Source organism: Saccostrea cucullata, unplaced genomic scaffold (genome assembly GCF_032062105.1).
Source record: "Saccostrea cucullata isolate Sc308-1 unplaced genomic scaffold, CSIRO_AGI_Scuc_v1 ctg7613, whole genome shotgun sequence".
NCBI classification, from domain to species: Eukaryota; Metazoa; Mollusca; class Bivalvia; order Ostreida; family Ostreidae; genus Saccostrea; species Saccostrea cuccullata.
In genome coordinates, this window is record NW_026941222.1 from 72,090 (window position 1) to 128,322 (window position 56,233).

General features: G+C 32.8%; 1 protein-coding gene across 1 annotated transcript; it reads left to right on the forward strand.

The window, feature by feature from the left end:
- Nucleotides 1–12,267: 12,267 nt before the first annotated feature.
- On the forward strand, nt 12,268–39,831 carry LOC134257455 (prion-like-(Q/N-rich) domain-bearing protein 25). The gene is made up of 7 exons (XM_062740072.1): nt 12,268–12,500; nt 13,032–13,160; nt 30,855–30,992; nt 33,180–33,311; nt 38,669–38,800; nt 39,365–39,496; nt 39,674–39,831. The coding sequence occupies exons 1-7, from the start codon at nt 12,470–12,472 to the stop codon at nt 39,829–39,831; spliced, it is 852 nt and encodes a 283-aa protein (XP_062596056.1). The 5' UTR covers nt 12,268–12,469.
- The last annotated feature ends 16,402 nt before the right edge of the window (nt 39,832–56,233 follow it).

A 56,233-nucleotide genomic window follows, 5' to 3' on the forward strand; every position in this document is an offset into this window, starting at 1 on the left:
TGTTTTTGCGGACAGACAGACAAACAGACAGAGAGACTGTTAGAGGACACGGCAAAAACTATATACCCCCGAAACTTCGTTTACGGGGGCATATAAATATCTGGCTCCATATGTTTTTTGAAATCAGCGATCGCTGATGTCGACGTAATGCTCAATGTTTTTTTTATTCCGATCTGTTCACAATGAAGTGCAACAAAGGGTTTTTTTTCTTTTGAATGGAAGACTAGTTTGGGTGTTTCTAATCGAAAGTCAATTGTTTCATAATGACACACATTTCCTTAAACTACTAAGTCAGAAACGTATTGACATTCCCATATTTTACACCATCAATTGATTTTTATATTTGAAATGTACGTTACGTATGGTAACGTACATTTTGCGTATTTCTAACTGACATGTTTTTTTAATTTAGTCAATGAATTGCGTTTACACGAGCGAAACAATCCATTTGACAACTGACCACATAAAGCCATCTAAATGCAACCCCGTCTTCGTAAATGTGGTAAACTGTTACCACGTGCTAGAAAGTGTATTTCTAAGCATCTTAAATTCATCTTTGGCAACCTTTTTGCAGTTTGTTTATTTTTAATATGCAACTTTTCGTCAATATTCATTCAATTATTGATAATTTAATACAAGGTATGCATAGGCTTATAATTGGTAAAAGAAGAAAAGAAAAAAAGAAAGGAAGAAACAAAACGAAAAAACCCCAAAACACAAGACGGACATGTACATTTCAAATACTGAAAGGCACACAATACTCAGTTTTATTCGAATCATTGCATTTTGGGTTATACTTTTCCAGATCTGCTGAAAAGCATTTGTGTTTGTTTTGACAAATGATGTTGCAGCATACTAAATGAAATTGTTAACGAGACTGTCGATGGATATATTCGGAATAGATTTTGATCATTTATGTTAAGTTTCAATGGCCAAACACAAACATTTGTTGGATCATAGCAAAAGATGTCTTATTCTTATTTGTTTTTGTCTGTACCCTTGCACACAGGTAGAAGTAACTAGGCTACGGTGCTAATTTCAGCGAAACAGCACAAAAGAATGGTTGAACTGAGGTGGAGATGACTCCTCAATAATATGTGAAATGACGTTACCGAAGTGACGTAACATTCATGTACTTGATGACAAATTACCTCGTTTGTTACATTATGATTTCTTATTACTACGTTAAAACGCTTCATTGAAATGATTTTTTATGTCAATAATTGTTTTTGTTTCAATATTTACTTACATATTATTATAAGTTTGAAATGTACGTTACCTACATATATTCTAGAGCAGTCGTGTCTTTATAGTGGTGATTGTGACATATAACACAATGTGATTACATAGAGAATCTATTTTTGAATAAACTTCAACAAAACAATGAATTTTAGATGAATTTTAAGCTTTTTATCAAACTGAAATAAATCATGAAATGTACGTTATATTAACGAAGTTTTCTAAATCGACATGGATATATGTTAAAAAAGACAGTAACTACAACATAGAATTTTAATACATATACATGTTAAGTTCCAGTATCTATAGAAAATGACAAGATTCTAAACTGATCGCTCTAAACAAAACAGAGAGAAGAATTAAAAGCATGATATAAAAAAATGCTTTTATACATCTGGATCAAAAAGTAACCTCTGTTCTTTGAAAGGAAAATCAAACGCACGTTCGTATGCCGAGAGAATATGTTGCTGACAGTGTTGGTAGGATGTGCTGGTGTGAAGAAGAGATATTGCAATTGTGATTTTTAATGACTACATTTTTTTTTCTGTAGACCTTTTTGGACATTGCATAAAGAGTTACGTACATTTCCAGTTACATTTCTGAATTAAATCATCCCCTACTTCAACGTCTTTTCATTATTCCATGTATTAAAATTTGATGAAAAAGAAATTGTAACAAAATCTTCAGATACTTTCTTTCAAAGGTAATTTATAGAAAAATTGTTATCTTGAACTTCATTTTTTTAAAAAATCAGAGAGGCATTTGTGTCCTCATATTGAGAATGGGTGGTAATAAAAGTGAACACACCATTTCAAAAAGGATTTAAGATGTATTGCTAAATAAAATCGATACAAAAAGAAAAGAAAAGAATTTCTATGATTTAAAATGCGTGTACGTTGTACATGTAAATGCACGATAGTTTATGAAACATATGGACTAGAGATAACGAACAGTTTCCTACCAACAACGAAATACTATAGTTAACTATGGTTTACAATAATAATTTACTATAGTTAAATATAGTTATAACTTTGACACTTTGAAAACTTTGGTTAATATAGTGATCAATTTGACACAAAGCGTTGTGGTGTTGAATACTTACGCCTCCCTATATTGTGACGTCATAACTAGTCAATGCCAACATTTGTTTCCATCACAACTGAAATTAGCAATTTACATCTGCAGTATTTCGTACACCTTTCAATTGGGTATTGAAAGGTCGCATAAGTATTCATTATTTGATTATGTTTTACTCACATTATATCCGTTTGTATAGATTCTTCAATATTAAAGATGCGTGATCCCATTAATTTGTTACCTATTTCTGGAAATTTTAGAATTTCGAAAAAAAATAATAATTTGATATTCTGTTGTACTCCAAATGTCAAATAAAAGAGTTTTCACTATGAAAGTGTTTGCTTGGTTTATCATAAAATTATTTAAAAAGATTAATCCAACTTTGTTTTTACTTTCCACGTATATATGTACACGAGATATACCAAAGGAAAACAGAACTTAAGATGACATCACTTGTAAAAGCAACTTACTGTGTTACGACGAAGAAGACGAAGTACGCGCTTGACATCATTGTAACGTCGGGAAAAAGATCGTCGACAAATTTCCTTAAAATTACTATGCTGTTTCTTTCACAGACGATTTGTGGTGTCTTAACCATTCATAAAAACGTATCCATAATACTTGACACCTAGTTCGATTACAGTCTGTAGCTGTCGCCCACGTAGTGCAGTTGTTACAGCGTCTGCTCTAGAGTCGCAAAGTAAGGAGTTGATCCTTACGTCGCAGGTTCGAATCCCATTGTGGGAAGTGGAGACCGGTCCTTCGGATAAGACCGTATAAACCAAGGCCCCGTGTCGCAGTTGGTGCTTGCACGAAAAAGATAATTTCCTGCTCAATGGCCCTGAGTGCATATAAAAGGACAAATTTGCAGCTCTCCTCCGGCAGATGTTGGCGTCTCCAAATGAGTGAAAAATTCTCGAGAGGGACGTTTAACAGCAAACAATCAATCAAACAACGGTCTGTAGCCGAAGTTTCATGTAGATTGAGTAAGATTGTTAACATTTGCATTATGCTTTCATTTGGCAAAATGTTTGACATTTGGCATCACGTAGGCAGTATAAAATTTAGTTTCAGAATGATGCAAAGATGATGAACAGCATTATACAAACGAAATTATAGAGTGAGAAAAAATGCAGAGTAATCGTTTGAGGTGAAATTATGCTATTTTTTATTCATATTCTTCGATTTTTGTACCTAACATCTAAAATCACTTGATTTCTACTGACAATTTACGAGTAACTTAATAAACTAATATAAGACAATTTTATTAAACTTAGATCCTTTGATCCTCTCAAATATTTGAGTGGATCGAAGGATCTAATTGGAATATCATTGTCATATAACGGCACCTTTAACATTCCTGGCCCCTTACTGACTATTACTATTACTTTACTATTCCTGACAATCTTACTTTTAACCCGTAAATCAAAGTGAATGAAACATATGGATATAATTAACGTACAATATTCAAGATTTTAGGTCTATTCAAAAATTACAAAATAGGAACAGACCCAAGACGGAAGTCCAAAACATCAGAGGTGAGATTAGGTGGTAAGGAGGTATGAGCATCCCCTGCCTACCGATCACACCCGCTTTGTGCTCCTTGTCATGATCGGGTAATCGAAATAACGGGAAAATTCCACGCAAATTCAGGATATAAATAATGGACCAGCAATTTGTATGAAAAACGTCAGTCAGCATTTGACTCAATGAAAAATTGTATTTGCTGACACGATCATTGTATCGACTAAAGAATTTACGAAATGATCACGGTGAATGAGACTGCTGTAACTCCTGTTTCATCAACTTGTTTGTCAATAACCTACCCTCGTTTAAGAAATGGTACATACGTATAGCATGCCTTGGCGTATCGAATGATCTGAGAGATCCGTAAGCAGGTGATGAAAGTGTGTTGCTGCATAAGTAAAATTTAAGTACTCATGTTTAGTTTATCTTAAAGCTTGGTTGATAGATGACCATTTATGTCGAGTGTTTTTCAAGTAAAATGTCAAAATATGAAACAGATATGTCCGACTCTGTTATATCTTTTATCTCAAGTTTACCATGGTATAAATCGTATCTACATGTACATAAGTATGGAAAAAACCATTGTTACTTGACAATACGTCGGCGATATATGTAAATGTCGAGCTGAAGGCCACAGCATTATTTTTTCACGTATAAGATTTTGAACAAAACTGATTCATATGAATACAAAAATAAGTCTGTTCAATGAACATTTTCGGAATCTCATACACCTGACACCGTACTACGGACTGTAGACTTTCGAACAAAAGACCGCTTTCAGGGAATGTATAGAAATACGTTTTTGGTCTTTCTTCAAGCCGCTTAATCCGAAACAGGCACAAATTATCTTACACAATAAAAGTAGTCATTACCTAGAAAATGCATAAAGATAAATAATAAGATTGATTTAATAGTTTATTACAACACTACTCACAAGGAAAACATAGATCAAAAACCTTAATGAAAAACAGAAATTCCAGTCGGGAAGTTAAGATCTGTTGTGAAGTCACTTTTGAAAAAAAATAATTTATCGGTAGTATCTAACTATGCAGATAATTAAAACCCAAGTATTTTTTTCCATTAGTAGAGGCCATAGAAGTCATAATACATCTTTTAAAAATTAAGGAATTAATTGAATATAATCAATAGTAATTTTTATATTGATGTGCATATTTAAAGAATTAAGCCCTATTTAAGGAAAATCAGATATTTGTTTACGGAAATTTAGTAACGAAGGGTAAAATGTTGTCCGTGTACAGGTTTAATTAGTACTTTGTTGTGAAAAAAAATGCTCGGGTTTGTTCTTCATGAGATATAAGCGATAAATTTAATTTTTCGAAGGTGGTTTCACGCGATATCAACATAGGATTATTTTTTGTGTGACCTAACAAAATTTTTTTTAACTTTTTAATTTTGATATCTTTTTAAAGAAAAAGACTTTGGGAATATAATTTGATAGAAGTTGAAACAATTTATGGACAATTTTTCAAGAAGAAAAACAAATATATTTTTTGCTATTAGAATCGGACTAAGCGGCTTTAACTTAAGTGTACCTATTTTCACTATTCTTGGATTTTTTCTATGCATGTGACACAATTTAAACATGGAAACAGATGAAAGAATCAACATAATTACAAGCATATTTTTTGTTAATTGAGTAATTTGATTGTATCAATGTGCATTTTGATTATATGCACAAACGTGTAGGTATTGTACAAGTATCTGCAATACTTTTTAGTAATGTGAATAAATCAAAGATTTTGTTGGAATCTTCCGAGGTGAAGGTCTCGTAGCTTCCATTGTGCCAATGAGGCAACTGCCTCATTAAATTTTTCAGCAACATTTCCCTTCTTATAATTAATTAATAATACATCACAGATAAAAAAAATTATTTCCTAAAACCAAATGTTTTATATGGACCACAAGAACAAGGTACAGACAAAATTGAAAACCCTTCTATGGAAAAAGGAAACATGAAAGTGTAGAATCGCCATCAAGTATTTCACATACCCTTTAAACTAGTGAATAATTTTAGTATTTTCCAAATGATGCCGGATTCAGTTACTGATTTCGTGAATAAAAAGGCCCGTGACTCTAATGTTCATGCATTAAACATTAAGGGGGGTTAAAATCACTTTATATCAACTTCTGTACGCAAATTTTAAAACTTTTGTTAAAATTTAAAGCATAAAATTGAATGAAAATAAATCAGAGATATTTATAAAACATAGGGTGCATTTTTAATACGTGTTTTTTCTTTAAATAAATAGCTATAAATTGATCTCAGTCTACCCCCTACCCCCACCCTATTCAGGTGATAGATATTATGAGTAAAATAATTTATTAGTTATATACTCAACAATTGAAAATAGAATTTAGTGAAGTATACCGTCATTAATTGATCATGTTAATCATATTTTTAAGTTAAGTTATTGAGAAGTTTGGGAAATAAACAACATATTCTGGATTAGATAAACAATAAACCGTATGCATGTTTATCTAAGAAATATTGTTAAGTAGGCCTAAATACTCTAGAATTTTGTAGGTTTGCAAGAGGTTAGTTGTATCTTCATAAAAATAGTTAAAAGTAATATTCTACTCGAAAAGTAGAATTGCAATTATCAATTTTAAAAAGAAATGCAATACATAGCTCTAGGTATATTCGTTAAATAACGCTTCCCTCCCCTGTAAAGTCCGCAGTCCTTAGTGCGTTGTCAGGTGTACGTGATTCCGAAAATGTTCAATAACGGGGCACAATTGGCACTAGACACTGGGATCGAGCAAATTTTGGAAGGTTCACATAATCAAATCAAAAGGGATTTGTTGGATGTTCATGTAATTTACTGTAAAATATGTCACCATGCATGGTAGAAAATTATCCTAATTTCTTTTAATATTTAGTTACAGACCTTATCAGAAAGTATACTATATCATTTGGTCCAATGTTGACAGAGATGTTTCATATCAATTGTAAGGCCATTATGCACACATTGAATGGTCGAAATATTTTCCGAGGATACTCACTCCTTCATAGCCCCTGATCCAAGCTCTGATGTTTAGGGGAATCATGGTTACTCTTGTTTAATGTGTAATGAATCTGAAGCTTGAATGCTGTTCGTTATTTTCACATATTTCAAAGATATCCATCATTTAGAATGGGAAAGACTGAATAAAAGTATATCATCAGTCTGATCTGTGGTGTTTGGACATTTTGAAATGTAAAGTCATGAATAAAAAATACACAAACAAAAGATTGTTAAAAAAAAGAAAAGAAAAGTCGAGTTAAAAGTTGGTACATTCATTCCCTTATTTAAAAGATATCAAGGGATCAAAAGAAATGTTGAATCATTTGACCATTTACACGCAAGTTTAATGAACATTATGAAGACCAGTATATTTTTCTGGTTAAACATTTGTGATCAATTCGACAATATCAATATCAAATTATTATTAACTACACAGCTGATAAATACTTCACTCCAATTTTCCTACATTAAATACTTATATTTAGACATGGATGCATGGTGACATCCATAAAAGTTTATACGGTACAAATAGCTTAAGTTAGTAACATATCACAACATGCACGATGTATAGATATTCTAAAATTAATGCTGTAGATGAACGCACAGGAACCGGGAGGAAGAATATAATGATAAGCGAGATAAGGTAACAGGAAGTAAAAGTAGGTGTCAAAAGTATAAAGATAAAACCGTCTTTTAATTGCTTGTATTCCCACATAGTAGACGAACTATAGCTGGAGAGGTTTATTTTTTCATGACACATTGTTGCCATATATACATACATGAGGAAACATTTAAAACGCGGAAGAACAAAACTTTAAAAAAAAATAATAAAACAAACTAGATAAAAACATGGATATTTTCAAATGGCGTGAGTTTCAGGGCAGTGCCTTAGTGCCAGGATTGGGGCCCTGGGTTCCCTAAGCTTACAAAATTACAAAACAAATAATTATACTGCTTATCATATGAAAGGGCATTTTTTAAAACACATTCACTAAACATAACATGCATTTGTTTATATCAGAAGCTAATAAAAGATATGTTAATATTGTCATCATTGAAAAACTGCAATTCTGTTGTAAATAGCATTTTATATAACTTAATATACGAGGGTTGTCCCAAAATTCCGTAGACAAGCGTTGTTTTGTAGGGACCCTATGTCATACATGAATGAAACTTCGTATATCGACTAAACAAACACTATCTAATAAATTTATGGACAAATATGGAGTAACTACACAAATTATTCCAACTTAAAAGCCACATTTCATTGTCTGGTGTAGGAAGGCGGCGCAATACCTAAGAGTTGAAATTTAAACTTAATATATTATATTTGAATCCTTCGGAAAAGTAATTACTTCCCTGTATTTTTTTTTAATGGAAATGAAATTCGTAAAACTGTCTTGTTACCTATATTTCCTAAAAGTTTGATGCTCATGCTTTGATAAATATGAATTTTATAACGTTTTTAAAGATTGGGTTGAAATCCGACATTTTGAGAAATGGCGGCTGCGTTGGCACAGGCGGCTCACTGGACTATGATCAAGTGTTTTGTCTCCTAAAATTTTCAGGGTGGATAACGCATATTCTTAGCAGAAAAATTACGAAATTTTATCATGTTTACTTGAAAACTTTTCGAGTAATATTATTTAAAAAGATACTGTTCTCTAACACACGGAGCAATCTGCAACGTCAAAAAATACAAATGTCAATGGTTCAATTTTTTGGAGAAAATATTACAAATACCAGAATCAAATTCTTAAATTAAACGAAACGGTTATAGTTATAAATGTGAAATATCTTAATTACTATGATATGTTCAACCATTAAAATATGTAAACAAAGTATATACATGTATAGGTATGAAATAATAATAATTTGAAAACGCTATATTTCTATGGGTTTACGTCTGTTTTCTGTAATGGCGTTGCACAGTGGAACTTTAACCCATTTCTTAACATTGTCTCTTTGTTAGTTACTGTTATTCACATATACATAGAGAAACCGTTTTAGTCATTTAAAATACTAAAGATGATAGAATCTTTCCTAATCTACCAAACATTAATGACTGGTACATTTCTGTAAGAGTGAATTCGGGATCAAAACACTTGATCATAGTCCAGTGAGCCGCCTGTGCCATCGCAGCCGCCATTTCTCAAAATGTCGAATTTCAACCCAATTTTTAAAAACGTTATAAAATTCATATTTATCAAAGCATAAGCATCAAACTTTTAGGAAATATAGTTAACAAGACAGTTTTACGAATTTCATTTCCATTAAAAAAAATACAGGGAAGTAATTACTTTTCCGAAGGATTCAAATATAATATATTAAGTTTAAATTTCAACTCTTAGGTATTGCGCCGCCTTCCTACACCAGACAATGAAATGTGGCTTTTAAATTGGAATAATTTGTGTAGTTACTCCATATTTGTCCATAAATTTATTAGATAGTGTTTGTTTAGTCGATATACGAAGATTCATTCATGTATGACATAGGGTTCCTACAAAACAATGCTTGTCTACGGAATTTTGGGACAACCCTCGTAATTGTATTTTTACGCTTTTCATTATGCATGTTCTATGTTCTTATAAACAAACTGTGGATCACTTTTAACCTTATAAATGTATTTTAAAATGACTTATCTTTTAAAGGGAACAAAGGGCGGTATATTTTTTTGCTCCTTAAATTCGTGATAAATAATATCAACATGCCAGAAAAGAATGTCAATATGTATATTTATATGTACAGTTGTTCCTCGCTAATCCAGTTGCCAACCAAATCGTCTGGATAAATGAATTGTCCGGATAAGTGAATCCCTCCCAAATCATGTTTATATGCACAAAGTGGTTATCAAATAAGAAAGCAATTTGAAGGCCTTTGTTTAAGTTACCTTGCTTTATTTATTTCATATCATCTTTATCGTTTTAAAAGAAATAATTAACATTAAAAAAGACTACTTATTGAATTGTAATTGATATGTTTAAAAATTGATGAGCAATTTTATGCCGAGACTTCCTTTTTTAACACAGGAACCTTCTAGCCTTGTATTTGACGTGTGGTAATATGGGATGACTTGATTTAAATCAGGAACACTACAAAATCAGATTCTCTAAAAAGCTTTTAAGATTAGTTTCTTGCATGTAGGCTTAATTATCTTGAAATATGGGCATGATTATGTTAAATATTGAATTTTATCCAATATCAGGGGACAGAAATAAATATGCTACCACGGGGATCAAACAAAGTACCTGAAGTAAAGTTTTTCAATCAAATAACTGTAGTCATCAATTTTTGTAACGCCTGCAGAGCAGAGCGACACTTATTGATCACTTTACCCGGCGCCTGTCTATCCATCTGCCGTCCATCTGTCACTCCACTTATCTCTAGAACTGTGAGAGTTATGCATTTAATATTATGCACAAATATTACCTTTCACCATGGCTTTTGTAAGTAAGTATAGTTACTGAAAGCGCGACCCAAAAACTTGACCTTTTACCACCTTTTCAAAATAATTCATAGTACCGATATACAGATATTTTATGAAACGTACTTGCATCAAAAACCACTTGACTTTGACCTTTGACCTACTTTGCAAAATATATCTCCGGGCAGGTAAAATTAACTTATTGACTGCAGAAGTTTGAGAGGTAAGATTTTGATAATTAGAATATATACTTGACTATGAGATTCTGCACTTTGAAACTGTAAAATATGCAGATACCACACAGAATTTTATGTTAAAACTTTACTGACAGACCAAGGTATTGCTTTTTTGTTCACAAAAATTCGCGACAGTACTCCGCGTAGACAAGAAGTATATAAATAGGGTGCCTTGCGCGGCAATTTGATTGGTTGAAAACAGCTAAGACCTTGACAAAATTTTTATGGACGCGGGAAAACTTGGTCACTAGAAGAACCGGGTTTACAAATAAAAGGTTTTATAAAATTACGAAAAGATAAAAACATTGATATCCACAAAAATACAAACATGAAATTTTTAACATAAATCGCTTTATTTGAAATAAACCTCTAATGATTAAATTTAATTGATATGTTTTACGATTTGATTGTTTAGTTGTGCCATCAAAAACACAATTGAAACATTGATCAGCCACCTCAAAAATTAATTTAAACAAGTCATCTAGACTAGTCGTGACGTCACACGACGTAAGGTCCTATTCAGGGTTTAAGGAGACAGCTGAGCGTATGGTTGAAACTAAAGACAGTGAAATTTTTAACAAAAGACATTGTAAAGTATTTTCTTTTTGCTTTTAAGATTTCTGCAAACCGAAAACCATTTTTATGTTGTTTTTTATTCACCACTATCGCATTGATCCTGGTACATTGTAGCAAAGGAATTCTGGGAAGGTTTCAAACAAAAATTTGTATGACGTGTGTACAGATTTCAATCCGAATATCCTCTGTTCTTATACACGTTAGTCTACTGAGCTCGTTGCTTTTGCTATTATTATTTGAGACCCATAGTTTATTTGTTTAAAAGATTCTATCGTAGTGTCGTACTATGTATGGGTGCTAGTTTTCGTTGCAGGCTAGACTGGTTCGTTTTTTGCTCTGCTCCTGATTTGAGTTGTTTAAATAGTTTTGTGAGATTGTATTGTGTTTTCATCTCTACACATTTAACTCCAAAAATTAATTTTTGATTTCCATCTAGTTCTCAATCTGTGCATGAAAATATTGAAATTTCAGTGATAAATAGACTTAATTAACAGTTAAGTGACACATTTCAAATGATATGCTTAAAACTTTTAATTTCTCATTTGTATGTTTTGTTCCAATTCTATCTTATTTAAAATGAATTTAAGATATATTTAGGTTAGATAGGGGGGTTGTTAATTTTTTCTTCACATTTTCATGTATTCTATAAATTGTTGGAATAAATGATTACATTGTAATAAATAAAATTGAATCTGTTCCTTTTTAATGAAACTATTATAGTACTTTTGTATCTTACATGTAGTTACTTAAAATGAACAGATGTGTGTATGTACATGTGTGCATTTATGAGAGGTTGTTGTTCTTTAAGTACTAGTAAATGTGCATGTGGGTACATGTAGATAGGTAGGTGTAAAAAATGTTAATTAAACAGTGTATTTTGCATTTTTATTTTTTTGAATTTAATGACTATTTATACTAGGCGTTTCATTAATTTTAGGAGACTCTGCATGGACATTCCAATGAAGTTTATAGCGTCGAAAAGTAGCTGCAGTTTTTCTTTAGAAGAAGCAAATATTACCCTTCAAGACGGCAAGAATCGACCTTATGTTCATAAAAAGAACCAGTTATTTTATAACATTCATGACTTTTTTCTTCAAAATCTTTATCTTTTCATTATCGTATATCGTTATATCTAGATTAATCATTGGAAATGAAAACAACGTATTGTTTTGTATCTAAACGTTTGATCATATTTTTAAGGGCACTGCCTTAATCCATGTAATGTATTCATTACTAACATCTGGAAAGGGCATCGGTATAGATTATCTGGTCTAGTATTGAACTACGGGACCCAAAGGACGAATTTACCTTTAACAGATTTCTGTTCAGATACATATGATGTCGACAATATTTACTCTAGATATATGTCTGTAGAATGTAAAGATTGGAAATATGGTAAGTAGATACAGGCCTCAAAACACAGTGTTTAAAGATTATTAAATTTTATGTCAACTTAATACAAAATCATCATTGCGTGAAGGTTTTCGTATTTCCTTATTGACTATTTCAACTAACTAAATGTTCATTATGATCATCATATGTTGATTGTTTAATAGCAAGAATGTCAAGTTTAAGTTAATCATATAAAACGTCATTTTTTTTTTTTACTATTTCTTGTAAAATATTATTCAGATTGGAGTAATGATTAATTTAAGTTTATCATATAAAACGTCATTTTTTTTACTATTTCTTGTAAAATATTATTCAGATTCGAGTAATGATTAATTTAAGTTAATCATATAAAACGTCATTTTTTTTTTACTATTTCTTGTAAAATATTATTCAGATTGGAGTAATGATTAATTTAAGTTAATCATATAAAACGTCATTTTTTTTTTACTATTTCTTGTAAAATATTATTCAGATTGGAGTAATTTTGCGCTACAAAATATAAGCAAACAATTATACAATTTCCACATTTTGTAGATTATTCTAGTGTTCTCTGCAAATATGAAAGTGATTGTGGGGAGAATGCTGAATGTATCTCACATGGTGCAATTGGTATCTGTCACTGCAAGCCATACCATATCAGGATCAGTGGTTATTGCTTCAGGGGTATGTGTTTTTTTTCTGAGTAAGGAACAATGTACATGCATTTTATTTGTCTTGTTTTAAAACTCTTGCAGTACGTAATTTTCTTAAGGACATTGGCAAAGTTTCTGGCATTAGTATAGAAATTTTTAAAAACTTTTGAACAGGTTTTGTGGTACCAAATATGTTTAATTCTGGTTCGTTTAACCCACCAAGCTAGCCTTCGCTTTGTCGAATCAATGTTTTCACAATTCTCAATGCATTTCCTATGTACAGTGTTGATAAAAAGGGCCTACATTACTTTAAACCACACGATTTCTCTAAAATCCATTTATTTCATAGACATTTTCAGTAAAAACCATTACTGTATTGGTATTTCCGATGACATGTATATATCTTGGATGAAAGAAAAATATAGAAACAAGACACAGAAATTCCAGCACTGTTCTTTTATTTTGAGTTACTTTCCTTAACATCTAATCATTATTCATAATGATCAAGAGTTTCTATCATGTAATTTACAACGTTATTGGAAACAAATTGTCATAAATATATTTGCATGGATTTATTATAACTTAAATTTATGGTTACTAAATAGTGCACACTTCACATGACCTATACTATAGAACTCTTCTCATCCTGTTACCTAACCTTCACTACTTTCAGCATATGTCACATTTTTGCCCTTCCCAGCATTATTATGGTAACTGACGACCTGGTGACTATCTACCGATTTTGTTTACACAATGTACAACAAAACCATCCGAGTCACCGCTTTTCTTTCTTGCTGTATAATCTATTCTGACCGTTTAAAATACATGTGCCTTTGTTTACCTCTGTAATATACGTTTTATTTATTTCCACCGCCTAGAGAATTCCAAACGGAAGATCACTCTCAATGACTGTTTTAATAAGTGAAAAAACATGTATCAAATCTTTTTTTTTCTTTCCGGAAACCTTGCCTTACTAATGACCTTAATAGAGTCTTTTTGGACAATATTATATTAATCAGCAGATAATGTTATTAGAAAAAGGATATTGAATTGAAGATATATTATAATACCTCTAATATAATATTATCTAAATTAAACTGTATGTATAGTTTCATGCTTATTGGGAAGTGGACACGGAGAAAGAGAGACATTCTGTGCATTTTCAATGCTTGTAAAGGTGTTTATAGTGACAATATATCGTTTGTTGGTCAGTGATTCCACCTGACAATTGTATTTATTGATATTACCAAAATAATGAACGCAAATCGCCTCCCAGTATAGCTAGAAGCTTTGAGTAACCTAGGATTCAAAATGTATTTAACAAATGAATTGTTTGTAATCGTAAGCATATAGAATATAAATTTAAAAAAAGAATAAAGATTACCGTTTATTAAGCAGTGAAAAGAAAAACATTCGTTGAGCCTAATAACCTGTGGGATTTTTTTGCAAGCGAAAATATGTGTAGAATCCGTAGTAATGCAAAATGCAATTCTCATTTTCATTCAGCTGAACTGTCAGTTGAAGCCATGTTGGTACCTCATATGATAATCTGACAAGGTAAATATGGGTCCTATGCAAGTACATATTTAAAAAAAGATATTTGTTAATACATACCCACAGAATATACTGTCAAAAAGGATACATTTTAAGAGGCAGTCCACCGAGAAACCAGGCAGTATTGTATTGATAGGCGGCACATCGAATGTGACGAATATTTGATATTTTATTGAAAACACTATCAATGTAGTCCAAATGGAATAATGTAATCTAAGATTTGTTTGAAAATTCCTTATTTAGTAAAATATCCTTTTCTTTCGTGTTCTTGAGATCCCCTATATATAATCTATTGAATTTAGGTCAGAAACAAAGAACTGTAACTTCCAATACATTTTTAACAGGACTATAATTCACGCTGAACTAAATCTAGAAATATTTCATTTTTCTGTTTTAAAAATAAAATCGTAGGGAAAAACACTTTTGATATAGTATACAGTTAAGGAATGGTTACGAGGGAAATAGCAAATTTATGGTTCCCCGAGGGAGGAAACTATTTCCCGAGGCGGCGAAGCCACCGAGGGAAATAGTTTCCTCCCTCGGGGAACCATAAATTTGGTATTTCCGAGTTCACATTCAATAACTGCTTTATTATACCGAAACAATCATATGCGATTTAATTTTATTTTACAGATATTCCGACATTGAAAAAACTGTAGAGGCATAATTACAAAATTAATGCATGCAGTTTAACACATTGTATGACAAGTAATGCACCATGTCCTAAAACAATTAAATTATTTTTTAAGAAGTATGTTCACTGACATTTAGAAGAATCATCGTTGTCTTTATTTAGCTAGAATTCAAGTATGATTTTGAGATCGCATGTCGAAATGTTTTGACGTCATAGTTACAATGCTAATAACATGACGTCACAGACTCGAGATTCCTTGAACCCTCCACCCACTGAACACTTTCATTGGTTAAAATTACTAATAAGTATCCGTGCGGGAGTAGTTCCAAGGAGTAGCTCTGATTTTCCAGGGAGTAGTCTTCAGATGAGTGAAATAGTCTCTTCTTGGGGGAAATATACAGTTTTATGGTATTGATTTTATATAGAGTAAGTGCAGTTGAGGTATAATAAACGTTTTTATGAAATTTTGCAGTGCAAGAGTTATCTCTCGTGGCATTGGTAAATCTGCTACATACCTTACTATCGAAATCCTAGTTAAAAAAATAGAATCGATAAACGAAAGAAAATTATTAAACAAAAAAATAGCTACTTTATTTTCAAAATAAAACTCATTTTCGCCTTCAAACGTAATATTTGGATAAAAATGGACTGTATTATTTAAGGAATGAAGCTAATTTCAACTTATGTTATACGATATAACATAACTTGGGGCAGTTTACGCTTTATAAACCGCGAAGAGGTTTATAAAAAAGCGTAAACTGCCCCAAGTTATGTTATACCCGGTATCGTATAACATAAGTTGAAATTAGCTTCATTACTTATAATTTAATTTCAGTGTAGTCAGTGAGACAATTTTTCCTCTGGAAATAGGCTTCAAATATAGCATAATTTAAAAGTAACGTCAAGCGGAGTAATACGTTTTTGACGTAAGTCATTGTGACGTAGGCAAGTTATGTTATCCAAAATATTATATGTTCCTCTGAATGATTCAGCCAATGAAATTGCTTGATACAAGTAAAATTAAATTATTCAGGTTGAATCCACGTTTCAATTGATATATCAGTGACGTCATATACCTGACTAATACTGCGTCACAATCAAATTGTTACAAAATTTCCAGATAAAAAATTGTAAATTCTTTGCGTAAAATGTTCAATTACTCTACACATTGCATTATCCAAAATGTTAAATAATATTTTTTATATCTTATAAATGTCTTTTTAATATTATAATGTACGCAAAAATAATAAATTTTTTAAAGTGTTTATAATGAACATTTCTTATGTAATTGGGATGTGAAAGTTTTTTTTCTTCCGATTATCAAGGACTCGTGAATATTTTAGATATACGCAAAATTTAATTTAACGAAGTGAAAAAATGTGTCAGAAACATCTCACAAAATTTGACGTTTTTATGCAAAAAGCCCTGTCTTCCCTAAACTCCTATTCATTTTACACAGATGGACAGACTGACAAACAAATGAAATTTAATGCCCCCTACCTTTAGCGAAAATGGGGGGGGGGCAATAAATGTCCTTGCTGTTCTTGAGAAGAAGATGTATGTTGGAAAAAGTCCCCTTCATATTTACATGTAAATTGGTTGAAATTGGCCCAGTGGTTCTTAAAAAGTTAAGAATGTGAAAGGTTTGCAGACAAACAGATGGACGACAGAAAAAAACAGTACATTTCAGAAAACAGTATGCTTGTAAATAGGTAATCAAGGTGCTTTGGGTAGCAAAATAAAGCTAAACTGGTATATCTAATTCATCCGCAGAGCTTTGTATATTTTAAAATATGCACAACCTTTTCAACTCTTATAATAATTATTTAAGGAATCACTATCTCGTTAGTATGGTATGCCAGGGCATCAACAATAGTGGGAAACATGGGATAATTTGCATAACGGGCGAATCCCTTTATGCATAAATTATCCTATGTTTCCCAATATTGTTGATGTCCCTGGCATACTATACTATCTAGACAGTGATTTCTTATATTTCCATTTCAATGTGAAATAAAATTGTAGATTTAGACGTTAAAAATGCAGACATAGATTTAAATTACACGAGGATTCCAATCCCAATTTCAATAGTCCTCGCCCACTGACGTCAAACAGAACGGCAGGCGCACGAGATTTTCATGCATATTTGTCCTCCTTAGTGTCAGACTCAGAGACAGATGCGCACGAAATTTGCATGCATTTTAGGCCTCTTTAGCTCCTCACCTATTAACCCGTCTAATTTACATTCCGATAGAATTATCAAGAGTTATTACAGGAAAACTAGGAATGGAAATATTTGAAATATTTATATCACCATGTCTGATTCAAGGGAGAACCAGAAATATGACCAGAAGTATATCTGTTGAATATAAAATATGTACATGTCTACTGTGTATTTTTAGTAATTTGTTTGTTTGTTGTGACAGCAACTGTTATGGCAGCTTTTGGAAAAGGTTGAAGTTTCTCAAATGTAAGTCAAACTCCAAGGTCAAGGTCAAAGGATCAAAATTGATGGTATCAAAGGGAAAGTCTTGTCCCAAGGAATACACATGTTAAATAAGAGAGAAATCCCTAGTACTTCCTCACCTGTTCAAAAGTTATTGCCAAGGTAAAAGTTAAATTGGGTTCAACTCTAGGGTCAATGTCAAAAATATTTATATCTGTTGAAAGTTCACAGTGATTACACATGTTAAGCATGAAAGTCCTAGCACCAACTGTTCAAAACTTAGGCCAAGTTTAAGGTATTTTTCTTGTAAAAGTGGGTCAAATTCCAAGGTCAAGACCAAGAGGTCAAAATTGGTAGTACCTATTAAAAAGTTTTGCGAAAAGAAATTTACCTATGAAATGTGGAAGCCATGTGTATAGCCCAATCCACTTAAAACTTATGGGCAATGTTAAAGTTTCTGTGGACGTACAAATAGACATAAACACAGGAAACAAAATATGTACATATAGTCAAATGGAAAAATTTTCTACTATTATGGAGTCATAAGATCAATTGTCATCTCAGGTACAGGGAGTCAGTGTCTAGGGAGATTAGACAACCCCCATCCAGTATGGAATTTGCAGTTACATGTATTTATATAACTTAAGACTATTTGCTGAAGGGAATAAAAATGACTTTGGACATCCTCCCCCTTAGAAAACAGGGCCCCCTACATCATTGTTTTTATTATTATTTTTTTATTTGCTTCTCAGGAAATCTTGGGCTGGATTTTTTTGACTGTGGTGTGACACCCCCCCCCCCTGGTTTCCGAAAAAAAAAATTCTGGATCTGCGCCTGAATGTCTGCAACGGGAGATAACTTGACAATGTGAAATTTGTCGACTGTGGCATGCGATGATCTTTGACCCTTTTGAACTTCAACCTAACATTTGCATTTATTTATTTTTATGCAATCTATACTAAATCTTACCGAATTTCATAGGTCCTGACAACGAATTCATGAAAGATAATCCATATAATCCAATTAAAACACAAATAATGTTAACTGACCACACTGCATCGTCAGCATACATGTGCTAAATAATCTCATTTGGCAAACCTTTGCTAATTCCGTCGCCTTCATTAGATAAAGTATGAATCACTGAGGTGTGCCGAGTGGTGATATCTAAAAATATGATAATGGGTGACGCAAACCCAATGTGAATGTAGAAATTTTCAATAAGATGTTCACATGTAAAACAGTTAAGTACAAGAACAAATTTCATACTATCATTATAAACGATGTTTTAACATACGAGGGCTGATCAAAAAGTTCGTGAACTATCTATATATCTACAAAACCACAATTCAGATTGGAATAAAATTTGATACACACATAGCCATACACAAATTCTATAACTAGCGTAATAGTATGCTAAATAAAGTTTTATTCCTCGTTTATGACGTCACAATATGAAAATGACGTCACTATGTATGTCACTTGTGACTAAAAATGTTGTCTCATTCTTACTCGTTCAACAAACGACTGTACAATTAATTGTATATCTTAGGAAGCCCTAACTGCCGTAGCATATAAAAATTTGTACACAATTTATTAAGACCAATTACTTCCTATAAATTTAATGAATGATTGGAATGATCGTTTTACTGAGGGATGGCAGATGGTTAAAAATGATACCTGTCATGTTGCCCAGTGAAAGCAAGTTTGAAAAGATATATGTTTTTAATTAAGCAATTAGCAATCAAAGACCTCCAAATTACAGTTTGAAAAATAGTTGAATATTTGAACAATGACATAATTATTAAATACCCAAGATATTGTTTACTTTAGATTTTAATCATATTAGATATGATAAAAAGGAGGCACCAATTCGCTATCCATCTTGAATAAAAGTCTCTCCCGAGACAGAAGATATGTGTTTTAATGGTCGCCATGCTTATTTTTGGAAAGGATAATCTTATCCACCCATTCTGTTGCCGAGATTTGATTATTTCTGACAAATGAACTGTTCTTGTTATAAAAATTAACTGACATGGACAGAAATATAAAACTCGGAAAAATCTTTCAGCTTTTGTGACAGAACGCTAAGGAGGGGGTCACGTGATCGCCACTATCTCGTGATTCGCGCATGCACAGAGTGGCGGCTGATGTTCATTAAAATTGGAGAGGACTAATGTATAATATAACCAACACTGAAACCAAAAATTGTTTTCTTTATGGAAGCTATTCAATTAGTTCGCGAACTTTTTGATCACCCCTCGTAAGAAGAAGGTACAGTTTTAATACAAATAAAGCCCTATATTTTTCTAAAATATGAAAGTGATATATGAAGTTAAAATTCATTCTTTCTGAATCATAGAAATTCTTTGCAGTAAGAATACACAAATGGTTTTTCTCAAATGACCTCCTAAATGGCAATTGTGACGTCATTAACTTGTGCATTTTCCCGTATTTTCTTAAAATGTTGCAGAAAACATAAATTTTTAGTGGAATTTTCTTTCAGAAAACGTACTCTGCCACCGTCGCCCGGAAAGATTTTGTGATATGTGATTTTTCATAGCTGGTTGCACAATATATCCAAAATTTAAAGTGGGCGACGATGGCAGACACTATTTTCTAAAGGAAAATTAACAGAAAAACGAGTCATTTTGAGGCTTTTCTGGATTAAACTAAAAAATGTACGAAATTAATGACGTCATATTTAAAGAAAGGCTCTTCTTCATGCCGTATTCTTTAATGATTTATCATATTCATCTACTCAACTATTGTTAAAGCCAATTTCATAACTTTTTAAGAACATTAAATTTTTAGGGCACAATAAAGCTCAAACCGTACTGTCTTCTTTGCCATCTAGGTCTATTTTTAAAAATGTGTGAGAGAGAGACTGTTTGTGTGTGTGATGGTGGTGGTGGGGGGATAGGCATTGACAAATTAATTGATTTGTATTTTCAATGGGCTTTTTTCCAGACCAAGTACTAAAATCAGTTTGCACATTTTGATAAATTCATCAAAAACATTTTGTACCCAAATAATATTTTATGTCATTGAGAAAGTAAATCTAAAAAGTTCCAAATTAAGGGTAAAATATTTATCAGAATCTACATGTAGTTAAGTAATCTACTTCATTAATTAAATTCTGTTATTTCACACTGGTAATAAATTAAGTATACAGAATACATATATAAGGCTCTTGGATCATATGGTCACCAGAAAATTTTATGCTCAGTTTGACGAATACATGTACGGTGATAATTATAGAATTATTTGGACTTTTTCCTTGGAAAGTCCAATATGAAGGAGTGTGTATTTAGAGGCAAACACCTTAGTGTGGGTATCACTGTCTCATTACAGCATCTAGTTACACTTATCGTTACATATATAATTGTAAATATACCTTTATTGTTCAATGTTTGGTCTTGGTTTCGTTATTTCTCCATTCATCAGAAAACAGTCACTTTTATATCCAGTCGTCACTTAAACCACTCCTGAAATAATTGTGTTCACAAAATGAGGGGCAGTCTAATTTGGTTTTCTTTCCCTAAGTTGCTTCGTGTTCTGTTTGACTTTGAAGCGGATGAACCACTGGGCACAATGCAAATATCCGATGCCGCCAATTTCAAAACTGCCTTACACACAAATCATCATGTAGGATAAATAACGGGAAACGGAAAATAAACTGTTTTAACACAGAACTTGAAAACAAATTCATCGTTTTCAAGATAGATGAATGAATTAGCGTCAATGGATTGTTGTGAGTGAAAATTGAGATGGTCTGCTTCTCATCATTTCCGCTGTGTGAATCCCCGCTGTCACACTTTTAATCAACCCCATGTATTATGACATGAGCTGCGGTCATGTCATAATACTCTGACCTAAATTAAGCTGCAATTTCAACATTTTCTCGCCATCAAAATCTAAGCCTGTCAAACGCACAAGTTGCCATACTATTACTTACAATTTGTTGATATTTAACATTATACTCTGTTGCGATTGCATTAACATTATCTACTGGTGTCTTAGTATGTATAATTTTTGTAAATGTGCGGTTTCAAAGATCATGAAGATATGGAAAAAAATCACGGAAAATTATTCATTTTCGATGATGTATCTACACTAACACAATGAGATTAAAAAAGAGAAAAAATAAGCTTTAAAAAAAAACTTATTTTTGCCATTAAAATTCCAATATTGTAAATGATTTGCTTTCTTTATGCTTGTGTCTTCCGATCCTACAGTGTATTGTAATTTATTCTTTACAGAGTATTGGATGTCAGAGTGAATTTGTGAAGAAATTGTGAAGAATGATAGTAAAATTTCAAATATGTATTATTTCATGTAGCGTAATAACAATTACACAATCTGTCTATTTCTTCTTTTTAATTTAAACATGCATTTTTTTTTTATTTTAAACACTTACAGTGAATTATTTGTATATTTACAAATTTAAAGAAATATCCATGTATAAAAAAAGAATTTAAATAGAGTGGAACTTGGATAAGGCCGAGATTATCTTTTTTTACACTGGCTGATATCGATTTTTTTATTAAGTTGAATTCACGAGTGTTTTAGCATTACTCTCTTTGAAATATTTAATAATTAAGAAATACATAGACTAAATTACTTTTGAGAAATTTCAAAGAAAAAACTTTTTTTAGCAAAACTTTTGACAACAGATCTTGTCGAAATGGTTCTGGAGCTATTATTAGGTACATGAAGTTGCCAAAATAAAAAAGGACATTCTATCATAGTTCAAAATGTAGTGTCTACAAAATTACTTTCTTTATTCCATGTTATGCAAAACAATCCAACACCCCTAAGTACCTATGGTTATCGGATATTCCACCCATTAATTCTCGATTATGAGCAATATGTGCTCAGCATGTATTCTTTAGATCTAAGGAGGTATCACATTGCCCATCCTGCAGAACATGCAGAAGTCGCCATGGTTTTCAGTCACTCAGTTAAATGAAAAAAATACACTTTATTGCCTACATATAAAGAAAAATTATGCTTAAATAAAAGAATGCATTTTTTTTTTAATTTTTATAATGATGTACATATAAATTTGAATTTTTAAGTCCAGAAAATTTTTTTATCAGTATTGCTTTTTCCTTAATTATTTTATTTTTATTATATTTTTAAAAGCTGTTTAATAGCAGTATAGATAGATAGTCTTTCTAAGAAAGGAAACACCCGTGTGCAGAAGTTCCAAGTTGCATTTGGAATTTCCAAGAAAATCACTTGGAATTCTTCATTTGGAATTTCTGAATCACCATTCGAAGTATTGGAACAACTTTCCAAATAGTTCCAAATGACTTCCGTTTTGTTTCCGAATGACTAAAACTCATACTATTACTTCAAGAAATTTCCAAATGACTTCCAAGCTGCTTCCAAATGACTTCCAAATGACTAAATTGATGTATTAAACAAATTAACGCAAGGTTTCCATTGGCTTATTTAAACATGTTATATAGATAACCAACAACCAGCGATTTGAAAATATATTCATCACAAAAACATTATTCTCCTGGCATCATTTAATAATATATTTATTCAAAGTATTTAGAAGTAAACAAACCTCCCCGGTAAACTACTATCCTGTAAAAATGTTCTATGAATTAAAATATCAACTCAGATCATTATGCAAATTCAAATCACAATTACATGTAAAAGTCAATACAGGTGAATCAAGGTTTTTGCTTGGTTCATGAACTTACAGAAATGATAAAAGTCTGACACGTTTATCATCAAGACCATGATGTATCGAGGCAATAAATAATTTTAAAAATATTGAAATGCACTTTTCACACAGTTTCAGTAAATTCAATTTGAAACTGTCCACTGATATTATTGTTTTTCCAAGGGAAAGTGAAGATACATGTACCACTGGAGGAGTCACACACTTAAAATGTAAAAATTATCCTTTGGATAAGATTTATCATTCATTCAACGTGATCATGATGCAACTCGATGCAACACTTACACTGTTTAGGTGTCAAATCATGGCTGACGGAAAATAATCCCGGAATCTTCCCTTCCGATTCGGGCATTTTGAAACGAGACTGGAGCTGAATTTTTTTTTGAGATGAAAAACAACATGTAAACTTCCTGTATTGACCAGATTTATTAAAATTTAGGGCGTGCTGAATTTTCTATATACTGTCAAGAGTGGGGAGTGATTAGGCCCTGGACTAGATTTTCAAACACCTGCTCGACTTCGACCAAAAGAATCTTGCGTGCCTTGCTGGATGGCTATGTATTTTTTGGTACTAAAATCTTTATAAAGAATGGTTTTACAAGATCTGAAAAGGAAACTTCTGAGAAGTTCGTTTTGAATTTATTACACCTACTCAAACTTGTGCATTTTTGGTAAGAATATATAGCAGAAATTAATACTGTTGTGCAACCTTTAGATTTGATCCGCCTGATTTCAAAATCTATGAGGTCGAGCCCGAGACAAGACTTCGAGCCCGATCAGTTGATAACAATAACATCTGCTCATAAAATATACAGACTAAGATAAATCTCTGCACTTCCAAATGGTTCCATGTAAATTCCAAATTGAGTTAAGATTTTTCTAAATAATTTTTTCGAACTTGGTAACTTGGATATTGTGGAAGTGAGCGCGTCAAATTATGGGGAAAAGGGTACCAGATTCCCGGAAGTTGACATCATTTCCTGGTTAAACAAGAGGTGAGAGGAGTACTAAATGGGTAGAGATATCACACTGGTAATTGACCAATCAAAATAAACTTAGTCAAATGTAGGTCCATACATATAAAATTGATTTTCCTTTCTTTTGAGACATTTTTCTATTCTCTCCCAAGCCATTTTTATAACTAGGCACCCGTGCCTAGTAAGTTTTATGTACTTTTCTGACAGGAACTTTTTTTCCGGGCATGGGAGGCTACTTCCTGTGATGCACACGGAATGTTTAAACACATTAAAAAACACGCGGATTTGAGGTAGCCTTGTTTGCAGATGGAAAAAGTCAGAAAATGCCGTGAAGGTACCGTTTTGTGCGTAAGGGTGTGTCAGCTAGTGTGACATGTAATGTTTAATAGCTCCTGCTAAATATTTTTTTCAAGTAAACAATTACAGTACCTGAATTTTTTTTTTACGATTTTTTTAGTGAAAAGAATTACCGTTGTGATACCAAGACGCAACCTGGTTAGCTATTTTAATATTTTTTATTTAAATGTAAAAATATCACTGATAGAAGTAAATGGAGGAATGTATCAAGTTTATTTTTCTTTAACCAAGAAATCTAAAAACCTAGGATCTACCCCCCTGAAATCTGCTGCCGTTAATTGTCTTGCCAGCGTTTGGGGAATATGGGTGATTTGCATCAATTACACTTTTATTGACTTCATTAGTGCGCATAAATTGGACGAGATTTCTTTGCATGTTAATGTTTACTGTTCAGATTTGTGTTACATCTTGAAAAATGAACATTTTCAATAATGTATTAATTAATATACTGCCGTATGAAATAATTATACATATGCGATAGTAGTAGAATATATGTAAAACATGTAACTTAGTAAAATGGAATAAACTTCAGTGGATTTACATCGTTGATAATTTCTTTGGTAACATATTTAGATGCTTACAAAATTTATAAATAACAGTCTTAGTAATTAAGATGAGATATATATATAACACCCAATATATCATTATCGAATACAAGTCGTATAAGACTAAATAACAATTAGGAATAGAAAATACGGGGAATATAAAATGAAAAACATGAAAAAGAAAGGCGATATATATTTTTATTAATTTAAATAATTTACATTATTTGATTTTTTAAAATTAAAAGTTCAAAACAAGTTTTATCAGTATTGCTTTTGCTTTAGCTTTTTCTAAAGTGATTTTTTTTCTTTTTTGACCCCATGTTGTTAGTGTCGATTGATCGACTAAAAAGAATAACAGTCCATGATTTTTATCACATCTTTGAAACCTCAGTCTCGGTTACTGCTGCATGAGAAGATAATGTTTATGCAATTGCAGCAGAGTATATGTTACATATCAACAAAGTGTAAGTTTGGCGACTTGTGCTTTTGACAGGGTTAGATTTTGATGGTTAGAAAATGTGGAAATTACAGCTTAATTAAGGTCAGATTATTATGACATGGCCGCATCTCTATCCAATACAAGGGGTTGATTACAAGTGTAACAGCGGGGATTCACGCAACGGAAGAGAAACGGTGAAATGATAAGAAACAGACAATCTCAATTTTCTCTCACAACAACCTACTGACGCTAATTCATTCATTTATCTTGAAAACGATGAATTTGTTTTCAAGTTCTATGTGAAAACAGCTTATTTTTTCCGTTCCCCGTTATTTACCCTACATAATGATTTGTGTGTAAGGCAGTTTAGAAATTGGCGGTTTCGGATATTTGCATTGTGCCCAGTGGCGTATCTACTTCAAAGTCGCAGAGAACACGAGGCAAGTCAGAGAAAGAAAACCAAGTTAGACTGCCCCTCATTTTGTGAACGCAATTATTTCAGGAGTGGTTTAAGTGACGACTGGATATAAAAGTGACTGTTTTCTGATGAATGGAGAAATAACGAAACCAAGACCAAACATTGAACAATAAAGGTATATTTACAATTCTATATGTAATATATATGCCCCTTTTGGCCCCTAATTTGATTGCCCAGCCCTTTTTCCTTGATTTTGCCTTAAAACTCTTAAGAATTTGAACACTTTTTGTTCAACAACTATTCAGAGATTCATTTTCGTTTTCGAGTTATTTGCAAAAGTAATATTTAGGGGCCAACCTTTCAACTCCTTAATAGGGACGTTTAGCGAGAAATGAAAGGTTGCATATTGCTTAGAACATTATTATGAACATCTTTTGATCAATAATACTAATCAAAATTTTTCTCATTTTCAAGATATAAAGCGTCAAAGATTAAGCATTCTGGCCCGTTGTGGCCCCTAATTATGCAACATACAGCCTAAAAATTATAATATATAGTTATAGATTGTTGACATAAACATTTTTGCTTCAGTAAAACAAAATACTGATTGCTAAAGAGTTATTCAATGAATACTTTTGGCCACTTTTTTCCCTTAATGTGATGAGTCGTAACTTTTCTCCTGGTATCATATTAAAGATCTTGACATTCCCCACAAATATTGTTTAGTATGTCTTGACAAAATAATTATACTTTAAAAGATATGATACAAAATGTCTCGAAAATTCACTCATGATTCGTGTCCTAGATTTTGACCCCTACCGAGCTTCCATATTGGACCTTTCTGAAAATTTTTTAATCCAATGTGCAGTTCAGCAATGTGTCGTCTATCATCGCTGAAAATTTCAGCTCTCTAGCTAATGTCGTTTTTGAGTTTACTCACGGACAAGGAGACCCCGGCCGGAAGTGAATTAAAAAAAAATGAAAAAAAAGTATAAGGTTTAGATAAAAATACATTATCTCTAAAATTTTCAATTAAATCGGTCGAGCCATCTCTGAGAAATCTTCTGCACAAGAATTGTAAAGAAAAAGGAAGAATAATAATAAAAGTGAAAAAAAAAAACCCAATAGAATAATAGGAGGGTCTTCCGTTGGAGACGGAAGACCGTCATAATAGGGAGAAAGAAACCGTACGAATACAATAAGGTCTTCCGTTGTAAATGGAAGACCTTAATAAGAAACAGAGTAAAAAACATGTGACCCAACTTTGTTTGGGGAACATAATAAGAGCAGAGCAAACACGGGCCTCCGAAATATCAGAGGTGGGATCAGGTGCTGTGGAGGAGTGGGCATCCCCTGTCGACCGGTCACATCCGCCGTGTGCTCGTTGTCATGATCAGGAAATAACGGAAAAAATCAGTCGTCAATTCAGTGTATAAATAATGGACGAACAATTGGTATGAAAAACGTCAGTCAGCATTTGACTCAATGATAAATTGTATTTGCTGACAAGGTCATTGTATCGACCATAACAATCTGCATCAATGCATTGTAAAATTTTGATCAAATGTTACGTAATTGGGGGCCATTAGGGGTCAAAATGCTCAATCTTGGATTCTTTATATCTCCAAAATGGGAAATATTTTGATAAGCGGTATCGAATTAAAGATAAAAGAATTTAAGACGTCTTTTAAACATTATACAGCCATTCTATATATGCAAAAACATCCCATTAAGGATATAAAGGACTGGCTATTAAATTTTTCTATCCCACATAGCTTGAAAACGAAAAGAAATATCTGATAGAGAGAAGTCTTGATATTATTATGATCTAACAAAGATCATAGTCAAAATCATAAAAAAAATCAGACGGAAGACCTACTGGTTGCTCGCAACGAGATCTCATCTAGTTTTTATTTTATTATTATTATTTCTTATTATTTTGAGATCTAAATAATTACATACTCACGTTTAATATGGAGTTAAAATTTTGTTGGCCAATTCTAAAATGTTTTTATATTCATAAAAGCAGTTTTTGAAAAAATGATGCCATGATGCCACCCCCCCTCCCCTGGTTTTTGCTTGCAATATATGGACTCTTAAATAATGATGTATATGAAATGAACTTTCTTTATTTACATAAAATAAAATTTCGTAAAAGAGGAATTTGTAGGAGAAAAGGTTTAAAAGATGAAAGATTGAAAGAACTTGGATAAACCTAAGACTATACACATAAAAATAGTTTCTCTATTTATACTGTAGGTACGTGCAAGAATTATTTTGCCACTAATAGAATTTAACTCTTTACTATTTTTCTGGTAAATTAAAATGAAAAACCAAGTTTAGAAAATTTTCCAAATTTCACGATAAATACCATACCCGATTGAAATAAAACCGCTCTCGATCGAAAATAATTCAAAATTTATAAAGTAATCAAATCATAGGCAACTGCCACCTATAATACACGTATAAAAAAAATAAAGTACATTTTGAACTATACTAGTCAAAATTTCTAAGTCCCCAGGCAAGTTTTTACTTTACACCGCTCTTATATTGAATTATTTTAACAGTATAATTTATTAAGTATACAGGATAAATAAATAGCAAAACATTTTTTCTCAATATATTTTATTGAAGCGCTGTAACACAATATGCAGAAACGTTAAGGCACCCTAGAAATTCACAACGTTAGATACTGCATCATTCTCCTGAACGAATTCTTCTTCAAAAGAATTCACAGCAAGACAACTTTCCTCAAAGATTTACACTATTTAAGAAAAATTCTTTTATTGAATGTTTTTCCAAGTTGAGACTAGATTCTGCTGCTGGAAAAGCTGTCTCACACTCAGGTCTATCTTCTTCCATACATGCTAATTAGGGTTGAGATTAGGATGATAAGGGGGCTTATCGAAATTGTCTGTGCCTTGTCAACAAAAGTTACATAATCTTCTTACAAGTATTCCCCACTCCTCCAGTTTAACATTGAGCGGAGGGCACTTCCGGTTCCGGTTCCATTGATTTTTCCGAAGTAAATTCTGGGATGATTTTGTGATGTTTGTTGAAAATCTAGCGATTTCTAACGATTAAAAGGAATTTCGGTACGCTTTGTAGGTTTTTCGGGAAGTAATTATAAAGGTTTTAAGTAAAATAAAGTCATACAGTGAAAGAAAACAGAACTTTCGTTAACTACAACCAGCTAGGGCCATTTCAACTTCACTTCCACATTGTTGTGTGGACATAAATCGCATTTTATCCAAGCTTTTTTCTGTTTTTCGATATCAATTAAAGTTAGAGAACACATGGAAGTAAGAAATATGAAGAATACGCCCGAAAAACATATGGAACTCGAACTTCGTGCGTTTTAACAAATACGGTCACAGTCGAGTATTTACATATTCGATTACAATTTTTTCGGCCTTAACAGGTAAGTATTGCAAATTAAAGGCAAACTTGTAAGCAACTAGTAAATTGAAGTTAAGGTTTTTAACTTTTTGAAAAAAAAAACGTGGGGACTTAGAAATTTTGACAAGTATATAATACAACAGAAGAGCCTAATTTAGAAATACAATTACAATTATAGTATTTTCTTCTGTACCGTATATAATTCCGATCGGGATAGGTTTAATTTGGGAAAAATCATACATAATAGGTAAGTTTGACTCCTTTTATTTCTCTCAATATACCTGTTTCCACCAATTTTATGAAGTGACTCAAAAGTTTGTACTTTGTTTTCATAATAGCACGAGGAAAATATTCTGTCATAGTAATGTATTGGATTTTATAACGTATCAAAAATGGGATACTGAATTCAAAAAGTCATTTGCTAAACTCAATTTTGGACCAATTTTTTTTTTCTAAAGAAATATAATATGGAGTCTTATTCATTATAAAATAATTTAATTCTGATTGTAACGCTGTATTTGATTGGATAAAAAATTACTTTATATCGTATAAAATGGGCTGCCTACGTCACAATGACTTTTGTCAAAAGCGTATCAATCCGCCTGATGTTACATTCAAATTTTGTACAAATTGAAGTCATTTTGTTAGAACAATCATCTTTTTTTCTTACATCAAATGAATGAAAATTAAATTATAAACAATGAATTTAATAGCTACCCATTTAATACGGTATAAACTGGGTTGGGGCAGTTTACGCTTTATAAACCGCGAAGCGGGTAGCTATTATTTTATAATTTCATGTAAATTGGTTGAATCTGATTGATCGAAAATTATTTGTTAAAAAACACTATTACAAGCTGAATAATGAAGCCACGCCAATATTGCTTGACGACGGGTCATATTCCAAAAAAAAAAGCGATTGTGCAGAATTTATGTGCGCACGGTTCACTGTTATATGTATTTGTATCAAACATTCAGTATATATAATATAATTAATATTGCATGTAGCTGGCCTCGATTGACAATGGTTTTCTTGAAGTGATAATTTTCAATGTTTCACTCAGCTACATGCAATATTTATATAGTAGCAATAATTAATTCAATAATAGAAACTCAGGAAAAAAATACACTGTATAGTATTCAGGAAAGTTATTTTCTTTTCCAAAACTGAAAAAAAAACTAGGTCCATGTCAATGTATCTATAATGTAATCGAGTATTTTTTTCCAGGCAATGTTGATTTTAATTTCATTTCTTTAGCGGATGTTCCTATTGGTGGTATATGTGTATCAAATATTCAGTGCAGAGGCTCAAACTACTCTGGTGTTTGCTGGAATTTGAGATGTACCTGTAGAGCGGGATGTACTGCCATACAAAACAGTTGTTACCCGAATGCAGGTAACTGATTTTGGCTTTGAAATACAATTTTGGAAACGCCTAATGTTGCCATTTTTCTAAAAATATATGGATGGTATTAAACCAACTTCTGATTTTTTATGCCTATTTATTATTTTATCCCCAGAACAAGTTTTACTTTTGATTTCTTTTTCAACTGAACAGTCAAATAAAATGAAATCTAGACCAAAGTTAGATGCAAATGGGAGATGAATTCTTGCTTTCTCATAATATGAGAATTTATTGCAAGCTGGAGCGTGCTTTTTACTGAAATGGCATCAGTTTATTATTTTTAGGCTTAATTATATACTCTTTTATCATTCTATACTGTGAAAATATCAAATTAAATTTTTAAAAGAAACGAATAGATATAAGCCACAGTAAAAATACGAATTCATTATAATCCTTAGAGTTTCAAAGCAGTACTTTTTAAGGCCATCTTCAGGTTACTGTGACCCCGTGGGGATCCGAATTAGAATATGTCCTCCGTACCCCCTTGCTTGTCGTAAAAGGCGACTAAATGGGGTGGTCCTTCGGATGAGACCGTATAAACCGAGGCCTCGTGTCACAGCAGGTGTGGCACGATAAAGATCCCTTCCTGCTCAAAGGCCGTAAGTGCCGAGCAAAGGCCTAAATTTGCAGCCCTTCACCGGCAATGGTGACGTCTCCATATCAGTAAAATATTCTGGAGAGGGACGTTAAACAGTATACAATCAATCAATCAAGTTACTGCGTATAAACAAGATAATTGGATCTAAAAGATAATTATTGTTTTCAAACTTTAGCACATATAATTATGAGATTTTCTTTGAAATGAAGCATGTACATTTTCCATATACAGGTAAACTTCGTTATCTCGACATCGACGGGACAGTCGGTAAATGTCGAGATATCCGAGGTGTCGAGATATCAGAGTTGAGACTAGACGTCCTTAATTTTACTGCAACCATAGACCTAAACTGAACAGACGTGTAACTACAGGTACCTACATGCCTTCAGTTCAATTAGACTGTAGCTCGTTTTTTTCAGCTATCTCTCTTAAAAGAAAATCTAAGAAGTTATTCAAAAATGTTATTTATGAAATGCTTTCTTTTTATCGAATTATTCTCATTTTACTAAAATCCGTCTTCCATCCAGCATTCGATCCGCGTGCCACAAGCACTGTCAGAACAGGATACGAAATGCGCTCTATAAACGCCAAACCGGAACGGTACCAAGTTGACTTCCGAGATACGGAAAAAATTAATGCGTATATGTTTTAATAAATAATTTCCTTTCACTTCTTTTTTATTTCATAATCATTTATCATTAATTTTCAAACCAAATTTAACTGGATTTGCGCATTTAACAAATTTAATGATGTTACATATTCCTCCATAGGCTGATGCAATGGTCGTGCATGTCGTAGATTTGATTGATTCCTGTTGAATGCATTTTTACCACAATTTTTAAGTTAAATTGAAATTCAATACGTATATTGTTCATTGTCATCCAGTTACCTTTTTTTTAAATAAAATGATTAAGTTTTGTTAGATTTTAACATAAATAAACGGTTTTACATTTACGAAGAATCGAGAAGATTTATCGATGATATTACCCAAGCTGAATATTAAACAATTAATGTCTTGGAGATGCCGAGGGGGCTTGGGATTCCTCTACAAACACATTTCTACAGAGCAGTATATGTAGTCAAAACATGGGTGTGAAAGGTGTGAATTTCTGACGACGTCGAGATACACGGAGTCGTCCGTGCGTGACGAGCGACCAGCTGACAAACAATTAGGTTAAGAAGAGCAGAAAATTGCCCCGATGTCGACATATACCAGGTAAATTTTGCTCTTGGGACTGTGAATATACGTCGAGATAAGCGGGGTAGTCGACATTACCGAGGTCGACATATCAGCGTTTTTGCAAATCATTTATATAGTAAATAATGCCGGGACCGCGGACAGACGTCGACATATCCCAGGTTGTCGACATATCCGATGTCGAGATACCGAAGTTTACCTGACAATCTCATACTTTTGTGTAAGACAACATAATCATTACTTTATTATTTATTATATAAAAAATGATTAATTTTGATAGAGTAATTTACGAAAAAACGAAAAACTAAAAATGATCGTGGTTTTCTATGACAATTCTCCGGTACACTTCATGCATAATGTGTTTCAATAAACAACATTTCAGAAAAAGTGACTTTAGGTGGGTTTTGTCATTGGAAATGGCAATGCACTGGTACTTTTAATGCAGACGTGTGCAAGGATAATAGATGTACCTGCAAGAGTGGTTTTATATCACACAACCAAAGATGTTTTCAAGGTAATATCAATCCTTTCAACATGGTTAATTATCTGAGTTTTTTAAAGTAATGTAATGCACTATATATAAATTTTTTACACAGTTTACAGATTTTTTATGAAACAAAATCTCTATTGATCATATTATACTGTTTAATAAACGAATCATTCAAAATTTCTATCGGCGCTACACTGATGATATCAAAACGTTACTCATGTAATTTTAAAACTTCTTGATATCTACACTTTTGGAAGCATCAACAATTAATAAACGCAATACTGCAGACTTTCTTATAGTCACTGAGTTATATATTTCTTACTCAACATAGTTAAGAATAAATTAACAGATTAATTCCTTTACTTAATATAAAATTTCCCAAAACTAATCTCAAATGGATCTGTTCTTATAGTAATTGGCGGTTTCCGTGTACATGTATGTCGTTCACCTGTAGACTTTTCAGTTTTTCTTTATTTCTTATTGATTTACAAATTATAACCTTTATTCCTTCTGTTAACCAGTCCATTCATCTCAGAATCTCTTTTTAAAGTACATGTAAAAATCGGTGTTAGAAACATGTGTCTTTTACAAGATCCTAGCTTTTCTGGTATGATAAGAAGCCTTTCCCTGCTCTACCCCGAGTACTGAGTGATAATTTGGAACACTACAATGTCGCCAGCTGTCGAAGTGTTTAACATAATTAATTTTATAGTGTGGTTTTCTGAGTTCATATTTTTGTTATTTGTTATTTATGACTTCAGAGCACTGATTTTCACACATACACGTGTACGTATTCTATATGTATATCGATAATTTTGTTTGACACGTAGAACACGTAGTGCCTTGCAGAAAGGTAAATGAAAAATCATTGCGAATTTGCTATTTTTGAAGTCAAGAATTTGTCCTGCATCTTTTATTATATTCAACACCGTTTAAAAGCAATATTACCTTTTAATTTCTAATTTAGTATCTAATTGTCTTGAAATTCAAACTTTAAAATATGCTAACAATTTAATTTAATTTTATTCAAAAAGGAGAATAAACTATTTCACACCTTACACAAATGTCTGGTAAGGTGCCTTAATATTTTTCGTGAGTAAACATATTAGAGCTGACATGAACTTTTAAAAAGGCATCAGTTTTTATCTTTGTACGACTTACTACATTACTGTACGCCCTTGTCCGCCATATTTCTTCAATTCCACCATATTTATCGAAGATTTTTTGGCCACCTGTACCTGCTATATATAGCCTTGTAGAATTGTTTCACTTGAGTGATTTTGTAGCCTGGCTGTCGCAAGTACACATCTCCGATAGCATAGTTTTAGAAGTCCATAAACTGAATAAACTGACCAAATACATGTTTGAAAAGTAAGAATTCAACCAAACAATAGAACTATACCGAGAATTAAATTATTTTTTAATGCATTTGCTGCAGTATGAAAAAAAACACTTACACGGAATACATTCATGTACAGCAAAAATCCATGCAGGTCGAGAAAACGCGTCAAACGCAGTGATAAAACTTTTACTTGAATATACTGCTATCGTTACAGGGATATGCACATGTCGAAAGAATTATCCTATTTTACTTGTATTGAAAAATGCATCTCAGTAATCCATTGCTAACTCAACAGTAAAAGATGCTTGGACACACGTGGCCCATGCCGATCATTTTATTTGCTCAGGGAAAATATCAAAGGTTGAAAGCTCCGTGGGGCTGATTGAAAAAATGCAAGGGATTTTTTCAAAACTAAACATTACTCTTGTCTGTAAATGTTGCAAATAGAATTTATGATTACATGGTTTAACTTAATTAAATTTATTATAAAGCATTCATTATTACGAATCATTCACCTTTTGAAGATATTTTCCTGTGATAGGAGGGGGAGGGGGGTGTAATAAAACAGGCATATTAACACTCTCATAAAAATAATTTAAGAAAACGTCAGTAACAGATTGATTTCTTTATGATTAATTATTATCAAATAAATACTGTGTATTGACTTTATTAGACCATAGACCTAAATTAGACCTAATATAATTTGATTTAAAGTTATTTATAATTTTATGCACAATGAATGAAAACATACCCCACGCTCCCCCAAAAGTCGAAGTGCTGAAATTCCCAGAAAAAAAAAACGAATTGTAATTTTCTTGTTATATGCACATCTATGTACATTGTGTCCTAAATATCTGCAAAGTTTGACGAAATTGTGTGCAGCGGTTTATTGGGAATTGCGCTGACAAACTGCTCATTTTAATATTCAAGATATGGCCAAAATCTAAATGTAAAAGTGTGGAAATTCCCGAAAAAATAAAGAATTCGGAATTTCCTGGTGATGTGCAAATCTAGACACACATTGACTCCTATAGATATCCGAAAGTTCGACAAAACTCTGGTCAGTGGTTTATAAGAAGTTGTGCTGACCAGAAATTAATATGAATAAATTTCTGGACATAGATAATTAATGATTACTAGAAAAAGCAGATAGAAAGAGAAAGCAACCCCCCCCCCCCCCCCCCCCCATCCCATCCCCCGTGAGAATTCCACATTCTACCTACAATTAGCTTTTTAAAAATTCTCTTGTCTGTTGTCCAGGTTCAGGTTCGACTCGTACGTTTGAGCATAGGTGTCGGAACCGGGGGATGTTTTTTTTTTTTTTTTAATTTTTTTTTTTACAAATATATACTTAGTATAGACATTGAACATTGCGGCGTAGGTTTAGCCTCCCCCCACTTTCCACAGACAAGTCGCAGTATAAAAAAGAGGAAAGTGTTTGTGTTTGGAGAAAAAAATTGTTACTGAAGTTCGAAACTACCCCCCCCCCTTTCCCCCACACGAAATATGATATTCGTGTTTTGGAAAAGGGCATTTCTCCTCTTTTTAAGCTTCTCAGATTTTTTGAATGTATAAAAAAAATTCTTTGCACTTAGCCCCCCCCCCCCGTTCAATTTGCTTCCGACGCCAATGCGTTTAAGAGGGTATTTGAGAAAGTTCCCAATGTACCCATTCCTGTGATGTATATTTAACGTTTATTATATCCCCCGCTTGAAAAGTTGGAGGGTATATAGTAATAGTTATGTCCGTCCGTCGGTCTGTTACGCTTTGGGGTACCCATCTCTTATCCGCAAATCCTCTTATACCACTTATTGAAATTTACTATAACTCACAGAATCTTAGGTTTATTACATATTACCATTGTGCACCTCCTATTTTACTTTTTGATCCGACACGGATTTTGGGTTTAGCGACGACAGCAAAATATGGACTTTGCCATTATAACCATATGGGAGGCGGGGGTATCATTTAGTGAGCTCATTGCTCACAATACCTCTAGTTTCTCTTTCAATTTGGCCGTTTGGGTTAAGTTCTTGTCCAAATTTGAATTATTATTCAATTTATGGAGTTTCGACATCCCGCCTGAAAAAGAAATCTTTGATCGGTCTTAAGGCTTAATAAATGGTACTGCAGAAAGTGCGTAGGATCTTATACCTATTATTGCCCTAAGGGATGGTTACAGAGTGAGAGAGAGAGAGGGAGAGAGAGAGAGAGAGTTAGTTCAATATACAAAAGAGTAAATAAAAATTATCCGTATTCAACCAGTGTCAAGAAACATTACCCTAGCTTTTGAAATTACCTCCCAAATACTCCTACAGAAATTATTTTTATATTAAAAAAAATAGCGAGACTATCAAGCAGGAATACTGAAATCTCGATAGACTCTCTATACTGTAAATCACTTTTTATTCGCGAGAACTTTATTTTCGCGTAATTACGGGAGACAGTGTGATCGCAAAAATTTAATTCTTGCGCGTAATAGTATTCCTTAATAATAATAGTATATAGAACAATAACCACAATTCGCGAAAATGTTGCCTCGCTAATCAAGAATCAATGAATAACTCGCGAAAATAAGGTCTCGCGGAAATTTTTTGATCTACAGTAACAACATAGTTATAAAACATTTATACATTTTTCAAAATGCACATATTTTATGGTTGGAGTGACATATTTAAAAAAAAAATTCAAAATTGAATTCGGCAGAGATGTCTGTCTTCCAAGAATATTTAGATAACGGTCATGTCAATTATTTTTGCATGCTCCCCCTCCCCCGCCTTAAAATCAAATGCCTAGATGTCAATCTGAACAGGGGATGGCATTTCTTCGTGTGTTTGTGTGTTATAGAACGTATAGATCTATGTACACATAAAAAAATTGTATTCTGGTTTATTGCTTTTAAGATTTGAAGTAAATAATTACCGTACATCAAATTACTTGGTTTAGATTTGAGATTAGTACTAAAATAATCAGTTATAATTGACAAATGAATTTTGCGACGCAAACCAACTATATACAGACTATATACATGACTTTGTATAGAATGTATATTAGAACTACATGTATAGATAGACAATTTACAGTTATACTTTATGAACAGCAGTTATAATACACCCCCTCCCCCTTTCAGCCATGCAAATACCAAATTACCAAATAGCTTCTCTTTCCACTTGTGATATTTTCCCTGACCAAAATCTGATCAGCACGGACTAAATGTATCGGCCTGCTAGTCTGTACGGAGTAATGACAGTGTGTTTACTTTTACTTTTACGGAGTTTATTTCTTTTTTGTGATGGATATTTCAATAAATGGAATTCAGGGTGTATATCACTGGACTTGTGCACATCTTCGAACCGATGCAATAACCTTATTACCAGGTATGGATACGTTTACGGCGTTTGAGGCGTTTTCTCGATATGCACCAATTGCTTAGGGGCTGCAAATCAAAGACGCTGATTGTTTTGTTCCATTCAAATGATAATTTCAAAATGTGTTTGCGGATTTTACTGCTTTTATTTCAATTTTTTCTGCATAAATTGGCGCACTATAAAAATACGTACACGCGCAACTAATTTTTTCTTCCAAACTTGCATTTTTTTCTTTTGATTCAAATCAATAATTATTCAGAAATATGGTTATTATGTTGTTTATTGTGGTTTTTAAATGTCTTGATCTCCTCATGTGTTCTCATATGCTTTACCATCGGACATGTGCACAAGTCGATACCCAAACCAAAAACTCATTCAACTGTAACGAGCGCTTTGGGGTATATTATATCGTTAAAATGAGACAAGGTATCTGAAAGAAATATGGCGGAATACGACTATAGTTGGTATGAAACAAGTCGTACATAGATGAAAATGTTGCGTTTTTAAGAATTCATGTCAGCTTTAACATGGCAAAACGTCGATCGGAAAGTGTATAAGTTATTAAGGAATGTATCACCTGTCTTTAAACAGAAAAAATTCAATCTATGCAAATTTTTGCATTGTTCAATAATTTAAAATGCAATGTTTTTTTTAATATTTCATATGTTTAGCTGATGTTCCTATCGGTGGTCTATGTGTGTCGGATATTCAGTGTAGAGACGCAAACTATTCTGCTGTATGCTTGAAATGGAAATGTACATGTAGAGAGGGATATACTGCAATACAAAACAGTTGTTTTGAAGGTAACTGATCATAAAGAAAAAAATTAAGAATTAAAAAGACATAAATGTATACTATGAGTTACAATGTTTGAAACGCTTGCCTGATTTTTCGTGTTTTTTTTTTTCTCAATCTATTTGAATAGTATTTTTAAAAAAATCTGATATATTTTTTTCTATTTTCATATCCCCAATCCAAGGTTAGCAACATACATTGTACCTGTTTTACTATTTTTTAAATAAACGTTGATATAAAATTTTAATTGTCACATCCTGTTTTCGTATTTTCCTGTAGCCTATTAATATTTAAGAAAATATCGCTATTAATATTTTTGTAAGTCGAAAAAAAAAATTGTCGCACCCAACCGTTTATACTTCATTCAGTTAAGATGTCGCTTTCAAATGCATATATGACATAACAACCTCATACTCTTTTGCAAAAATTAGAACATTAGCATTTCTTAAGAAAATGCCGAAGTGAATAATTATGGTCAGGTAGTTTTTGGAAAATTTCGAAAGAGAACTTCATTCTTGGTAAACATCTTAATATACAATGTGCAACATTAGTTTCAAAGAACAAAATTTCAGGTAGCGTGGCTTTTGGTGGGTTTTGTCATTGGAACAAGCAGTGTACTGGAAGTTTATATGCAGACGTGTGCAAGAATAATAGCTGTGTCTGTAAGAGTGGCTATATATCATACAACCAAACATGTTATCAAGGTAATATTTGATGAATTTCAACATTATCAGCAGGGTAAAGTAATTAAGAATCATTTTAGATAATTTGCTGTCTATCTCTCTATTTTAAATAAGTTGGAATATTGAAAAAAGATGTTTTTCTCGGTCAACATTTGTACATACATTATGCAATATTTGTTTCAAAGAACAAAATTTCAGGTAACGTAGCTATTGGTGGGTTTTGTCATTGGAACGAACAGTGTACTGGAAGTTTACATGCAGACGTGTGCAAGAATAATAGCTGTGTCTGCAAGAGTGGCTATATATCATACAACCAAACATGTTATCAAGGTAATATTATATGCATTTCAACATAACCAGAATGGTTAAGTAATTAAAGAAATCATTTAGATAAATTGCTCTCTCTCTCTCCTTCTCTCTCTCTCTCTCTCTCTGTGTGTGTGTGTGTGTGTGTGTGTGTGTGTGTGTGTGTGTGTGTGTGTGAGAGGACGTGTTTGTTTGTGGATGAGAGAGGGTGTAGGAGTACGTATGAATAATTTATAATGTTATCTACATATGTATATTTATCATTGCATTTATCATTTGTAATAGAAAAGGAAATTGGTTGTTTTTACCAAGTAGGTATTTGTACAGCAAGACAAAAAATTTATGTGCCATGAAATGTTCCTACTTAGAAATCTCAACGAAAGCCAGGTAAACACAGCATAAATACTGTAAAACTGTCATTCTATCTTTAAATACATAAAAATACATTTAGAATGATTGATTGATTGATTGTATACTGTTTAACGTCCATCTCCAGAATATTTCACTGTTTCACTGATATGGAGACGTCATCATTGTCGGTGAAGGGCTGCAAATTTAGGCCCATGCTCGGCACTTACGGCCTTTGAACAGGGAGGGATCTTTATCGTGCCACACCTGCTGTGACATGGGGCCTCAGTTTACACGGTCTCATCCGAAGGACCGCCCTATTTAGTCGACTTTTACGACAAGCATGGGGGTACTGAGGACCTATTCTAACCTGGATCCCCACGAGGCATTTAGAATGGAAAGAATGGAGATAACGAATGGTATTCAAGCTCAAAAGTCCATTAAACATTATAAAATAGGATCAAGCAAATGGGAACAAATATATTAGAGGTGGGATTAGGTGCCATGGATGAGTGATAACCCAGTTGCCGACTGGTCACATCCGCTCTGTGCTCCTCGTCATGATCGGGAAACAACGGAAAAATCCGTAGTCAATTCAGTGTATAAATAATGGACTAAAAATTAGTATGAAAAACGTCAGTCAGCACTTTACACAATAATAAATTGTATTTGCTGACAAGGTCATGGTATCGACCATAGAACTTACAAAATAAAGAATTTAAAAGAGACAAAGCTCATATCTTTGTTTTATCAAATTGTTTGTCAATAATTTGACCCGTTTTATTAATTGTACATACGTAGAACATGCTCTTGCGTATTGGATCAACTGAGAGACACGTATACAGTTGATTAAGGTATATTGCTGCATAAGTGAGGAAAGTTGACGATTGAAAAGTCAATGTCCCCACATTTATCATAGAGCTTGGTTGTTAGATAAATATGAAACACATATGTCAGACTCTTTAGTATCTTTTATGTCAACATAAGAGTAACTTGAGCAATGTACGGAGGCAAAATAATGTAAATGGATATTGATGTTAGATCGAAAGGGGTATAATACATGTACATGTACCCTTTTCATTTCTAGCTTACTTTTTTGAGATCGAGTAAACTGTTCCTTAGATTATGATTCTTTAAAAATACCTGGTAACTATATGGAGTCTCTTTTGCAATATAGATATTTAACTTAACAGTTTATTAAGAGATATTGATAGACTATTTAAATGTCCAAATTACTAAAATATCACTTCTAGGCAAGTATATGGGTTGATCTAAAGGACTGATTTTTGTTTCAGTCTTAAGAAAAAGCTTTATATAAATTTTCGTTGTAAATGTTGACTTAATACCACATGTGTGTAGTGTTTTTTTTCTCATGTATCGCTTTATTTCTACTTAATACATTTCTCTTAACATATGGAAATTGAAGAAGGATTTTTTGTCGTATTTAAGCAGGATAAATTTAGGACGCATTTTTAAATCTTTTATTTCACAGCTTTCATCAATACCCATTAACAATTGCCAGTTAACCCGGATATTTAGGATAACCAGCATGAGAACAAAAACAAACAAACAACAAAATAAACGCTTATTAAAATAAATTTGTTAAAAATTTTACTCGGTCTTGAAATATGCATGTTTTTGACAATTTAAACATGAAATATTTTTCTAATTTTTTTTTTCTGACATGGACTTCTCTTGTATAATATTTTCTATTCTGCTTTTTATTTTAAATTTTTATGTTTTATAAACTGAATATGATATTATAGTATTATAAAAAAGAATCTTGAATTTGTTTCGAAGTAGAAATCTATAACAATATTTTTCCACTGCACATCATACTTCATAACAATATTCACTTTTTGCCATACTCCTCTACATTATCACAATAAAAATTGCGAAGCCGAGGTCAATATGGATATTTTTCTGGTGAATAACAAACCATATTCAACACCAAAATAGTCCATAATTGTTTTATTATATAGTCCGACTTTGAATAAATAAGACATTGAAGGCTGAATAACGAAACCACTTGCATTAACAAACTTCCGTCGTTGAAAAAAAATGTCCAGATTACAGTTTTTCACCTCCTTTGTTGATTATGACGTCACATTGCCGCTGCACGCGCAATGACCCTCCGGTGAATACGGCCTCAAATCCGGTGAATATGTAGTTTTATGAACTGTTTGCGCTTGTATAGATGATATAGGGAATATAAATAGACTATATAAAAATGATTGATAACATGGATATTTAAACTTTCTAGATAACATATTTTCATAGACGCATTTTTATTTTATTTATTTCAAATATATGCAAATTATGAAAATGTTTATTTGTTGTTTAACGACCATCTTATATTTTTCACTCCTATGAAGAGGCTCTTCTTGTTAGGTTAGTTAAGGAAGAACCTATGTCGGAAAAGTCTTTGTCAAAAGATTTTCTAAATTTTCAAAATGATAAATTAGTATTTGCTTATAAATCAGTTAAAAAGCTCATATGTTTCCTTGTTTTTAAATCTAGTAAAGCCTGTGAAACATGATATGGTAATTACATACAGTGTAGTTCGACTACAAATTTCTAGTTATTTTTAGGGGTCAAGAAGAGAATATGAAAAATCACAAAAATACCTCTTCAAACATTATCGTTTATAGACTTTATTAACTTAACAATATTAAGCAATATTTTCAAGAATAATTTCTTTTTTATTCAATTGACATAAATGATAAGTCCACATTTAAAAAAGAAATAGGCAAATGAACTCTATTTTTTAAAGTCGATTTTCCACCCTACATTTGTAAAAAATTTTCAGAAGTCTTTGTCACAATGTTTTCAATCTTTAATATGATGATTGATTGATTGATTGTATATTGTTTAATGTCCCTCTTGAGAATATGGAGACGTCACCGAATGCCGGTGAAGGGCTTCAAATTTTGATCTATACTCGGCACTCAGGGCCATTGAGCAGTAGGGGTTCTTTATCGTGCCCAGCGCCTACTGTGACACGGGACCTACGTTTTTAAGGTCATATCCGAAAGACCCGTGCATGATATTTTTACTTCTAGTGCCGAGCGCTTGGCGAAGGAACAATCACTACCTTTGTTCACGTCTTAGGTATGACGCGGCGCCGCGAACGAGAATCGAACCCGGGCCTCCCGATCACGAAGCCTTTAATATGATGGAGAACATACTCAAATGATTACAAAAAATGATTAAAATATATACCTTTCGCCTCTAACTAATGAGAGACAGGCTATTTACCAATGCTAATAATCTTGACCTTTTTGCACTTAAACGGGATTTAATTATTAAATGACTGTTTGGGGTTACTTTCAGATTAAAAATGTTCATCAAAAATTGTACTTTTAATTTTAAAAGATTATATTTAATAGAAAAATTGTAATCAAACACCAAGAATTTTCAAAAATGGAAAATTTTGAATTCCGTTTAGAGGGCTAGAAAGCAACTTCCAGTAATGGAAAGAAATTCATTCAACCGTTATATAACTGAATTGGCAAAGTAAAAGATGTCCTAACTTTTTTGGTACATAGTTATGACCTGTATATAATTTTCACCCTAAAATTAAGGTGTTGCGTTTCTATTGACGGTGAGTATAATTATGAAAAAAAAATGCATGCACATCGTTTCATTATAGATATCACAAAAATGTACACATGATCACACCATCTAAAACACGTACATCTTTGACTCAGACACATTTCATCAAGAAATTACACTATTTATTTGGCAACTGAAGATTTCTTAGGATTTTTACATTCCTTCAAAATGGTAACATAAATAGAATTCTGTGACTTTCAAAATGCAGTATTTTCTACCATTTATATTGAAGCTGTAAAGTACGGGAAAAGGTGACATTGAATTAATTATGACGTCATAATGGATTTAGCACAGGCTAAACACATTCACTAGTTATGATGTCATACGACGTAAGTTCTACGTTAAGGGGGACCTATGTCGTTCTACGTCAAAGTAGCGTTATGTGACGTCACAAAAGCGACGTTTGTTTTTATTTGTTGACTTTTGTAACTGTGATATAAAATTCAGCAAAGAAAGCGGCTGAAATAAAGATAATATGTTTAATTTCATGCATATGTTTACCATTAATTGTATTTTCTGGATAAAACTAAATAAAATTAAGAAATGTACTTGTACCTATATTTGCTTATTGTTTTATAGTAAATGTAGATTTTTTTTGTGTAAAATCATTCCTAGGTTCTGATAGGTGTTAGTTGTTCACGGGGAAATGGGGGGGGGGGGGTCAGAATGATTGGAATGAAGAAGAAAAGAATTAATATGTTTAAATTATTTCTAATCAAAACAAAATACTCGTTTTTCGCAAAATTGTTTTATATTCAGATGTTTGTCAGTGCTTACTTACCTTTGTCTTGGTGCAGAAAGGTCAATATTTAGGATACAAGACTACGAAAATAAAAGAAAACTTCATATTTCTCGTTTATTTTATCATAAAGGTATACTTTTTTTAGCTCACCTGAGCCGAAGGCTCAAGTGAGCTTTTTTGATCACATTTTGTCCGGCGTCCGTCTGTCCGTCTGTCTGTCTGTCTGTCTGTCTGTCTGTCCGTCTGTCTGTAAACTTTTCACATTTTCGACTTCTTCTCAAGAATCGCTGGGCCAATTTCAACCAAACTTGCTACATAGTATCCTTGGGTAATGGGGATTCAAGTTTGTTCAAATGAAGGGCCAAGCCCTCATTCAAGGGGAGATAATTGGGAATTCATGAAAATTTGGTGGCATGTTTCAAAAATCTTCTTCTCAAGAACCACTGTGCCAGGAAAGATGAAACTTATGGGTAAACATCCTCAGGTAGTGTAGATTCAAGTTTGTTCAAATCATGACCCCCAGGGGTAGGGCGGGGCCAAAATGGCCGACCAAAGTTTTACATAGAAATATATAGGAAAATTCTTTAAAAATCTTTTTCTCAAGAACAACAAAGCCATAATTGATCATATTTATATGGAAGCATCCTCAGGTAGTGTAGATTCAAGTTTGTTCAAATCATGACCCCCAAGGGTAGGGCGGAGCCAAAATGGCCGACCAAAGTTTTACATAGAAATATATAGGAAAATTCTTTAAAAATCTTCTTCTCAAGAACAATAAAGCCATAATTGATCATATTTATATGGAAGCATCCTCAGGTAGTGTAGATTCAAGTTTGTTCAAATCATGACCCCCAGGGGTAGGGCGGGGCCAAAATGGCCGACCAAAGTTTTACATAGAAATATATAGGAAAATTCTTTAAAAATCTTCTCCTCAAGAACAACAAAGCCATAATTGATCATATTTATATGGAAGCATCCTCAGGTAGTGTAGATTCAAGTTTGATCAAATCATGACCCCAGGGGTAGGGCGGGGCCAAAATGGCCGACCAAAGTTTTACATAGAAATATATAGGAAAATTCTTTAAAAATCTTCTTCTCAAGAATAACAAACCATAATTGATCATTATTATTTATAAGCATCCTCAGGTGGTGTAGATTCAAGTTTGTTCAAATCATGATCCCCTGCAGGGGTAGGGCAAGGCCAAAATGGCCGACCAAATTTTAACATAGAACTGTATAGGAAAATTCTTTAAAAATCTTCCTCTCAAGAATAGGAAAGGCATGATTGGTCATGAGACTACTTTTGGATTTAAGCTTTTCAAGTATAAACCAATTCTGCTTTTTCCTAGCCAGAGTGCTCAGGTGAGCGATGTGGCCCATGGGCCTCTTGTCTTTGTTAAAATAAAGAGACGAATCATTTCGTTCAAAAAATATGAATTACAACATTTTCACTCAAAGACTTTTAAAGATATTACCTGTTATATATGCATGACGGAATTCTAAAAAAAAATACGACAAGAAAAACGGGGTGATACCTACATTGTGCTCCGTTAATAATTTTTCATGCGAGGTGAATTACAATGAATTTGCCTTCATTTTAAAGATACAAGTCATATAAATTAAAAAACCTGTTGATTTTGAATATGATTTGACATTTTGGGTTCCTTTTAGCGCATATTTAGGGTAGAACAATAATGTCAGAGTGTTGTGATGCATATCAATTCTAATTTATGAAAAATGTTTAAAACAATATTCCAATCATTCTAACTTCGTGTGCAGTGATATGAATTATTTCATAGCGTAGATAAATTGCTGGACTTTTTTAATGATGAATGAAATTACAGTCTTCATCTAGATCACCTTTTAATTTTTATTCTACGTATTCCAAATTAAAATAAAAATGTTAATGTAAACGCGATTACGTTCATCATGGTGTTGTAGTCATAACGCCATAAATGCATCATTTAAGTCATATAAAAGAAAACTTTGAAAATAAATAGCAAAAAATCTAGCGAGAAGATATATTGATTTTTTTTTTAACTCGGTAGTTAAACTCAGTAGTCTCTTCTTGAAATTTTGAACTAATTCGTCTAGACGTATTTAAGAAGTAATCAGACTTTTCAAAAAGAAATCCCTCCATAAAATTGGTGTAAAACGTCATTTTTTCTATATATTTGAATAGTAAAGCGTAAAAATCGTACGAAAAACAATACTGCATTTACAGTAATATTGTATTAAAACCACGTAGGTAAATTAGTTGAAAAATTACAGATTATATGCTCCAAATTGTACAGAACATTGTATTAAATTTTCAGGATATGTTTTCTCGCAAGAAATTTTATGCAGTAAACCTGCATCCTACCTTAAATGCCGCAAATTTTATTCTTGCCTTCATTTTAGTACAATGACTTGGGACCTCGGTTTATACGGTATCATCAGAAGGATAACATTAGTCTTCACGTCCCACAGTGGGATTTGAGCCCGAGTTGCAACGATGAACTCCTTACTCTACGATTTTAGAACAGACGCTCTGACACTGCGCCATTCACGCAGCCGTCTAATTTGAAAAATAATTTTTGAATATGATGAAAGAAATGTAATGTCGGTACCGAAACAAAAAAACAACAACAAAATATAGGCTTATAATAACTTGACTAGGTCTTGAAACATACATGTTTTTGACAATTTAAACATGAAATTTGTATCTTTTTTTAATGAACCTCTAATGCTTTTTAACTCACCTGAGCCGAAGGCTCAAGCGAGCTTTTCTGGTCAAACTTTGTCCGTTGACTGTCGGCGTTGTCGTTGTTGTTTGTGTAAACTTTTCACATTTTCATCTTTTCTCAAGAACCTCTGGACCAATTTCAACCAAACTTGCTTCAAAGTATCCTTAGATAAAGGGAATCAAAGTTTGTTCAAAAAAAGGGCCACGTCCTCTTCCAAAAGGAAATAATTATGAATTATTGAAAAATTAATGGCATTTTTAAAAAATCTTCTCAAGAACCTCTGGGCCAGGAAAGATAAAACTCATGTGAAATCATTCCAAGGTAGTGCAGATTCAAATTTGTTCAAATCATGACCCCCGGGGCAAGGGTGGGTCCACAATGGCTGATCAAAGCTTTACATAGAGTTTATAGTGAAAATCTTTAAAAATCTTCTCCTTGAGAACCACTGGGCCAGGAAAAATGAAACTCATGTGGAAGCATCCTTGCGTAGTGTAGATTCAAGTTAGTTTAAATCTTAACCCAGGGGGTCAAGAGGCCACAGTGGCCGATCAATTAAAGATAGGAGTATGTAGGGAAAATCTTTAAAAATCTTCACCAATACCACTGGGCTAGGAAAGATGACACTCAAGTGGAATCATCCTCAGGTAGTGTAGATTTAAATTTGTTCAAATCATGACCCTCGGGGGTAGGATTTGTTCGAAATGGCTGATATTTTTTTCACATAGGAATATATAGGAAAAAAATGTTAAAAATCTTCTCAAGAACCATTTGGACAGGAAAGATGAAACTTACTTTGATTCATCCCCAGGTATTGTAAATTCAAGTTTGTTAAAATCATGACCCCCGGGGCAAGGGTGGGGCCACAATGACCGATCAAAGTTTTACATAGGAATATATAGGAAAAATCTTAAAAAATCTTTTTGTCAAGAACCATTGGGACATGAAAGATGAAACTCACGTTGTATCATCCTCAGGTAGTCTAGATTCAAGTTGATGAATCATGAACCCTGAGGGTAGGGTGGGGACATAAAGGCTGATCAAAGTTTTACATAGGACTAGATAGGGAAAAAATTGTATTCTCAAGTACTTCAAAGCCATGATCAGTGTTATTTTTAAGGAATCAATCTCAGGTAGTGAAGATTCGTAGTTTCGTCAAATTATAACCCCCAGGGGTAGGATGGGGCCACAATAGGGGTTCCAAGTTTTACATTAAAACATATTTTAAAAAAATCTTCTTTTCAAGAATAGCAAAGCCATGATTAGTGATGCAAGTATTTATATGGAAGCATTTTTAGGTAGTATAGAATTAAATTTGTTCAATTCATAACCACCAAGGGTAGGGTGGGGCAACAATGGTGGATCAAAGTTTTACATGGAAAAATAAAGGGAAAAATCCCAAGAAGCTATGTTTAGTCATATTGGCATGTAAGCATCCTTATATAGTGAAGATTTAAATTTGTTCAAATCATGGCCCTTTGGGGGTAAGGAGGGAAACAATTGGGAATCAAATTCAAATTATTTTGAAGTAATACATGTATATAGGAAGAAAATGTTTTTTAGGGGGCCGACTGTGGTGTCCATTGCACAATATTTCGCACATCAGTATACTGAAGTGTATTTACTGTTTTAAAACAAATGTTTTTGCTTAATTATTAAAATTAAATAAAATTAAGAAATTATAGGTGTAAAATTGTAATTACAATTTTATATAACTGATATTTCTAACCGACTTTGCAATTCATAGGTAGGTTGGTGTCGTTAGTGTGTTTTAACGTTATGATAAACTGAAACTCTTTAAGAAAGGGGTAATAAAAATGTTGATTAAGAAAAAGTTATAAACATTCGCTCTTGAAATTTAAAATATAGAAATTTGAGAATGAATACATTATTTTTATTATGATTTCATATGAATCCCGTTTGCCCGTTATATTTTGTAGTACTCTATAAAAGCAGGAAAATTCGTTAATTTTTGGCAATTTGAGACTCCCCTCTGGTAACAAGATGGTAGAATTCTATGTTGCTTACACATATTGTTTGATATAGTATTACTCGTCAAATATTATAGTTTGAACAAAAAGTCTATTGTAGAATTTGTATAATTTGCTTTACAGTGCAAAAAATTGGCATTTTCCTATATAATCCTATTGTAAATGTACCTGTATTTTGAGACGGTCCCTCAAAAATACCTGAACTGTAGATTTCCCCCCAAACTTTACATGCACACTAAAGTTAAAGTAAATCATATATGGTTTAAAAATGAAGAGATTCGCTATTGTACATGTAGTTTCCACATAATAAAACCCCAGTCCTCCCTTAAAAATATTTTTTAATCAAGAACAGCAAAACTAATGCGATATTAATTTGAAGGCATTCTTAAGTAGTTTTAAAATTCAATCCCCCCTTATTAACTTAACAGTTCTGATCTGATTTGTGCTTTTCAAAGCCGATTTACACGGGTGAGCGATGTGGCTAATGGGCCTTTTATTCTAACATGGACTTGTATGTTTTTTTCTATTCTGCTTTTTATTTAAAATTTATATGTTTTATATGCCAAATATGTTATTATAGTATTATAAAAAAGAATTATTGAAATTGTTTGAAGTAAAATCCTATAACAATATGTTTCCACTGCACATCATACTTCATAACAATATTCAAATTTTGCCATACTCCTTTTACATTATCACAAAAATAATATATTCTAAAAAATGCACATTTTGCATTTGCTCTTCATTTACATTTTTGTAAAAAAAAAAAAGAATTACAACATAGAACATGAGAATATTTTTCAGCAATTTTATAACTAAATTCACTGAGACGTTTTTCATACATGAGTTAAATTTTATTTCTATAAATATTACACTTTACTCACACAAAAGTTTCGGTTTAATATAAAAACATTTTATATTGATTGATAACATGGATATTTAAACTTTTTAACAACTTATTTCGTCAACGCATTTTTATTTTATTTATTTCATAGATATGCAAATTATGAAAATGTTTATTTGTTGTTTAATGTCCATCTTATATTTTTCGCTCATATGGAGAGTCCCCCTCTTTTTGTCAGTTAAATGCCGCAAGTTTTATTCTTGCCTTCATTTTAGTACATTGGCACAGGACCTAGGTTTATACGGTCTCATGCAAAAGATCGAATACTCCACCTCCCCACCGTGGGATTTGAGCCGGCGTTGTAAGGATGAACTCCTTACTCCTCGATTTAGAGCAAACCCTCTGACACTGCGCCATGCACGCAGACGACTAATTTGAGAATTAAATTACTTTGAATATGATTTGAAAGAAATGCCAATGACGGTACCGAAACATAATTACATTGCCGGTATGCCCTACAGCTTAAAAACCTTATCAGGGTATAGAGGATTCATTCAACGTATACAAATTTTATTAGATAAATTTAATATATTCATCACGGCCTTGTTCTGAACGATTAAATAGCTTTGGGTCTTTCTGTTATGTTGCATCTTCTTTGCAGTATCTCGCTCAGAACATTAATATTTTTCCGGAGATGTTTAAATGACAAACACCATTGTTAAGCGTGATTTATTTTTTTTCAACACCCGTATCGATGAACACGATGTGAATGATTTTTATTCTCAGATAAGGTAAACTTACACAGGTCGAGACCACTAGATTTTCTGACGTCAGAATAAATTTGCATGTAAATTAGCTAATCTGTTTACTTTACCTACTGCTGAATGCATTGTGGGCTACTACAAGTACTTAGCTGTGTTGAAAATTAAAGGCAAAATGAATTGTCTCTTGGAAACTTATTTTCAATTCTTTTTTGAGATTTGTGAAAGAAATATTTATAATGATGTATAATCTTTCATTTTTATGCTCAAATTAGCAAAATTAAAGCGTTTGTACGGTATTCAAAGCAACTGTTAATCATCTAAAACAACTCCAATATTAAATGTGAGCATGGAGCAGTGTCTTTAGAATTTAATCTTTCAATTTCGGTCTAATAAAGTGATAAAGAAGCTCTACAGTTTTTCCGGTGACCAGTTAAATGTTGTGCAGTAAACCGACGAAAACCACGTGTATAGCCATTGAATCATATACACGTGGTAGACTGTTATGCTTTGGGACTCTTTCACTTGATTGGAGAACGGGCGTGACGAAGACATCGTCACGTGTTGAAAATTGCCTTCCATATAAGGTAGTGGTCTCGACCTGTTACACTGAGGTATAGTTTCGGTGATTGCGTTTATTTTTTTTAAAGATAATAAATTATCTGCATTTCCATATATCCATATATGTCTTGTATAAAATAGCAAACATGCCTTAAAATCTTATTTTAAATTGTTCCTTCGATCAGAACCTCTCAAAATTTCATTATTAAATTTGAGGCATATATTGCCCTGAAGGACCTCTATCCCAAAATTTACCCAACATTGGTACTTAAACGGACAACTTTTGAGAATAAACCTACAGTGTTGCAAATAATTAAGTTTAAGGTTCAAAATGCAAATTTGAATAATAAAGACAAAGATAAGATAAAACAACTAATTATTTTAAAATTTGATTTATATATATATTAATATAGAAAGCACAAAGAAATTTACTTTTACATGGATACCCACTTCCGCCCCAGCCCGGAATTGTATAGGCGCGCTGTTCCTGTACTGCTAGGAGACAGATTCCGAAGGTCGAGAGTTCAACCCCGGACTAGGGCGGAAGTGGGTATCCATGTAAAAGTGAATTTCTTTGTGCTTTCTATATTAACTTTTCTTCACTTAGGGCAGTTATGTTAGTTTAAGAGTTGTTGTAACATGTGCTTTATAAATAATAATTAATTTCATTACAACGTGTATCGGTAACAATCCTCTGTTAAAACTAATGTTCAAATAACTGTATCTCACTTCTATTCTCAATGACCGTGTAGTGTAGGACAGCGCCGCGAGAATTCCATCGGCATCGAAAGCAAGTTTTTTGACTTGCCTAGATAGCCGAGCGGTCTAGCGCGCTGTTCATGTACTGCTAGGAGACAGATCCCGAAGGTCGAGAGTTCAACCCCAGGGCTGGGGCGGAAGTGAGTATCCATGTAAAAGTGAATTTCTTTGTGCTTTCTATATATATATATATATATATATATATATATATATATATATATATATATATGAAAATTATTTTAAATAAATAAAAACACAGAGAACGAGTAAAACATAAGCGCTTTCATTTTCTTCTTCATGATGTTTTACAATACTCATGGTAACGCCTATTGTGACGTAATAATAGCTTAACGTTAACAAGTCTTTGATTGACGTCATATTTTTTCCGTACTTTCACAGAACAATGCACTAACAAAGCATACAATAACAAAGCAATAAATGTGACTCAGTAACATAACTTACATGTAAAGAAACAATTCTTTTACATTAAACTATTTAATTTAGGTTTGAAAGTCCTTATAAAATGTCTTTCTTTATCACGTCTTTCGATTGTGTTAGTTGTGCAGTTTATAAAATGGAAAGACAGTAAAAGTTCTATTTCCGCACATGTCTAAGTGTTCACTGACTTTGAGTTTGCGATATTGCGGTACGTTTATTTGTTGTTTGTGTACTCTGATCCTTTCCGTAAGGTACTTCCCGTCTCGCCGATATATAGTTCCCCCGCAACCGGAACATGTTATAACGTATACAGTGGACCTTCAGATATCCGGACGCCAGATATCCGGATGCTTCAGTGTCCGGACAATTTTTCATCGGAACAGAAGTTTTAAATGTTATTTTGTCTTGTTAAATTGGTGATTCAGATATCCGGAGGCTTCACATATCCGGACAAAATGACTGGGAACCAAAATCTGCCGGATAAATGAGGGTCCACTGTATAACATTTCTAGTTTGACATGACATGTTATTATTAACAGTAAACTGTTTCCGTTAAAGTTGAAACTTTGTCCTTGTCCTATGTAGGGCAGGTACCACAACGCGGATCCTGGCACTTGGTCACATGAAATTCTGTCGTTTCTTTAAAAGAGAGAGAGAGAGAGAGATTCGTCTGAGGTTCCTCGGCTGCCTCCTACTGTTTATGAATTTCCGATTTTTAAATATTTTAGACATAGTTTCGTCGGTTTTCAAAACGTCGTTGAGTTGGTAAACAATCGGTGCAACGTTGTCTCTCTGGGGATTATGGGTCGTTACTAAAGGCAAGATCCTGGAATCCATCATGTTTTGTTGCACAAGGTTGAGGAGGTCCTCTCTGTCTAAATCCATGGCTTTTTTAATAGCATTATCAATAATTTTTTCGGGATAACTTTGTTTCCGTATATACTCTTTCAGCTCTTGTAGTCTTTGTATTTTGGTTGTTTCCTTATTTACGATGGTGCATATGACGTCATCGATCAAAATGCAGTACTTGCACATACCTGACAGAGGGATCCAAATTTCAATTTAAAACTGGAAGCGAATTTACAATTAAAACATCAATGTCATGCACCAGTTCTGATCTTATCTATGTAATAACCTGCGCAGGTCGTGGTGAAAATTATATTGGCCAGACGGAGACACCCTGAGACGCAGAATAGCCGTACACCGCAAACAAATTAGGGAACCAAAATCCGTGTACCGCCGTAAGCGAACACATCAGAAACTGTGCCAAAAATACAACCCCCGATTTTACTATTCTTGCCTTTCTACAAATTCCGGAGGGATACTATAGAAAAAGAGCGTGAAACTAAAGAAAAACATTTTATAAACAGACATAAACCTGTTTTAAATGCAACATAATTATATTTCCTTTAGAAATATACTTTACCCGCATAATTTAACTGTACTATTTCTATAAAAAATCTAATTTCCCGTAATAACTTACTTACGTATTATCATGACGTCATAATGAACTTTGCTAAAGCACAACTAAGTATTGGCGCTTTATGACGTCACAATATGAATGTTGATTTCGTGTAACTAAGCATTGTATTGTCAAACTCCTGAAGATTGGAAATGAAACCGGTTTAGTTTATTTCGGTGTTGTGATTTTTTTTATTATAACAATACGTGACTGTGTGGATTTATACTATTATACAATTATAGCCTTTTGATGAGGTCAATCCCTCGATATATAACCTGAGAGAAAGCATATCGACCGAGCACGAAGTGCTTTCTAAGGTCTATATATCGAGGGATCCGAATCAAAAGGCTACAATTGTTTTATTATATATATATATATATATATATATATATATATATATATATATATATATATATATATCATCACTATTTTATTTTTTATGATTTTTTTCCAATGTTTAGATTATATATATATATATATATATATATATATATATATATATATATATATATATATATATATATATATGATCATAAAAATCCAACAACACTGTATATCCAAATGTCGGAACTTAAAGACAAGGTCATAGGATATATATATTTATATAAAGCACTAAAAATGACCAACGACACGAACAATAAAAATTGTCAAATTTTCGGGACGCCCTGTCCTTTCCTCAGGACAAAGAAAAAAGTTTAAAAAGTCATAAGAACAAAGGAAAAAGAGACACAAAAACAACTAGCACTACTACTAAACTACTAAACACTATATATTTACAAACTTAGTTACATGTTGAATTGGAAATTTTTACGAACACTATTAAAGAAAGAAAACCGGACCGCTATGAAATACGTCCGGTCTATCGGGCATACTCGGGTGAAGTGCGATTTACATAATTGAACGAATTAATTATGCTAATTAATTACGACAATCACTAAATCGTACATTGTTTCATTCTCTCAAAATGGCGTAACTATACTTGATAACGATTTATTATAAATTTAGAAATATCTTAGGACTTATTATCGGGAAAAAATAATTAACAAAGGCGTAAGCAATACATTATTATGTGGGTTGTTCGAGAGTTGGTGACGCAAATTAACTATAGAGTTTACACTAAATTGAGAGAATGATCTTGTTTAGTATCATCAGGAATTGGGTCTAGTTTTCTGGTGAAGTCATTCAGTTTGTTAATACCATTAGGACGGAATGACTTCAATCTGTGCATCCAGAACTTTTCTTTGCTTTTTCTCTGAGCGTCTGTCCATCTTGGGTTCTGGTCAATCACCACTACTGTCATTTCCTCCCATTTGTGACCCTCAAGGTTGAAATGTTCCCAAACAGGTTCATTGAGTTTTTTTGGTCCTAATGGTCGAACGGTGGTTATTGACTCTCCTGCGGATATCTCCTGTTTCACCAATATACTGTTTGGAGCAAACTTTGCAACTGATGAGATAAATGCAGTTGTCAGGATGACAGGACAAATTCCCTAGTATTTTGTAGCTGCAGCCTGTAACAGGGCTGTTAAAACTGTCTGTGTCAGTGCTGTGCTTACAAAGAAGACATCTTCTGTCAGAGCAAGTTTTAAAGCCCCCGTTAGGTAATGGGTTGTCCAGTCTGGTTCTTACTACCATGTCCTTTAGGTTCCTTGGGCGTCTGTATGCAGCCAATGGGGTTCCTTAAAGACCTCTGCCATTCGTTTGTTTGCATGGAGAATTGGTAGGTTCTTTTGAAGGACACCGCTAAGGTTCTTAAGGTGTTTAGTGTTTAGTAGTCTAGAAGTAGTGCTAGTTATACCCGCACTTTCTAAAGAAAGTTCGGGTATATTGTTGTTACTCATGTCCGTCCGTCCGTCCGTCTGTCACACTTTTCTTCCCTGAACTCCTCCTACATTTTACACAGTAGCTTAATCATCTTTTGGGAGATGGTTTGTGGGGTCATGTAGATGTGCAGTAAGGTTTTGGAATTTCAATTTTGCCCCGGGGGGTCAAATGGGGGTCGAAAAATGACGTTTTTTGTCCAAAAAGCCCCGTCTTCCCTGAACTCCTTCTACATTTTACTCAGTAGCCTAACCAGCTTTTGGGAGATGGTTGGTGGGGTCATGTAGATGTGCAGTAAGCTTTCGGAATTTTGATTTTGCCCCAGGGGGTCAAATGGGGGTCAAAAATTACGTTTTTTAAGCAAAAAGCTCCGTCTTCCCTGAACTCC

Bases quoted from the DNA above. Each gene is read 5' to 3' on its own strand.
- LOC134257455 (XM_062740072.1), top strand. From the start codon at position 12,470: ATGTCTGTAGAATGTAAAGATTGGAAATATG. The intron at 38,801-39,364 runs GTAACTGATCAT...ACAAAATTTCAG, and splicing joins ACAAAACAGTTGTTTTGAAG to GTAGCGTGGCTTTTGGTGGG. The intron at 39,497-39,673 runs GTAATATTTGAT...ACAAAATTTCAG, and splicing joins CAACCAAACATGTTATCAAG to GTAACGTAGCTATTGGTGGG.